This window comes from Papaver somniferum, chromosome 8 (genome assembly GCF_003573695.1).
Source record: "Papaver somniferum cultivar HN1 chromosome 8, ASM357369v1, whole genome shotgun sequence".
NCBI lineage: Eukaryota > Viridiplantae > Streptophyta > Magnoliopsida > Ranunculales > Papaveraceae > Papaver > Papaver somniferum.
In genome coordinates, this window is record NC_039365.1 from 78,476,109 (window position 1) to 78,548,197 (window position 72,089).

General features: G+C 36.9%; 1 protein-coding gene across 1 annotated transcript; it reads left to right on the top strand.

Moving 5' to 3' along the window:
• Nucleotides 1–32,041: 32,041 nt before the first annotated feature.
• LOC113301690 (pectin acetylesterase 8-like) lies at nucleotides 32,042–35,711 on the top strand. Its single transcript, XM_026550479.1, has 13 exons — nucleotides 32,042–32,412; nucleotides 32,772–32,893; nucleotides 33,099–33,181; nucleotides 33,484–33,613; nucleotides 33,745–33,824; nucleotides 33,919–34,005; nucleotides 34,099–34,223; nucleotides 34,378–34,438; nucleotides 34,617–34,670; nucleotides 34,748–34,825; nucleotides 34,912–35,017; nucleotides 35,131–35,276; nucleotides 35,366–35,711. Exons 2-13 carry the CDS (start codon nucleotides 32,773–32,775, stop codon nucleotides 35,471–35,473), a joined length of 1,179 nt encoding a protein of 392 aa, XP_026406264.1. The 5' UTR covers nucleotides 32,042–32,412; nucleotide 32,772; the 3' UTR covers nucleotides 35,474–35,711.
• Nucleotides 35,712–72,089: the final 36,378 nt, after the last annotated feature.

Here is a 72,089-nt window from a genome sequence, read left to right on the forward strand (position 1 = left end):
ATCGTGGTATCTACTCTATACCCCCAAACCTAAACTAAACATTGTCCTCAATGTTTCAAAAGATGTAAAGAATTATAATACAACATATGGAGAGGATTATGCTGAGTAGAGAAAAAGGAAAGAGAATACCCGATTTCGGCGAAAGCAAGATTAGAACTCCGTTATTCAAGGCAAAAATCCAACATTTTTTTAGCCGAGATCATATTGGATTAGCACTATATATACAAAAGAAACAAAAGATTTAACTAAGAAACTATCTACTAGATTTTATACAAGAAAATTTGGTTTTTAATGGGATTGGACTTTTTGGGAAAAATTTGGTTTTGTCGGGAGACATTTGGTTTTGATGGGAAAAAGAAAAAATTTGGTTTTTAGGGAAACATTTGGAAAACTTTGGTTTTTATGGGAGAAAAACATTTGGTTTTTAATGGGATAAGGAGACCAAGCCCACTGTTGGGTTTTGCGAAGCCCAGCTACGTTTTTGAAAAACAGGCCCACTGCTGGTGAGTAAAGCTCACTGTTGGTTTTTGGAATTTTGAAATTTTGGCCCACTCGAACTTTGGTTCAGGCCCACAGTTCAGAAACAAGCCCAGGTAACAATTTGAAATTTGGGCTCTTAAATAGCCAAAGGTCGAGGCCCAACTGGGCTTTGAAAACGTTTTCTGTTTTTGGGTCAAGCCCACAATGTAAATGTTTAGTTTTCAAATGGATGTTAAGCCCACAGTCCCAGAAATTTAGTTGGGCTTTGGCTAGCTACTAACTAAAATATGAGGCCCAACTGGGCTTTCAAAAGTTCAGTTTTCTTTAATTAAAACAACAGGCCCAAATCAATCTAAAACCACAAGCCCACAAGTAATTAATTACAAACCCAACAGAAAATATAAGCCCAAATGTTGGGTTTAATATTACAAGCCCACAAGAAAAATGGAAGCCCACAGTTTGGGTTCTCTTAATGGGTTTAGGCTTACCTGTGAAGCACAGCCCAGCTGTTCAGTTTGGTTGCAAAAGCCCAGTTGGGCTTTGGATCATCCTAAGCTTTGGCTTCAACACTCAAGGCCCAGTTGGGCTTGGTTCAATTTCCTCTCCTTCTGCAGCTTCAGCCCAGTTGGGCTTGGTTCAAATCAGTTTACTTCACAAGCCCAGTTGGGCTTTATCTTACACCAGCTGCAGCAGCTTCAGTAGCAGCAGGAGCACCAGTTCAGGTTCAAAATGGTGAAGCCCAAATATGAAAAAGCAAGCAAGCAAGGGCTTTGCAACAGCAGGTAGCAGCTTCACCAGCAATCAAGGCTCAGCAGCTTCACCAGTTCAGGGCTTTGCACCAGCAGCAGGGGATTTAAGGCAGCACCAGGGGCAGATTCAGCTAGATAGCTAGCTAGCAAGCAAGGGCTAGCCAGCAGCTACAATTCAGTGCAAGAGCCTGGTTCAAAGCAACAATTGCACAGCAGCAGCAAGCGCAGCAGAGCAGCAGGGACTCAGCAGCAGCAGCAGTACAGTTCAACAACAGCAACAGGCAGCAACAGGGGTAGTTCAGCAGCAACAGGCTGCAACAGCAGCCACAGCAGCTCAGCAGCAGTCTTGGCCTGGCACAAGCAGGAGCACCACAGCAGCACAAGCACAACAGCTCAGCAGAGGCAGTGAACAGGGAAGAAAGCAAAGAATGCAGGATGATGCAAGAAATGAAAAAATGCTTAAACTAAGATGCTTATGATTACACTAATATGCAGATGCAGATGCTCTAAGTTACAGTTAGACTAAGTTACAGCTAAAGATACAAAATTACAGCTACACTAAAACAGCAACATTAAAGCTATACTAAGCTACACTACAGGTGGAAAACAGAAAGGCAAGAGCAATTTTTTTTTTCTTTCAACTACACAGCACCAGTCCCCGGCAACGGCGCCAAAAACTTGGTGGCTCTCTAAAAGAGTCACAGAAATGATACCTGCAAGTGCACAGGGTCTGTTGTAGTGAGTGTGCAAGGTAGGGTCGAACCACAGAGACTTGGGTGTGAATTGAAGTAATGAAGCAAGTGACAGTTAACAAGAAAAATCAGTGGCAGTGAACAAGAAAAGTGAAACAAAGACAAACAAACCAAGGCTGTTAGCCAAGGGCAGTGATAAAGAAACAAAGGCAGGTCTTCCAACTATGTTCTTGTCCCTTGTTAGTTATCAGTCAGCTTCCAGGCTTTCTGAATAACTAGATGACAGTCGCGGTTCAAAGCCGGCTGTTCATCTAAGGGTTGGTCTAGAAAGGAGGCTAAAGGCACTAAGATGAATTCTAAACCTTGTGGTAGTTGGGGCTCTCACACTGCAACTACCCGTAGAGAAGCTTGCTTAGTGTTTTAACAACCTATAAGGATATTCAATCCTAGACAATTCAAGCACAACAAGATCAAAGCATGGATAGGATAAAAACAATTGAAATTTACAACATCATTTAAAATAAAAACTAACCCTTGAGGCACTGGCTATTCCAGTCCTCTTGGGTGAAGCACTGGCTAGTCCAGGCATGACTTCTAACACACACCCATCATCCCTATTTATACAACAATCCAAAATTAGGGTTAACACCCTTTCCCCCAAAACAGTGAAATTAGGGTTTGGTGAAAATCAAAATTAAATCAAAATAATCCTACCTAATGTCACTGAATCTACTCAATAACACTCACCCAGGCCTCTATTTCTAGCTGTAATCATCAATTCCTAAGAATCCCCAATTTGTAAAATTAGGGTTTCCTGTTGAGAAATAGGAATCGAAATTACTCACCTAACAGCTCTGATTTCTTCCCAATAGTCTCGACCCATGCTTCCTTATCGTCTTCTGCTCCTTCCCATGCTTCAATTACATCCATCTCATCAACTTATTTCACCAACTCCACAGCTAGGGATTAGAGGTGTGAAAATGGGTGAAATTAGTCGTTGAGAGGGATATAGGACGTGATATAGGGGATGGGTTTAGTTGGTAGGAGCCATGATGGCTTTGGTGGTGGATGTGGTGGTGGCAGACGGAGCAGGTGGTGGTGATGGCGATAGCGTCGCTGTGCAGAGAAGGGAGGAGAAGAAGATGGGTTCGATATTTTTGGAGTAGGGGGTGTTTGGTTGGGTTAATAGATTTGGGTTCTTGGGTGTTGAGAAGGCTCATCAAGTCTTGATGTTTGGATGGTGAAAGGCGTAGGATGAAAATATGAAAGAATGATCCAACGGCTCGATGGAAATGGATATGAAGCGACCTTTGGATATGGGATACATCAAAACTGACGGTCTGACATGGAGTTGGGTGCTATAGTGTTAGACAGGAACATCAAAACTCGATGCACTCTGATGGAGCGACCGTTGGATGATGGAATGGATTCAATCTGACGGTGAAGGAGAGAAACGGGTTTGGGTATTGATTTTAGGCTTAGAAAATGGGTTTTGGGCTTAAACAATCTTGAGCCCACTTCTTCTTTAAGAACAATTTCTTCCTTTGTGAGCCCATTTTCATCCTTGAGTCTTCCATACCGCATTCTGCACTTCTTTTCCTCTAGAGTTTCCGCCGGCTTTCTCCATGTATTTGCACTTTTCGCTCCACAACTCATCTAGTCTTTATTTATTACCTAAAAATGCAAAATTAATTAATAAAAATATTTATTCTTGAAAACAAAGAAAATACAGAATATGGGATAAAATGTAGAATTAATGCACAAAAGATGAGTTAAATGCCAAGAAAAATATATAGAAATATGCACTTTTAGCACTCATCATTGGAGGAAGGACGATAAACAGGGAATATTCTCAAAATAGGATGATCAGAATTATCTTCAAGAAGGAAAAACTGGAGCGAGGCTCAACAGATTTTTAAGATCATCAAAAAAACAACAAAAAGAATAAATAAAGGAAAACATTCTTAGAGGATGTTGTATAATTGTTATTCACAAACCATTTTTCGTCAAAGCCATTTTCAAAGGGATTGAAACATAACATGACTTTCGTCACTAGGTAAAGATGAACTTGGCCAAAGCGAAAGCTTACCAACACATAGTTCGAGAAATAGATAAGCGAGATAAACTCGGTTCGAAATAGAAAATCTGTATATTCAAAGTCTATATAGCAAAACGACTTTTGTCTCAAGATAGGAGATAGAGTAGATAGACTTTTGAGTGATAGATAAGTTCAAGTCTCCACATACCTTTTAGTCGATGAAGTTCCACCAGTTCCTTGAGTAGTTCTTCGTCTTGTATGATGATCGGCATGGAGTTCTTGATCTCAACTACACTTTCTATCCTAGTCCGAGACTTAGCTATAGTAGACTAGAAATATGGACTTATAGTTTTGATCACTAACATTGACAAACATGCTTGAGATAGTAACGCATGCGAGTTCGACAGAGCAGTGCTCTAACACCCAGGTATGCCAAGGTTTTGAAGGATTTGTGTACAAGAAAGGATAAGTTGATTGCTAAGGAAATTACTGAAATGGGAGAAAGTGCTATAGCTATGTTACTAAAGAAGATGCCTACAAAGTGTGAAGATCCTGACGGTTTCATGGTACCCGTTACCATTGGTAACCGACCATTCGAGTGTGCTTTGCTTGATTTGGGAGCTTCCATTAGTGTTATTTCAGGCGATGTTTATGATTCTTTGAATCTCGGACCTTTAAAAGAGGCAAAGATCGCTATTCAATTAGCAAACAAGTCCAATATATATCCTAAGGGAGTCGTGGAGGACGTGTTAGTTCAAGTGAATCAGTTAATCTTTTCGTTGATTTCTACATTGTGGATATGCATAATGGAGATAATTGTTCAACTACTTCGTTACTCCTTAGAAGACTGTTCATGAAAACTGCAAAGACGAAGATTAATGTCGATAGTGGTACACTCACTATGGAATTTGATAAGGAGATCGTTCGCTTCAACATATTCGAAGACATGTGTTATCCTAGTGATGTGCACTCCGCTTTTTCTATTGATGTTATTGGTTCTTTAACGCAACAAATGTTTGATTTGAATGGTGTAGATGAACTTGGAGTTGTGTTATGGAAAAATATTGATTTGGACGTTCACGGACAGCCGAACCTGGACGATGACTTAGCCAAAGGATTGGTCGAGATGTGTGGTTCCCTAACAGCACTACAAGAAGAAAAAACGGGTAATATTTCTTATATTTCTTTACCCATAACTAATGAGGTTCTGTTACCTTCTATTGTGCAGGAACCAAAACTAAAATTAAAGCCACTTCCGGACCACTTAAAGTACGCATACTTGGGTGATAAAGAATAACTTTTGGTAATCATTGCAAAGAACCTCACCCCAATACAAGAATAACGTCAACTTAGGGTTCTGAAAGAGCACAAAACGGCTATTGGTTGGACAACTGCCAACATCAAAGGCATTAGTCCATCCATATGCATGCATAGAATCCTAATGGAAGATGATTTCAAGCTGGTACGTGAACGTAGGCTTAACCCCCCCAATGATGGAGGTCGTGAAGAAAGATATCCTCAAATTGCTAACTGTGGGGGTAATTTACCCAATTTCTGATAGAAAATGGTTTAGCCCAGTTCAAGTGGTACTTAAGAAATCAGGTGTTACTGTTGTTAGAAATCAAGATGATGAACTTGTTCCTACAAGAGTTCAAACTGGATGGAGAGTTTGGATAGACTATATAAAGCTTAATACAACAACCCGAAAGGGTCACTTTCCTTTGAATTTCATTTATCATATGTTAGAAAGGTTAGCGGGACATTCACATTATTGCTTTTTGGGCGGTTATTCAGGCTACAATCAGATTGTTATTGCACCGGAGGATCAAAAGAAGACTACTTTCACTTGTCCTTTTTGTACGTTTGCCTATAGAAGAATGTTGTTTGGTCTTTGCAATGCGCCTGCCACTTTTCGGAGGTGCATGGTTAGTATATTTTTTGACTACCTGGAACATATCGTTGAGGTATTTATGGATGATTTTAGTGTTTATGGTGATTCATTTGATTTTTTTTAACGAAATCTTGAACTTGTGCTTAAAAGATGCATAACACTAATTTTGTTCTTAATTGGAAGAAATGCCACTTTATGGTAAACCATGGAATAGTGCTCGGTTATATTGTGTCCTCTAAAGGGCTTGAAGTTGACAAAGCAAAGATAGACTTAATAAGAAACTTACATTATCCCACTTCGGTGAGGGAAATTCGCTCGTTTCTTGGTCATGCAAGTTTTTACAGGCGGTTTATCTAGGAGTTCTCCAAAATCTCAATGCCGATGTGCAAATTGTTGCAAAAAGAGTTTATTTTTGACTTCAACAAGGAATGCAAGGATGCCTTTGATAAATTCAAAGAATTGTTGACAACTGCACCATATTGGAGTTTACCATGAATTAATATGTTGTTAACAGGAGGGAAGAAAATGATACGAGGAGGAAAACATTTGCGGTGGAATTAAATTTTTAAATTTTGTAGGAAAAAGGATTCAACGAATGTTGATTTGATCAAATTAATCTTTACACGTCAAAATTTGTTAACCTTTCACTGACTCCTGATCATATTGTATGACCTATACCTCCATTCCTCTTGATCTTTTTTCTTTTCAGAACTGTTGGTCATAATGCAACGATTTAAGGCTGTCAAAAACTGAAACCATTAAGGATGAAAACTATGTTAAACGATCAATGATTTGATAACAGTAAACAAACAATTTAATTTTTGCTTATACAATCGAAACCCCTCCATGGAGGATATTTTTAAACCTGTAATCATTCGATTCTTCTTTATTAATTGGTTTGATGTAATGAAAAATGGTGATTATTCAGTTGATCGTGATTTGCTGCATCATATTTCTCTAGCCAACCAATTTTCTCAACATCCATTTGGATTTGTATATTGCTTTTCTATTTGATTCAATTTGTAATGATTAAAATCAAGATTCAATCTGGTTGACGGGTACTTTGCAAACTGATTAGGTTGATGAAGATTTGAAGTAGGGAAAAAATTTCTTGAGTGTTTTTGGGGTCACTTAGTTAGAGAATTTAACATGGTTATCAAAAAAAAAATAATTGGTGGACAGATTCATTTTGGTCAATTTTTTACTCCTAAATTAATAAGCTTTTATTTATTCCGCCCAAGATGTTTCCCTCTTCGTATCATTTTCTTCCGTCCTATTAACATGACTCTTGAATTAATGTGTGATGCAAGTGACTATGAAGTTGGAGCCGTTTTAGTTTAAAGAGTGGACAAGCTGTCTCATGTGATTTATTATGCATGTAGGACCCTAAACGATGCACAAATCAACTATTCTACCACTGAGAAAGATTTTTTGGTTATAGTGTTTGTACTAGAAAAATTTAGATCATATTTGGTGGGTTCAAAAATGGTTGTGTACTCCGATCATGCAGCACTTAGGTACCTATTAAAGAAGAAAAAAGCTAAGCCAAGACTTATACAGTGGATACTACTATTGCAAGAATTTGATTATGAAATCAAGGATAAAAGAGGTGTTGAAAATACTATTGAGATGCAAGCAACTGATCCAATGGTAGTCAGAGTTGCCAATGGAGACAAAACTTTAAGCAAGGGAATTTGTCCACTAGTTACTTGGACCATGCAGAGCCACAAATTTATGGAAAATCTCAGAGTACTTCCACTAGGGGATGTGACGTTGTGTTGGGAGTAGACTGGCTAAGAACTTTAGGTGATGTAATTTTTAACTTCTCTAAGCTGTGTATTTCTCGACCAATGGTAATTCCCTTGCTTAAACTCAATACAGTGGATACTAATATTTCTCGACCATTTGTTGTATCTGTTGCTGAAGGGTAGATCTGAAATGGTACCACATGTCTGCCACTTAAGGTGTTGCTTGAGATTAGATGGCCCCATAAGATACTCAACAATCTTAGAACGAGGCCACACTACATCTGTCATTTCCACCCCTTTTACAAGAAACTCTTCGCAGTGAGAACAAAATTATTTACTACCACGGGCTGTAGAGCTAGGTTCTTATGGTAGCCAAGTGAAAAACCAAGTGAAAACCCTACCACGTGCTATACTCCACAAACTGAGATTAAGCCAGCATAATCCGATCTCCTGCTGCAAAGACTGATGACCCAGCTTGCTGGTACAAAGAGAAAGAAACAAAAAATTACAGGTAGGTCGCTTGGGAATAACCTGAGATGTATGTAAACCACCTCCCATCTGGAAGAGTAGAGCATTACAGAAACTGTATCCACTACTATGATGTAGTTGGTCGAATAATTCTCTCGCAGTACTAGCTGCATGATGGCCTGCCACTTGAAGTAGCAACCTAGACCATAGAATTGTACCATGTTGTGACCTTTTATGCAATAACTTGCAAACAGCACCGGTCTCAACCAACATAATTGCAATCGATCCTTCCAATTCATGAATGCTAAGGGAGTGCCTGTTCACCAGTTTATTGGTCAAACTCGCATTTGAAGCATTCCTTAAACCTCTAGAGTACCATTTGTATTTCCATCTCAAAAAGTCCACTAACATATGTAAGTATGTAACTTGGATCTTAGAATGCCCAACACGACAAGACGTGTATAGATAACTGCAACTCGAATGCACAACTATCATCATAAGTCCTTCGTGAATCAGAAACCTCCAAAATATTTCAGAAGTAAGTAATGTAGAGTGCTGAGAAGTACGAATTCTTGTAAGAAATAAACGAGTGCTAACATTTGTGGGAACTGAGAATATAAGCACTGAAAATATTCGAAACTCTTTCGAAAGAATCTGGTGCACAACACCGTCTTGTCTGGGAACTATAATCATTAATAATTTCACATAAACAACCATTGCAGGAGAGAATTCAAATTGGTTAATCCTTCCCACCAGTACACCATTTGCATCCATTGGAATACGAATCCCAGTTGCAGATAACATATTACTCCACCAACCATTTTAAAACAACTTGAAATTCCACCTCAAGTACTCAATCCATGACAACACAGTTAGAATTTGAATCATCTCAAGCAACGCACATTGAGCTGTAAAAGAAAAAAATTCTGCTTCCTTCGTATCAAGCACTAGAGCATACCTGTTATGTGCCTTGCTAATGCTCACCATTCTGGCCAACAAAGAATCAAAATTTTATTTCTGGTTGAAAAATCAGCAACCAATTTCCATAGTAGACTCGTTGACATTTTCTTTAGTAGACTCGTTGTTTCCGAAGAAGAACTTCCTTTACAAGATCGTTTTCCATATAACAATTTTTCTCACTTGAAGATTCAACACCTTGGTACGCGGATATAGTGAACTACTTGGTTATAAGACAAGTACCTAGTAAAATGTCTAATTTTCAAAAGCTCAAGCTTAAGAAAATAGCCAAGCAGTATGTGTGGGATGAGCCATACTTGTGGAAATACGGTTCTGATCAAATCATCCGCAGGTGCGTACCTAATTATGAATTTCAATCTATTCTTACTTTTTGTCATACTTATACATGTGGTGGTCACTTTGGTTCTAAACGTACCGTTTTTAAAGTACTTGAAAGTGGCTTTTATTGGCCTACCCTATTTGAGGATGCATATATTTTTTGCAAATCTTGTGATAGATGTCAAAGAACGGGCAATCTAGGTGCTCGAAATCAAATGACACTCACACCAATTCTTTCTGTTGAAGTATTTGATGTGTGGGGAATTGATTTTATGGGTCATTTTGTTAATTCTAACGGAAAATTTTATATACTTCTTGCTGTGGATTATGTTTCAAAATGGGTGGAAGCTAAAGCCACCCCTACTAATGATTCTCAAGTTGTTTGTGAGTTTGTGAAGGAATATATTTTTTCTAGAATGGTACACCAAGAGTGGTTATCAGTGATGGAGGCTCACATGTTCAGAAATCCTTTCATGCTATACTCAAGAAGTACAAAATAACATACAAGGTTGGTACGTTGTATCGCCCACAAACTAGTGGGCAAGCCGAAATTTCAAACCATGAGATTAAATCCGTTCTTGAGAAAACCGTAAACACTACACGAAAAGATTGGAGTTATAGGCTTAACGATGCGCTTTGGGCATATAAAACGGCGTACAAAACACCTATTGTATGTCTCCATATCGGTTGGTCTATGGCAAAGCTTGTCATCTTCCGGTTGAACTTGAACACAACGCATATTGGGCGATAAAGATATGCAACACGGATTATGACAATACGGGGAAATAAAGGAAGTTACAACTTAACGATCTAGAGGAGATACATAATGATGCTTACGAGAGTTCTCGTATATACAAGGAGAAGACGAAAATTTTCCACGACAAGATGATTTCTCGAAAGAATTTTGTTGTGGGACAAAAAGTTATTTTATTTTATTCTGGTCTTATACTATTTCCTGTTAAGATAAGGTCCAGATGGATTGGACAGTATGTTGTTGCTAACGTTTATTCTCATGGCGCGGTTGAAATTTCTAGTCTTAGAGATGGAACAAATCTAAAGCTGAACGTTCATAGATTGAAGCCATATTATGAAAGCATTGCTTATATGGATATGGATGTGCAAGAATTTCGTGATTATCTCCCTCTGTAGGAGTAATTGAAGGAATACCAAGTCGGACTGAGGACATTAAACTAAGCGCTACATGGGAGGAAACCCATTGATTTTGTATCTCTATTCCTTTTGTTTTTAATTTTCTTAGTTTCGCATATCATATCTTGCATTCACATCTTAGATTTTACGATGTCCACTCTATAATGAAAGTTTTGATGATTTCTCGTCAGAAAATTCTTTTTTTTTTGCTAAGTCCAATAGTTTATTAAGAAAAAAAAACATAATTACAAGAATTACAAAACAGGGGGCACAAGCCCCCCTAACCCCCATAAACCAAGGGGTTGAACAAAATAAAATTCCCTAAAAGCCAAAAAAGCTCAAGAGACTCGTAAATGAAAAATCATTAAGAAAAAAAAAGACTAAACGCCTATACTTTTACACCATTGAGTTCCAGCATACACTTTTCTCTAAAAGAATCAATTTCAGTGAAATCTTTCTTGAAATTCTCATCAGTCATGAAATCAAGCGCCTCCACCTCCTCCTTTGTTAATTTAGTGCCACTAGCACTAACATAAATTTGATTCTTTTTTTCTTCGTTGGAGTCTCCATTCTTATTGGTTGATATTGTATTTCTTTGAAATACTCCTTATGAAAATCTAAATCCTTCAAAAACTTTTGTTGAATATCAAATGTTTTCGTCAGAAAATTCTGACTGCATAGTTGTCACGAAAATAGCTCTCGAGACTTCATACGGAGTCCATTTGAGTGTTTTACCCCAACTTTTAAAGAGGATAGACTCACCTTTATTTTACAAAAAGAAAATCTGAATTCAGAGTCTATTAAGTTGGAGCGATAGGCCTGCACATTTGAGTTTCAGTATTTTTCCAAAACTTTTTCAGATTGCATGACTGTCAGTCTGGAGGCCATAAAAGTCAGACCGTTTATAGAAACACTGTACTCTTTTGACACCTAAACTTTCGTTTAGGATGTTTTCCTAGGTCCCTACCCATTTGTACAGTTTTCGAGTTTTTCAGGACAGTTATATCAGAAACAAGAATTCCAGTTTTGAACATTGAGGACAATATTGAGTTTAAGTGTGGGAGAGCATTTAGTATTATACTATATGCATATACACATAAAAAAAAATCATACTCTTTGATTTCTTGCATCCTTGAGACTTCATCTATTGGAGTTAATTATGAGCTATTTAGGATGATACACTAAACCTTTTTAGGTTGAAACAGTCCTTACAGTTACAGATTGAGTTCCACTTTATCGTTCTAAAATCCTTAAATATATACGTTCATAATTGAATGCGAAACTCAGATGCTAGAAATGGAATGGTAGTCGTTTGAAATATTCATCCTCGCAAATAATCATTACTGATTACTTTCTTTTTATTTTTGCAGTTATATGTTTCTCTAAAGTAATTTGGTGGGATCCTGATACTTGCCTGGATAATATAGCAAGGTAATCATTGGTTGAGTATATAAAAGCCCCATAGACAATTGTCTTACACTCATAAAGAGTGAGTCAAAAAAAGAAAAAGGAAAAAAAACATATATAAGGCTCCTCTTCATTTATCGACATTAATAATTTTTTGATAGGTCCGGAATTGCGGACTAATCATGTAGTCGATGAAAAAAACTATCATCATTATATAGCAAGTCAAAAAGCCTATTGATGAGGTTCTCGACACTTGGATAGGAGTATGTGTGAAACGGTGTCCCTGTCTCCGTCGCCTTAACAAGCGTGGAATGCAGGATCCAAGGCAACCATCACATACTTGCTGAAAAGGGCCATGCACTTAAAGTATCTAATCATATGGTCGAGTTAAATGGGTGATTCTCTCAACTATTACGCTATAAATAAGAATCCTTTGACGACATTCATACAAGTATTGTGGGTAACTTTAGTCAACATTTGCACACTTCACTTTTCTATTTCCATTTTCTTATGTATCCATGTGATTTCAGTATGCGAGTGTTGTGGCTAACGTTGATGACTATCTTAGTAAAGTTTTGCAATCAGGTTGAATGTCACATGTAAGTAATTGCTTGTGTGTGATGATTGGAATGTATGTGGGATGTTTGCAGCTAAAGAATATGTGTATGTTGATTATCTTATTAGCTTTGTGTCTATCCTTAGTGGTTCTTCCAAGGAAATAAATTGGAGTAGGTTTTGTGGGTATACCTCTTGTGAACCCTCACGAGGCTATAACTCGTCCACTATGGATACCTAGGGGTTTAAAGGCATGTTGCATTAGCTAAGTGCAACCGTTTTCTCAACGACATGTATTTGTTGTATTTAGGATTAGTTTGATTTAGTTTGCTCGAGGACTAGCAAAAACTAAGTGTGGGGGAATTTGATAAGTGCATAATTTATATGATTTTAGTGTCCATTCAATACTTGTTTTAGCTATTATTTTTGCATATTTTCATATTATTGCTCTTGTTTGCTCTTATTTGTATCTATTAGGTGAATCATCCAAAAAGGAGCTACAAAGTGCTGAAAGATCTAAGAAGTATTCCAAGTATCCAAGTGCCCAAGTCCAAGAGAAGTGGAAGAAGTGCACGAAAAGGAGCAAAACATTCAAAATCAAGAGATGGGCCAAAGACCGAGATTAATTCATTTAAATTCAGGATTTATTTTCCTAATTTTGAATAGAATTGAAAGAAGAAAATACTGCAAAAAGAATGAGGTCATTCGGAGTTCGGACGAAAAAGTTGTGGGCAAAACAAGATTTTTATTGAATACGGAAAACAAGCAAGTATGCATACGGATTTTCAGTATACGTACGGGTATGCATACTTATTCCCCTGGATTTTAACTGAAATTCAACTATGCATACGGGTATGCATACCATGGAAGGCCAAAACTCACGGTTACGGTCCTTATTTCGTATTTTCGGGTCGGGTTCTTGAACCAAACTAGATACTTGAAGGCCAAGCAATGTAAACCTATAAAAGGATGTATTAGGTCATGAATGAGAGATGATCAAGAGGTCACGAAATTGTAAGGTTTGGAGAGAAGAAACTACACATAGAGCGAAAGCTAGAGTTTTAGAGCGGTTCTTCAATCGTAACGATATCTCTTAACTTTTGGCCAACTAAATTTATTTGTTGATTTAATCTATGGATAGTATTGAGTTAGGAGATAAGAAATCATCGAATAACTTGTACATAAGTAGAGAACATGAGACCTTACAGAGGGATTTTGTGGAGCGATTATGTGTATAAACAACACTAAAAAGTGGACCTTGATCTAAGAGTATAACTAATAGTATCAACCTATAAATTCACAAAAGATAAAGCATTCGATCAAATTACACCTTGAGTGATCTACTACTAGGTGGTTTCGACGAATAGAATCTGGTAGGCGAGAACTTCTATATCCAATGATATAAGAAATTTAGGGTATAACACTGATCTAGCTATTATTCCACGGTTGGTGATAATCTATGATCAACGACGAGTAGGAAACTATAATAACTCATTGACCGGTTTATTAACGAAGAAGGATTCCTCGATCATATCTCTCTCTATTGATTACAATTCAACTTTATTTTCTTTGATTATTTTTTTTTAAATCTAAAACAAAACCTCCCTTTGTGACACTTTGACAATTAAAACTCACTGCTCTTCGTGGGAACGATCCTTACTTCCATTATATTACCAGTTAATTGTGTGAAAATAAGATTATTAATTTGATTGCACTTACGACAGCCGTCATGATCCAACCACGATCCCTATTGTTTCCCAACCTATGGAATGTGATTATCCTTACTACAATGTGGCTGCCAGTAAAGAATAGTTGAAGATACAACTTAACTTATGTATTGGCTTAATCGGAAAATAGACGCTATACACTTAGGTGTGCGTCAGAAAAGGTAGAAGGACACAATGTTTGGATTGAGTCCAACTATAAATGCTGATGGGAATTCACAGTCTTCCGATTCTACCAGAAGCAACAAATCATGGCACGAGAGTGATACAATGGTGGGAGAAACACAAGTATGACACAATACTTCACCACAAGTGCGGCACAATACTTCACCATAAACTGTGCTTATATCTCAACCCCAAGTAATTTACCCAGATGCTAGGTGCATTTCATCATCATTCCCGTCCCTCAACCAAAATGATGCTTGCTACAGTGTCACACCACCACAATAACAAACATCTTATATGTTTGGAGGACCGAGTGATTTTCAATCGCCTAGTGTTCTCAATCAGTTTTTTATTCAAATTTATCAAATATGTTGGCAAGTGGGGATATCTCAGGTCCTGGAGAATGGCTGACTCCATGTCTCGAAGATAACGATGAGCGACGTTAGAGATTGTAATTTTTAATTCTGCTATTGTTAGAGCATTGCTCGGTTGACCTCGCATGCGTTGATATCTCAAGCATGTTTGTCAATGTTAGTAATCAAAACTATAAGTCTTGATTTCTAGTCTATTATAGCTAAGTCCCGGACTAGGATAAAAAGTGTAGCCGAGCTAAAGGACTTCATGACGATTCATCATACAAGAAGAATAACTACTCAAGGAACCGGTGAAACTTATCGACAAAAAGGTATGTGAAGACTTGAAATTATCCGTCACTCAAAAGTCTATCTACTATATCTCCTACTCTTTGAGACAAGAAGTCGTATGCTATATATATAGACTTGGATTATACACATTTGGTATTTCGAGCCGAGTATACCTCGCCTATCTATATCTCAAAATATGTGTTGGTAAGGGTTTCTCTTCGATCAAGTTTATCTTTACCTAGTAACGAAAATCATGATATGTTTCAATCACTTTGAAAATTCCTTTGACGAGAAATGGTGTAACAACTATATAACGTCCTCTAAGAATGTTTCAATGATTGAAATGAGAGTTTAGATTACATAACCAATGTTGGACATAAACATTATTGTGGAAACACATTTATGTATAATTATTATTCCTTGAACCAAAGTTTGTGAACTTTGTTGATCAAGAGAAACCAGAAAATGACGTGATCCAAGTCCGCGAACTGCCGAACTTCTCATCCCGAGAAATTCTGCTGGAGTTGACAAACTAGACTAGTCCGTGAACCCAATCCGCGAACCCAGTCCGCGAACCGGCGGAAGGTCTTTGCCGAGATTTTCTGCTGGAGTTTGTAAACTCTATCGGTTGCTTAAGTCCGCGAACCTAGTCTGCGAACTTAAGAAGGTTATATATCTGAAGATTATTTCTGAACTTAAACTTATAAAGACTAAGGAATGCAGTTTGCAAACCGTGGCTATAAAGTTCATGAACCGATTTGAGTGAATCAAATCATATTTGCTTCAATTGTGTCTTGTGTAGTACATAAGATTTACTCGCAATTGAACAAATCTCTAACTAGTTCATTTGAGTCATTTGAACTCGTTATGGTGAATAAGAACATGGTTGATATGAGATGCTCATATGGCTAACCTTTTGGTTGACTATTATTGAACCAACAAGTGCATGCCTTTGGGTACAGTTAACAAACCTAGAAACGTGCATTATCAAGTGTATGTAACAAGCTAAGTTTTCGATCTAATGGTTGAGAAATATTAGCTTCAATCTAAATCAGGTTTTCATCTAACGGTGGATATTGTTTGCTTTGTGACCAAGGAAAAACCTTGATTTGAAAGACTATATAAGGGGACATCTAACAACTCTGCAAAACTAATCCCCACACCTTACCTGTGATACTAGTTTGCATACTAGAGTCGATTCTCCATTAACCTCTGGTTTTCTTTTCTCAAACCGGGTTAACGACTTAAAGACTTCATTGGGATTGTGAATCCAGACCGATCCTACTTTTATCGTAGTTCTGTGATCTGATCTTGCATCTTCTATCATACGAGTACAATCAGATTGATTGGCTTGAGATTGATATCTCCAATAGGAAAGATATAAAAAGTAATCACCAACGTCTTCGTCTCATCGTTTGTGATTCCGCAACATCTTGTTTCGCTACCATACAATTAAGATTGTTGTGAGGTGATTGATAACTCTAGGCTGTTCTTCGGGAATATAAGACCGGATTATCAATTGGTTCCTGTTCACCTTGATTATTATCAAAAGACAGAACAAAACCTTTAGGGTTTATCTGTGGGAGACATATTGATCCTTTGATAGATTTGTCTGTGTGAGAAATATTTGTTTATTATTAAAGCCCGCGATTTTGGATCGTAGCAACTCTTAGTTGTGGGTGAGATCAGCTAAGGGAATCAAGTGCGCAGTATCATGTTGGGATCATAGGCCTAGGAGCATAACTGTACCTTGGATCAGTGGGAGATTTATTGGGGTTCAACTACAGTCCAGTCCGAAGTTATCTTGGAGTAGGCTAGTGTCTGTAGCGGCTTAATACAATGTGTGTTCAATCTGGACTAGGTCCCGGGGTTTTTCTGCATTTGCGGTTTTCTCATTAACAAAATTTCTGGTGTCTGTGTTACAATTTCTGCGTTATATTGTTTTATCTTTATAATTGAAATAATACAGGTTGTGCGTTTGAATCAATCAATTGGAAATCCGACCTTTGGTTGTTGATTGATATTGATTGATCCTTGGATATTGGTCTTTGGTACCATCCAAGTTATTCCTTGTATTTCATTAGAACTCACGGTCTTGCTTGAGTAAATCAAATCAAGAGAGAGATATACTCTCGTTGAAGTTCTTTTAATTGATTGAGTCTTATTGATTCTCTTAAAAGTATATTCAAGTTTTACCATACAGATTGCTAAGCGAAATATTGGATGGTGTTGTTAGACCCCGTTTTTTTCAATTGGTATCAGAGAAGGAAAACACGTTCAAGACCTTACAAGTCTGTGTTTGTAGCGATCTGACTCTATGGACAGTAGTGCTATCTCAATAAATGCACCACCAGATCCAGGGATTTCAGAATTCTTTTCCATGACTGATTTAATAAAATCTGTAGAAGAAATTCTATCTAAACCTCCATCAGGTTTAAAATCCCTTGAAGTGTTTTCAGGGCTTGAAAATAAGCTTGAGAGCTTATCTCTTGATGTTGAGTTATACCTCCAGAAAGAGCAAGAATCTCTTGACAGGCTAAATCAAGTTATAATGAATAATATTCATGTTGAGGTTGATATTTATTTACTAATCAGTGAGAGCAATGCTCCTCCTCTGCGTAATCCAATTAGTTGTAATAAACTAAACGAATTACAAGGGGAGTTTAAATCTCAGTTATCTGAGTGTATCACCTCAAAGCATGAATTGATTCGTTGCTCAATTGCTGATACTTTCTATCAAGATAGTAGTATTGTCTTATTTTATGAAGAATCTAGGACGTCTCTTTTATCAAAAGAGTCTCCCTTCGCAGTACTAAAAACTATCTGCAGAAACTGTTTTCTATAAGTTGGAAACCAAGAAATCAGAAACACAAATCTTTTCGGGTTCTCTTGAAGTTCTTTGATAGACTTATAAAAACAGTTCCTTAGGTGTTTCTGAACACTACAAGATTTAAGAGTTGTTGGAAAGAAACTCTTTCTTAGTGCCATGGTGAGCAAGACATTGTTCACCTCAACACAACTTGTTTGTGTTGAAAGTGCATCCTCACCAAGAAATGCCCTTCTATGTATATGGTGAGGGAAGCACAACAATTGGGGCACACAAATTATATTCGGTAAGGCTGTAGAATTCAATTGGACTTTTCTAAAAAGGTATGTCTATAAAATTGAGAAAGTTTTATGTTTTTTACTTGTTTGAGTATTTATAATGATCCACGTACCTTGATTATCGTTCATTTCTACCTAACTTGATATGTGTTTAAGGTTCTTAAATGATTAGGTTTGAAAACATTAGTTCTGGATGTTTGGACTTCATGGTACACATACCAAGTATGCATAACATCATTTAAAACCAAAATCCATGGGTTTAATTTCGCAAACCCCGTCTGCATACTGCTCCAGGATACAAAAATTCGTTTGCAAACCCGCATGCATATTTGACGTCGATATTCGGTAAACTTGTTTTGACCGTAATTTCTTCGTCCGAACTCGGATTGACCTCATTCTTTTTGCACTCTCTTCATCTTTGAATTCTATTAAAAATGGAGATGAGAAACCTTGAATTTGAATGAGTTAAGATTGGTATTTGTCCCGTCTCTTGTTTTTGAGTAATTTGCTCCGTTTCGTTGCACTTGTTTCACTTCTCTTGAACTTGGGCACTTGGATTCTTGGAGTACTACTCTTCTAAGATAATTTGTAGCTTTTAAAAGAATGTTTTTGGTAAATCACAAAGAAGGAAGTTCAAGAATGGGCACTAACACGCATTATTATGGGATTCTTGAATGTTCACAATCATTTTATGTGAACTATGGTGCATGGTCGTTAATGACTTTGTATGATATTCCTTGTTAATAAAATCTTTTTATACGCCTTTGGTAGATATTCTTGGTGTAAATCCGGGAGAAAAAGATTGATTCTACCCTCTAAGGACAAATCATCTTATATGTGCATTACGAGTTTGTTTTGGTGCCTAGGAAACTTCTTATGAGAATTTATTCTTGTTTTTGAGAAGGATTACTAGAGTTTGGAATAGCCATTATTGTGATTACACATAGATATGTCCAACGTTTTCATCTTCATGTTTTTAGGTTTATTTATTTAAATTCTAAAAATTATTTTGAAGATGATTTTTGCAGTATTAATCTTTATGGTTTTATATATTGCAATATTGTTATGGGATATGGGTGTTTACGTCCGTGAACTATGTTTGTCCATACTCTGTCAAAAGTAAAGTCGTTTGTGATCGGTATTCACGTACTTGTAAAAGAATGAATATACTTTTGACAAATACAAAAGTTAAGCCTATTATGTCAATTATTGATGGAAGATAGGTTAAAATCTTTTGTTTACAAGGATTATTTCTATTGTATGTCGTTATGCAAATAGTGATGGAAAATAGAATGAATCCTTGGGTATTCTGCGGTATTGATCATCCCTGATACATATTTTCATGTATTATTATGAGGCTCCGTAATGCATCTTATGTTGAGCACTATACAACCAAGTTGATTTATTAGCTTAGTTTGTGTTCCGTGAGATATGTTATGTCGAGCATATTGAACCAAATTAATCATCTTGTTTGGTTATTTAGTTATTGCTCCGTAAGTTTTCTTATGTCGAGAAAAACAAATGACAATTAAATTGATTACTTGTGTGATTAGTTTGGTTGTGTATTCTAATTAGATTAATTATGGGTTCTCTCGTAATTAATCTAATTGAGTATTTTCATGTCTCCATAAGTTCTCTTATGTTGAGCATAATCAATTGAATTGATCACCTCTTGTGCTTAAATCAATTGCGTATTCCAATTAAATTAATAATGTGTTTACTTGTGATTAATTTGATTCAGTTTTTTTGGATATAGAAAATCATTCTCATGGTTTTTGTTGTCCAATAAAATCCTTCTTTTCTTTTGAAATTAAGGTCGCTCTTGTTGTTCTTTCGAGAATAACATCAAATGGGGGAGAGTTCTTTTGAACTTGTGCTTAATGGTCATATCTTGAGGGGTGTGCGGCTGTGGAATATTAGAGGGGTTGTTTAGCTTCGGCTTTATGATTGCATCTAAATTTGTTGGTATGTATTCTTCTTTCAGTCTATGAAACGTCTCTTTCGGAAATTTCATTAGAATCCCGTTCTTGTACCTTTGCCAATTTTATTGACAAAAAGGGGAAGAATTAATATGTAGTTCATACTACAAATACATATGGTTTTTGGATCATTATGTAAAGGGGAGCGGATTCCATGTGAGATGGAGTATTGACTAAGGGGGAGTGATACATATCACCATAGTATTATTGTTGAAGTTGTGATACAATTGAACTTTGACACTGTGTAATAATACTATGACACTGTATAACAATGATCGAGACCGATGCTTTCTCATTGTTATAGCTACAGATCTTCAACAACGGTGATACTAAACTTACAAATTTTGGGATCATTGGAGTACTTGGAAGTGACGAAGATTTCGAGGAATGTTGAAGATTAGACATGTGGGATAGGAGATACTAAAGTTTTTTTATCTTTTTTGTATTCCATATGTATTGATAGTTTTGTCACAAAAATTGAAAAAGGGGGAGATTGTTAGAGCATTGCTTGGTCGACCTCGCATGCGTTGCTATCTCAAGCATGTTTGTCAATGTTAGTGATCAAAACTATAATTCTTGATTTCTAGTCTATTATAGCTAAGTCTCGGATTAGGATAGAAAGTGCAGTTGAGCTCAAGGACTTCATGGCGATTCATCATACAAGAAGAAGAACTACTCAAGGAACCGGTGGAAATTCTCAACAAAAAGGTATGCGAAGACTTGAACTTATCTGTCACTCAAAAGTCTATCTACTATATCTCATACTCTTTGAGACAAGAAGTCGTATGCTATATATATAGACTTGGATTATACACATTTGGTATTTCGAGCCGAGTATACCTCGCCTATCTATATCTCGAAATATGTGTTGGTAAGCGTTTCGCTTCGATCAAGTTTATCTTTACCTAGTGACGAAAGTCATGATATATTTCAATCACTTTGAAAATTGCTTTGACGAGAAATGGTGTAACAACTATATAACGTCCTCTAAGAATGTTTCAATGATTGAAATGAGAGTTTAGATTATATAACCAATGGTGGACATAAACATTGTTGTGGAAACACATTTATGTATAAGTCCTACTCCTTGAACAAAAGTTTGCGAACTTTGTTGATCAAGAGAAACCGAAAAATGGCGTGAGCCAAGTCCGCGAACTCAGTCCGCGGACTGCCGAACTTCTCATCTCGAGAAATTTTGTTGGAGTTGAAAAACTAGACTAGTCCGCGAACCGATGGAAGGTCTTTGCCGAGATTTTCTGCTGGAGTTTGTAAACTCTACCGGTTGCTTAAGTCCGCGAACCTAGTCTGCGAACTTAAGAAGGTTACATATCTGAAGATTATTTCTGAACTTACACTTATAAAGACTAAGGAATGCAGTTTGAAAACCGTGGATATGAAGTTCATGAACCGATTCGAGTGAATCAAATCATCTTTGCTTCAATTGTGTCTTGTGTAGTACATAAGATTTCCTTGCAATTGAACAACTCTCTAACTAGTTCATTTGAGTCATTTGAACTAGTTATGGTGAATAAGAACATGGTTGATATGAGATGCTCATATGGATAACCTTTTGGTTGACTATTATTGAACCAACAAGTGCATACGTTTGCGTACGGTTAAAAAACCTAGAAACGTCCATTGTCAAGTATGTGTAACAAGCTAAGTTTTCGATCTAACGGTTGAGAAATATTAGCTTCAATCTAAATCAGGTTTTCATCTAACGGTGGATATTGTTTGCTTTGTGACCAAGGAAAAACCCTGATCTGAAAGACTATATAAGGGGACATCTAACAACTCTGCAAAACTAATCCCCTTACTTACGTGTGATACTAGTTTGCATACTAGAGTCGATTCTCCTTTAACCTCTGGTTTTCTTTTCTCAAACCGGGTTAACGACTTAAAGACTTCATTGGGATTGTGAAGCCAGACCGATACTAATTTTATCATAGTTATGTGATTTGATCTTGCATCTTCTATCGTACGAGTACAATCAGATTGATTGGCTTGATATTGATATCTCCGATAGGCAAGATATAAAAAGTAATCACAAACGTCTTCGTCTCATCGTTTGTGATTCCGCAACATCTTGTTTCGCTACCATACGATTAAGATTGTGGTGAGGTGATTGATAACTCTAGGCTGTTCTTTGGAATATAAGACCGGACTATCAACTGGTTCTTGTTCACCTTGATTATTATCAAAAGACAGAACAAAACCTTTAGGGTTTATCTGTGGGAGACAGATTGATCCTTTTATAGACTTGTCTGTGTGAGATAGATTTGTTTATTGTCAAAGCCTGCGATTTTGGATCGTAGCAACTCTTAGTTGTGGGTGAGATCAACTAAGGGAATCAAGTGCGCAGTATCCTGCTGGGATCAGAGGCGTAGGAGCATAAATGTACCTTGGATCAGTGAGAGATTGATTGAGGTTCAACTACAGTCCATTCCGAAGTTAAATTGGAGTAGGCTAGTGTCTGTAGCAGCTTAATACAATGTGTGTTCAATCTGGACTAGGTTCCGGGGTTTTTCTGCATTTTCGGTTTCCTCGTTAACAAAATTTCTGGTGTTTTTCTGTTATTTAAATTTCCACATTATATTGTTTATCTTATAATTGAAATAATACAGGTTGTGCGTTTGAATCAATCGATTTGAAATCCGAACTTTGGTTGTTGATTGATATTGATTGATCCTTGGATATTGGTCTTTGGTGTGATAGACAAATTTTTGTGTCTACGTTGTCCTTAATTTCATGTATTGTTGGTACTTGATTTTTTGTACTTATTATGGTATTTTATGTGTTTTTAGGTATTTTTGGAAATAAACATTCTTGGAAAAATCGGCTCGAAAAGTCGTCTAAAGCACCGGAAGGAACATGTTATTCAGATTCTCACTTGTGGATAAGGGGCGCCCAAATGATAAGGGGTACCCAAAGGATATTTGCACCCAAGCAGCTGATCAGAGACACCCCTCATGGCATCTTCTATTCGCACCCAGGACCGGATAGAGGGCACCCATCTTCTTCTTCACGGGAAAGATATTTGGCGGGAAAAGAAATCTCAACTGTGTGAGATTCTGGTCATGATATTATGGGGATATTTGTGTCTTTAAGACATGATTATCTTCTTACCATGATAGTAAGATTTTGTACGTGTCTTGAATAGAAGGAAATCGTATACTTTTGGATATTTTCGAAAACAGGGAAGGAATTATTCACAAAATTAATTGAAGATATTCTCTTCATTATTTGGCTCAATTAAATTTGAAAATTTGGATATACCATACAACTCAGAAGACGTGTGAAAATGGAGAGGAAATATTCCCGTGAAATACTTTCATTAACTGCAAAGATCTTTTGGAGTAATTGAGATGATTGTCGACCTAAGATTGGCTTCACAATATAAATAAGAGTGTCTTGGGTATCGGTGAGGGGATGGAGAGTTTGGGGATCATTTAGAGCAAACCCGGTTTAATCATTATTTTCTCCCATTTCATCACTTGTAAACACTTTTTAGCAATGAAAAATTATTCTGAGTGTGTTTCCAATATGCGGAGCTAAACCCAATCCTTGGGGCTATGGAGGAAGCCGTTGTTTCAGTAAAAATTATATATTTTTATTAATTAATTACAACAACTCTATTATGATTTTTTCATTGAACTAAAAATTGTTTATATGATTTTGATTAGTTAGGTGTATTTTCTCTTGATAGAATATGCTTGCTTTAGGGTTTTGATATTCTATGCTTGGATTAACATATATTCTTTTGGAAATCTACATGTATAGGCAATACTATTAGAATCAATCTGAATATTGAGTTGCATAATTATTGTTTTATTAAATCACTAATATCAACCAATGGTGGAATCCTAGTCCTATTCTCTCCATAATTTTCACAACATCCTTTTAATTTAGTTCGCTATTTTTATTTATTAAAAAAATCTAAAAATCCGCTTTCACATGTCTAGAACGAATCATACTACTACAATAACTTTGAAATTACATCATGGTGTCATCCAAGTTATTCCTTGTATTTGATTAGAACTCGCAGTCTTGCTTGAGTAAATCAAATCAAGAGAGAGATATAAACTCGTTGATGTAATTTTAATTGATTGAGTCTTGTTGATTCTCTTAAAAGTATATTCGAGTTTGTCCATACAGATTGCTAAGAGAAATATTGGGTGGTGTTGTTATACCCCCGTTTTTTCAGCTATATTTATAATTCTAGTTTTAATAAATTAAAAGTACGGCGGTTTGTTTAAATGAAATTACATAAGTTTAAAATTAAGCATTTTACATTAGCTTCACTAATGAGAAGTACTAGGTGCAACAACAACTACAAAGAAGGGGTTGAAATTGTTCAACACCTTAAGGATTTCGAAACATTTTCGAAATGAAAAGCCATATATTTCCATCTTCGCCATTCAGGTAAAGATTTTCTTACCATCTCAGCATCAGTTTCACTTCTCAGTCTATATCGATTGACTTTCGTAGATACAACTACAAAATCACTTACTTCTTTCTTAATTGTACTAAAACGATTTTTTATGTCGCATATAGCACGACGACTCGGATTACGGGTGTCGCTGCAGAAGCCGTCGTGAATAACCGCCCAGAATATATCCCATGGATAGTTTGTTGAAGCAAGCTGAGTACATAAAAAAAAGTTTCTGCAAATAGATTCATCTTCTTCTGCAGTATACGGAGCTCGTAGAATTAATAAGGGACGAGATATCTTTCGACAAATTTGTTGAATTGAAAAAAAATTAAGCTCAGAGAAGAAGAGTAAAGAGACTAGAGGTGTAGAATGTATGAATTTAGAGCTGAAATAAGGAGTATTTATAGAACTCAAAATTCTAGTCGTTGGATGAATTTTTTTTCCAGTCGTCCAGATTTAGCCGTTGGCGGTTTTGGATCACATGTTGGAGGACTCACTTCAAACTTTGGCGTTTATATGAAAAACTGGCAGTTTTGGATCACACGCCAGCGTGTTTGGTGCCATCGCGCGGTTGTTGATCAAGCGCACGTGTAATCTACGACCGCGCTCAATAAACCCTCAAATTTATTAGTTTTCCCATCCATTTTTCAAGTTTATTGAGTCCAGCAATATAAACTGCCCTGAGAGTTTGTAGTGTATCTTCTCTAGTCGAGGTTTTTTGGTTTAAACTCTTGTATTTGGTTTGTGTTTTAATATATTCTTCCTTTGCTCAAAAAGGAAAAATAAGTTTTAATTTTGAGCTCCATTAGGGAACATTATTTAAATACCCTTCAAAATCCACACCTTAAAATATACCCTTATTCAATATACCCCTACCTTCTGAAATATACCTCTACCTTCTGAAAAGTGGAAGCAACTAGCACAAGTTGCTTTCAGAAATTGATGAAACTAGCACAAGTTGCTTCCGGAAGCGGAAGTAACTTTATACAAGTTGACTCCAAAAAAGTTATTTTTTATCCCTCGGGGTTATTTGTGCAAGGTCAATAAAAATGAAGGGTATTTATAACAGTCCCACATTAATATATTAACAATACTCATGTTATACGAGCATTTCTAATGATACTAGGATATAAAACCTACGTTGGGACCTTAAAATAAGATTTTATTGATTTGAAACACAAATGAATTTTTATTTTAATAATCATCTTAGATGTTGTATGTCTAATTTAAAATTTTTTTTTATAAAAAATGGTTAAAAGGTTATAAATAATTTAAAACCGAAGGAAAGCAATTGATGAAGTGGTTTGCATGTATGCTTCAAAAAAAAAAGTGGTTTGCATGTTGCTATCTCAAGCATGTTTGTCAATGTTAGTGATCAAAACTATAAGTCTTGATTTCTAGTCTATTATAACTAAGTCTCAGACTAGGATAGAAAGTGTAGTTGAGCTCAAGGACTTCATGGCGATTCATCATACAAGAAGAAGAACTACCCAAGGAACCGGTAGAACTTCTTGACAAAAAGGTATGTGAAGACTTGAACTTATCTGTCACTCAATAGTTTATCTACTCTATCTCATACTATTTGAGACAAGAAGTCGTATGCTATATATATAGACTTGGATTATACACATTTGGTATTTCGAGCCGAGTATACCTCGCCTATCTAGATATCGAAATATGTGTTGGTAAGCGTTTCGCTTCGATCAAGTTTATCTTTACCTAGTGACTAAAGTCATGATATGTTTCAATCACTTTGAAAATTGCTTTGACGAGAAATGGTGTAACAACTATATAACGTCCTCTAAGAATGTTTCAATGACTGAAATGAGAGTTTAGATTACATAACCAATGGTGGACATAAATATTGTTGTGGAAACACATTTATGTATAAGTCTTATTCCTTGAACCAAAGTTTGCGAACTTTGTTGATCAAGAGAAACCGAAAAATGGCGTGAGCCAAGTCCGCGAACTCAGTCCGCGAACTTCCGAACTTCTCACCCCGAGAAATTCTGCTGGAGTTGAAAAACTAGACTAGTCCGCGAACCCATTCTGCGAACCGGCGGAAGGTCTTTGCCGAGATTTTCTGCTGGAGTTTGTAAATTCTACCGGTTGCATAAGTCCGTGAACCTAGTCTGCGAACTTAAGAAGGTTATATATATGAAGATGATTTCTGAACTTAAACTTATAAAGACTAAGGAATGCAGTTTGCAAACCGTGGCTATAAAGTTCATGAACCAATTCGAGTGAATCAAATCATCTTTGCTTCAATTGTGTCTTGTGTAGTACAAAAGATTTCCTTGCAATTGAACAACTCTCTAACTAGTTCATTTGAGTCATTTGAACTATTTACGGTGAAGAAGAACATGGTTGATATGACATGCTCATATGGCTAACCTTTTGGTTGACTATTATTGAACCAACAAGTACATACGTTTGGGTACGGTTAACAAATCTAGAAACGTGCATTGTCAAGTGTGTGTAACAATCTAAGTTTTCAATCTAACGGTTGAGAAATATTAGCTTCAATCTAAATCAGGTTTTCATATAATGGTGGATATTGTTTGCTTTGTGACCAAGGAAAAACCCTGATTTCAAAGACTATATAAGAGGATATCGAGCAACTCTACAAAACTAATCCCCACACCTTTCGTGTGATACTAGTTTGCATACTAGAGTCGATTCTCCTTTAACCCCTGGTTTTCTTTTCTCAAACCGGGTTAACGACTTAAAGTCTTCATTGGGATTGTGAAGCCATACCGATACTACTTTTATCATAGTTGTGTGATATGATCTTGCATCTTCTATCGTACGAGTATAATCAGATTGATTGGCTTGAGATTGATATCTCCGATAGGCAAGATATAAAAAGTAATCAGAAACGTCTTCCTCTCATCGTTTGTGATTACACAACATCTTGTTTCGCTACCATACGATTAAGATTGTAATGAGGTGATTGATAACTCTAGGTTGTTCTTCAGGGATATAAGACCGGATTATCAATTGGTTCTTGTTCACCTTGATTATTATTAAAAGACAGAACAAAACCTTTAGGGTTTATCTGTGGAGACAAATTGATCCTTTGATAGACTTTTCTGTGTGAGACAGATTTTTTTTTTGTCAAAGCCTGCGATTTTGGATCGTAACAACTCTTAGTTGTGGGTGAGATCAGCTAAGGGAATCAAGTGCACAGTATCCTGCTGGGATCAGAGGCGTAGGAGTATAATTGTACCTTGGATCAGTGGGAGATTGATTGGGGTTCAATTACAGACCAGTACGAAGTTAGCTTGGAGTAGGCTAGTGTCTGTAGCGGCTTAATACAGTGTGTGTTCAATCTGGACTAGGTCCCGGGGTTTTTCTGCATTTGTGGTTTCCTCGTTAACAAAATTTCTGGTGTTTGTGTTATTTCAATTTCCGCATTATATTGTTTTATCTTTATAATTGAAATAATACAGGTTGTGCGTTTGAATTAATCAATTGTAAATCCGACCTTTGGTTGTTGATTGATATTGATTGATCCTTGGATATTGGTCTTTGGTACCATCCAAGTTATTCCTTGTATTTGAATAGAACTCGCAGTCTTGCTTGAGTAAATCAAATCAAGAGAGAGATATAAACTCGTTGATGTACTTTTAATTGATTGAGTCTTGTTGATTCTCTTAAAAGTATATTCGAGTTTGTCCATACAGATTGCTAAGAGAAATATTGGGTGGTATTGTTATACCCCCGTTTTTTCAGCTATATTTGTAATTCTAGTTTTAATAAATTAAAAGTACGACGGTTTGTTTAAATGAAATTACATAATTTTAAAATTAAGCATTTTACATTAGCTTCACTAATGAGAAGTACTAGGTGGAACAACTACAAATAAGGGGTTGAAATAGTTCAACACCTTAAGGATTTCGAAACATTTCGAAATGAAAAGCCATATATTTCTATCTTCGCCATTCAGGTAAAGAATTTCTTACCATCTCAGCATCAGTTTCACTTCTCAGTCTATATCGATTGGCTTTCGTAGATACAACTACAAACTCACTTACTTCTTTCTTAATTGTACTAAAACAATTTTTTTAATGTCGCATATAGCACGACGACTCGGATTACGAGTGTCACTGCAGAACCCGTCGTGAATAACCGCCTAGAAAATCACCCATGGATAGTTTGCTGAAGCAAGCTGAGTACATAAAAAGAACATAGTTTCTGCAAATATATTCATGTTCTTCTGCAGTATACGTAGCTCGTAGAATTAATTAGGGCCGAGATATCTTTCGAAAAATTTGTTGAATTGAAATTCTTTTAAGCTTAGAGAAGAAGAGTAAAGAGACTAGAGGTGTAGAATGTATGAATTTAGAGCTGAAATAAGGAGTATTTATAGAACTCAAAATTCTAGTCGTTGGATGACAAAAAATTTCGGTCGTCCAGATTTAGCCGTTGGCGGTTTTGGATCACACGCTGGAGGATTCACTTCAAACTTTGGCGTTTATATGAAAAACTGGCAGTTTTGGATCACACTCCAGCGTGTTTGGTGCCATCGCGCGGTTATTGATCAAGCGCGCGTGTAATCTACGGCCGCACTCAATAAACCCTCAAATTTATTAGTTTACCCATCAGTTTTTCAAGTTTATTGAGTCCAGCAATAGAAACTGCCCTTAGAGTCTGTAGTGTATCATCTCTAGTCGAGGGTTTTTGGTTTAAACTCTTGTATTTGGTTTGTGTTTTAATATATTCTTCTTTGCTCGAAAAGGAAAAATAATTTTTAGTTTTGAGCTCCATTAGGGAACATTATTTAAATACCCCTCAAAATCCACACCTTAAAATATATCATTGTTCAATTTTTAAATATACTCCTACCTTCTGAAAAGTAGAAGCAACTAGCACAAGTTGCTTTCAGAAATTGATGCAAATAGCACAAGTTGCTTCCGGAAGCGGAAATAACTTTATACAAGTTGACTCCAAAAAAAATATTTTTTATCCCTCGAAGATATTTGTACAAGATCAATAAAAATGGAGGGTATTTATAACAGTCTCACATTAATATATTAACAATACTCATCTTATACGAGCATTTCTAATGATACTAGGATATATATCTTACGTTGGGACCTAAAAATAAGATTTTATTGATTTGAAACAAATGGATTTTTATTGTAATAATCATTTTAGATGTTTTATCTATAATATAATTATTGTCTAATTGTAAAAAACAAAATTTATAAAAAATAGTTAAAAGGTTATAAATAATTTAAAACTGAAGCAAAGCAATTGATGAAGTGGTTTGCATGATAATATCTTCCATGCCTCGCCATTAAGACTACTTAACGTCACATGTTCGGATTTTGAAAACCATCAAGTGGTCTTATTTTCATGCTCCCTTTTCACCGCGGAGGTAGGGTTCAAACCCCGTAATCTTCATAATCCACTCTAAATTTAAGGAGTATGTACCACTAGTCTAGAGTATAAAAAGAAAAAATAAATAAAATGATATCAATAATTTTAGATATCCAAACTCCATTAGAAATGCCCCATGGGACAGACGAAGAAAATTATTCGAATTTCATTTTAAGTGAAGTGGATTTTGATGACGCGTTATCCCTGCAAATAGATAGAAATATATTATTGATCACTTCTTCCTCTCTCGTCTCCCCCCCTCCTCTTCACAGAAAAAAAAAGCTTCTCACCGGTAATACTTCCGGCTCAGATCTGGTCCTTCTGAGGTCGGATCTGAGCGGGATCTTCTTTCATTTTTTTGGCTTTAGGTTAGATCTTTGTTCTTAGCTAGTTTTATTATGGTTTTCTCTTACCTTTTGGTAAGTTTTGTACACCCTTATAGTGTTTTTATCTCCTCTATTAGAGAGGTTTATCTCGGTTTTAATGGCCGTTCTTGTGTTCAATGGGTTTTAAGATCACTTGAGATGATTTTCAACTACGAAAACTTCATCATTGTTAGCTCCGTCGACCGAAACTTCACCAAAATCTTCATCAAATATTTATCCGGCGACGGAAATTTCATGATTGATGCTTTTGACGACGAAATCTCCATCACAAGTTTTAAGAAATTTGAGCAAATCACTCCAATTTTTGGAGCACATCTTTATGAAGAAGAAAAACAAACAAAATGGTTGGAATACACTTCCGAGAAAAATCATTATTCCTCCGACTTGATCGGTTCTTATTCATAGTTGTATTGGTTCTACAACAGCAATCATTCTCTTTCTCTTGTCGGATTTCTTGGTATACTTGTACGACATGTCTATTCGTATTTTCTTAATTTTGATTTTAAACCCATTGTAACCTTGAATTTCCATTAACGAAAAGGTTCTCTGCATCAAAAAATAAAATAAACATAAAATATAGAAATCTAACTAATGCCATGTCTGTAGATTATGAATGTAGCTGGAGAAGTAGAAATCCTTGAACAGGGCTGGTGGTTAAAGAAAGATAAGTTTGTTCCTATTAGTGTATGGTCCCACACGGCACATTTTAGTAACAGCGTGTTCTCGTAGTACAAGTCTTTCTCATGCATAGTCAGCAGTTTGTTCTGGATCTCAGTTGTAAAGTCAGCAATTGGACCTGTGTGAGAAATTTTGTTACTCCTTTGCAGTATTATATCTAAAGCTCTTTCCATCAGAAACTTAAATGGGAACTTTTTTATCTAGTGTTCTTTGATATCATTATGGTTTTACTTTTATACTTCTTCAATGAAATGGCTAATCAAAGTTTCTTCGTACCAGCTGAGAAAGAATGTTACGACTTTAACTGTTTAGGATATTATTACCAATGCATGACAACTATCTGCACCAAATATTAGCTACATATACAACAATTAATGTTAAACTATTAGTTGTTAACAACGATAACTATGACACTAAACCTTACAAGTTACAACTCAAAAACTGAACAAATCCCATAAAAGAACAAAAAATGAGGTTAGGCGTAGATGTCACCCTTTTTTGGCAATGCGATTCAAGCACTCATGGTTACTGATTATGGACTTAGGTTTAAGGATATAGTCGAGTGTACGTATCTATTATTCAGGAAGCATAGACATAATTCTATTTTTTTCTTCTGTTTGGAGATAGGAAATCTAACGTAAGCAGATTTGAGGAGAACCCTGAAAGTAGCAAACTTTCTAGTTTGGTAATCCATACTCCTTCCCGTGAACATCAAAAACGACAGGAACATCACCATCTGGAAACTCCTTAGAGTCGTTGATTTTGGCTTTCCAAAAGAGGATTAGTACTCATTCTCATTTCTCTTTTTTTTTTCTCCATTCTACATTTATTATTGGCCGACTGTTGACAGCTCCCGCCCTCATATGAATACGACCAGTTGGTGCGGCACTACGCACCGCGCCCACATTCTATTGGACCCACTTGATCAAACACTGTCCCGACACGTGGTTTGTTCTCTGGGTCCTACCACCATCATCCACCACCCAATCCTCATTATTCTTCTTTTAACTCTCTAATCACACTGACAGTGTCTTTCCCATGCAACATTTACGAGCGCCATTTATATATAGAGACCAGTGAGTGGTTATGAACCTGAATTCACTTCACTGCTACTTCACTGGTTAACTACTGTTTTATAGGATCCACCGATGATAATCATTTGTACTAGTATGTTTCTTCTGTTACAGTAAATAAAAGATTGGATTAACTTAAACGAGTTTTTCTAAGGTTTAAGATTTCAAAGTGAATAACTGTTGAATTTTGTTTCTCTATCTCTCTCTCTCTCTCTCTCTCCAAGAAGAAGAAGAAGACTGTCGGTGTTTAATTCACAATAAATAGGATAGTCTGGGTAGTCAGAATTTTAATTTGTCAGCTGACAAAACTGGGTTTTTAGATTCCGGCATACTTGATTAGCCGGAGGAAAGCAAAGTCTTTTTTTCAGGTAACAATAAACCAAATTTAATCTTCTTAGTTTATATTCTTGAGCAATTTTTTTTTAGTCTGACTAAATTTGGAAGAAGAAAAACTACTTCAGTTGTCATGTAAGAGAATGAATATTTTTTACTTGGTTGCTATTTTTAGTTTATAATCTTAAATACTGAAATCTCTCAGATTTTCTTACTTTTGAGTTTTGACATAGAAACGGCAAAGTTTGAGTTAAACATGTGACTTCTATATACTTCAAATGCTATGATTGCTATATTTAGTTCTATTTTCAGTGCAGTTTCTAATAGACTGTATTTGACTTACTAATACTCTCCTCTGTTTTGATTCGTTCTTTTGTTTTTCCTGGTTGAACAGGATGTTCGACCCGAAAACGCGTGCATTCTTAAATGTGCTTATCATTCTATGTATTACACTGAAGACAAATGGGTTTTACGTAGGAATCACATACGTCGAAAATGCCATTGCAAAAGGAGCTGGTATAATAAAAATCTGTTACTTCAGTTTATGAATTGAATTCTGTTTTCACTCAAAACTAGCTAGCTAGTTCAGTCTAGCACTAACGAACTAATTATAGATGGGTTTCAACTTTCAAAAAAGATATGTACAGAGTTTTATGTTTCATTGCTGAAATTTTTGTAATACTAATTTTGTAATTGGATCCTGGGGAAATTTTGTGTCTAGTTTGTTTGGATGGCAGTCCACCAGCTTATCATATGGACAAAGGATTTGGCGCCGGAATTAACAATTGGCTTGTTCATATTGAGGTTTGTTCTTTAAATCCATCTACCTGTTTTTTAGTTCATAATGCAGAATTTTTATAAACCATACATGTCTTATATCGTTTGTCTACTGAAAGAGATCAGAACGAACATCAGTATGATTGTTTAAGAACTCGACTGACACCGGAGTTGCTCTCGACCCAACAGAAATAAACTTTTTGTAGTGACTATAGGCTAAAACTCAAGGGATAAGATGACCGTTTTGTTTTGACTATCTGAAGTAGTTTTTCTGCTTAACCAATGTTTCTTTCATTTTTTAAAGTTCACATTTTTTTTTTCTGATTCAGGGGGGAGGATGGTGCAACAATGCCACGACTTGCCTTGCACGTAAAAATAACCGTTTAGGTTCTTCAAAGCAAATGATTAAGCAAATTGCTTTTTCGGGTCTTTTGCATAACAAGGAAACATTCAACCCTGGTAAGACACTTCATGACTTCCTTTGGTACGCTTCTAGTTCATGGATCGGAATTTTCAAAATTCGGTGAGAATGCTCATATAAAACCTGAATTGTGCCAACGACTGAAACTCATTATTATGAATATATCCAGACTTCTATAACTGGAATAGGATTAAAGTCCGTTATTGTGATGGATCTTCATTTACCGGAGATGTTGAAGCAGTAGATCCAGTGAGTTATTCAACCTAAACTATGAACTTCAATTTTTGATTATAATAGGATCCGATCTGCTATTTTAGTAACGATTATCCATAAATTTTACCAGGCCACCAATCTTCACTACAGAGGAGGAAGGGTTTGGCTTGCTGTTATTGAGGATTTACTAGCGAAAGGGATGAAAAATGCTGAAAATGTATGTATAATCCTTTCTTCATTATTACGGCGTTTTTTTGGAGTGTTCTTAACCGAAATAACAGATTTTTTTTTTATTTTTTTTTTTCTGTAGGCCATTCTTTCTGGATGTTCCGCTGGTGGTTTAACTTCTATTCTTCATTGCGATAACTTCCGTGGCCTAATGCCAGCGAGTACCAAAGTAAAATGTCTTGCAGATGCTGGATATTTTATAAACACGTAAGCTCAAAATTAGTACACTATTCTTCTGTTAAAATCTTATTAGGGATCCATGATAAAAACATAATGAACTCACCGCTGCTGTTTTCTGGTCGGGCAATAACTGATCATTGCTGTAATTAGACAACTAATATCAAATAACATTGTGTTACAGGAAAGATCTTTCGGGTGCAATGCACATACAAGGGTTCTATGCCGACGTTGTGAAGACCCATGTAAGTTTTACGCTTAATCCTGTAAGGTGTCAAGTATGCACGATCGCCTCTGAACTGAAACTCGACCTGTTCAGTTTATTTCAATTTATTTCTCGAACCTAGCAGTTTTACCAAAGTTTAAATACATCTCCTTGTTCATCAATATGATATATTGAACCTCTTGCTATCATGTGTTTAGGGCTCAGCAAAGAATTTGCCTGTATCATGCACTTCAAAAGTGGATCCAAGTCTGGTGAGTGCACTTCGCTTTGATATGTTTTTTTTTTCAATCATTTCTTTCTCGGCCTAATCTAATAAATACCATTGCAGTGTTTTTTCCCCCAGTATGCCGCGCAACAGATCCGTACACCACTTTTTATATTAAATGCGGCCTATGATTCATGGCAGGTTGGTACTGCTAAATACCCATCTAATGTTTGTTTTGCACGCCACTGATACATGATTTTGCTTCATTTTGTTTAATAAAACTTCAGATAAAGAACATTTTGGCACCTGGTGTTTCTGATCCGCATGGAACTTGGCATTCCTGCAAGCTTGATATAAAGAATTGTTCTCCATCTCAAATCCAAACTATGCAAGGTAATGTCTGATTTTCTTTACGGTAATTAAAGTGTCTGTAACTGAACCTCCTCAATGTTTCTTCGCGAATTTCTTTTAGAAGTTTTGTTTCCCTTCTAAAATGCCGAAAACAGGTTTCAGGATGGAGTTTTTAAGTGCACTGGGACTACTAGGAAATTCTACGGTGAGGGGAGCATTCATAAACTCATGCTACGCTCATTGCCAATCAGAAATGCAGGAAACGTGGTTAAGAGATGATTCACCCGTATTGGACAAAAAGGTGACTACAATTCTTATGAATGAATGTTATTAGAACTCTATACACTATATTTTGCATTTTATATCTAATGAAACTTTATATTTTTGCAGCCAATTGCAAAGGCTATTGGAGACTGGTATTATGATCGGACTCCATTCGATAAGATTGATTGTCCGTACCCTTGTGACTCAACTTGTCACAATCGTATTTTTGAATAAAACAAAAATTCAAGAATATAATTGAAGGAATATGTATATGGGCGATTATTAATTATAGGATTAAATCACTTCAAAAATAAAAGAATTATCAAGGTAAAATCAATCTGTCATTACTGAATAATCAAGTCTTGGTAATAAGCAATTGCGTTTTATTTTCGTGCCTTGAATTATTGTTATTTATGTATGAATTTTTGATTAAATTGTTCAAGAAATATTAATATTTGTGATTTTTGTTAAATTTAATTTGTCTTCATGAGCAATTTCTTTAAATAAGTGGCACTGTTTTCTGTGGTTCAGAGATTGCTTGACTGACGGCTAAATTGGTGAAAACCTAAGCAAATGTACTTGTAACAAGATAACCGATCAAATCGTTAGAAAGAAACACTCTGAACGTCTAGATAAAATCGCCCTAATAATGAAGATAAAAATCGTTCTAATAGCGAAGAAATTATGAAAAACAACGAAATAAACCTTAAATCACCAAAAACAAAGAAATCTTTGCTCAGATCTAGCCCCTAAAGGACTAGATCTGAGCAAAGGAAGAAGAAATTGATGAGTTTTTCTCTAGGGTTTGAGAGGGGAAGAAAAGAATTTTTTTTTTTTTCTCTTTATGAGTCCTCATAAATATCAGGGGATCTACTATTGAGAATAAGCAATTGATTACTCATAAAGGTAAAATCAAACTGTCATTACTCAATAATCAAGTCTTGCTAATAAGCAATTGATTTTTGTTTTCTATCTTGCATTATTGTTATTTATGTATGAATTTCTGATTCAATTGTTCAAGCAATATTAATATTTGTAATTTTTGTTAAATTTATTCTATTTTCACGAGGAATTTCATTACATCTATGGCACTGTTTTGTGTGGTTCAGATTCAGAGATTGCTTGACTGACCGTTGAATTTGTGAAAACCTAAGCAAATATTTTATTGGAACATTATCTAAATATCCCTCAAAATTCACCTCTTAAAATATACCCTTATTCAATTCTTAAAAATACCCCTACTTTCTGAAAGTGGAAATAACTAGCACAAGTTGCTTTCAGAAGTGGACGCAACTAGCACAAGTTGTTTCTAGAAGTGGACGCAATTTGATACAAGTTGCTTCCAAACACCAAAAAAAAAAAATCACCCCTCGGAGGTATTTGTGCAAGGTCAACAAAAATTGAAGAGTATTTATTTGGCTAAATTGGGGCCTACGACTATAGGACAAAAAAGATCATTGAAAGGTAAAAAAGAACACCCCTTATCCAATTATTTTAAAAATGGCTAATTTACCCCTTGATCAATTAGCGTTAATCGGGTGATTAATTGATGTTTAATCAAATTAAACTAGAAACTAATTAATCTTGATTCTTCATCAAAACATGATTTTTTATTTTATTTTTTTTGAAAAAACTTGCCCAAAATCGGTGGATGTTCATGTTCAAATAAACCGATTGTAAGAATCGGTTTATAACACTTAGAACGTAGACCGATTGTAAAATTCAAGAATTTTTCTGTGATTTTTTTTCGCCAGAATTGATTTACATAAATGCCCATGTAAACCGATTGTGAACCTGGGCATTAATTTTTTCGACTGTTTTGCTCATAACTTCTTCGTCCGAAATCGGAATGACCTCATTCTTTTTGCGTTCAATTCAAAATTTCATGCTCTACAATATAAGGTTAAAAATTTGAAGATTTGTGCAAAAAATTCAAACATGGTTAATGAATCGGTTTATGTAGGTGTACCTTATCTACCGATTTTATGGAAGATGAATAACAATCGGTTAGTGTGGACCCTTAAGTCATCTGATTGTTGGCACAATCGAATTATTTAGAAATACATGTAATCCGATTCTAACCCAAAAAATATACAGAAAAAAGGGTTACAGAATCGGGCTATGTGGATATTAACATAGACCGATTCTGGTAAACCCAGAACTTTTTGATTTAAAAAAAATCGAATTTTGAGTGATTTCATGTTGTTAAAACCTAATTTAGAGGATTGGGTTGTTAGAAAAGTACTTGATTCGTGCCATTTGATTTTGATTTTATTTTGATTTGAGTTTTTAGTTGGAGATGGAGATGGAAATGAATTTGATTTTGATTTAAGTTTTTAGTTTTATGATTTTGATTTTAATTTTTGGTTTTTAATTTTATTAATTATTAGGATTTAATGGGGATACATTTGTATTATTAGTATTTGATAGAGGGTAAATTGGTAGTTTCATCTCTTAATTGGATAAATGGTGTTTTTTTTACCTTTCAATGACTTTTTTGTCCCGTAATCGTAGGCCCCAATTAATTGGCCTAGACCCCAATTTAGCCACTTATTTATAACATTCCCACAATTTGAATTTTGAAACAGCGCATGATTTCAAGACGTCAATTGATGAAATGATTGGCATACCCGTTCTATCTGGTTATTCTGCCAGTCCTCAAAAATTCCAAAGGATCTACTATTGAGATAACAATATAAAGGAAAATGCTCAAAAAAAATAAATGTAGTTACAATAAGTGAAAAAGACATGTGTAGTTGTGCTTGGTTATTATGAGGTAAACGCATGTGGTCTTTTTTCTAACTTCGTACTCTGGTATTGCTACAATTCAACCTAATACTAATTTCATTCAAGTTTGTCTCAAGATTCCCCTAAATACATTAGTCACCATTAACAAAAGTACATTCATTCACCTGTTGGAAACAATATTTATTAATTTTTTATTTTTAAAGTTTTTAACTAAATAAAAATAATTTTGTTTTCGTTGCGACTGAAGCTTATTAGTCCCACATCGTGGAGTTTCCACTTTTTAGTTGTTTTAAGAGACTATATAAACTTTTTAGTTCCACATCGGGGAGATCCTCATCTTAAGTTGTATTATTCCATTATATAAACAAATTTCTCTACTTTTATAAAATTGAATGGAAAGGGGTTTCTCTATATTTTAGAGAGACCCCTAAGAGAAAATATTTTATATTGATTTTTTTAGTTCGAGATTTTCCTTAAGGATTTTTTCGCAGTTGTCAAGCTCAAGTTGAGCATCTACTACATATGCTAGTAGTAGGGTGTTTTGGCTTGGACATATCCCGTTTCTCAGAATGCTCTAGAGAATCAAAGCTCATATTCTAATAGGAAGCGGCCCCACTTCCTCATTCAGATATGTGAGTTTCCATAAAGAGTGCTACTGCTACACCCCACGTCAATCTTAAATTAAAACTATAGAACTCATTAAGACTTCTTAAAAGTCATCCTTCACATGCAGTCACACTATCACAACAAATCACCATACGAGGGACAAAGAATGTCTTTCTCTTGATAGTGCATACTTTTAATCACCACAAAGTAGTTGTCTCATTCGAAACCTTGATCTTTGGATCTCTAGTCATCAAGGTTGAGTATCCTTCATGGAAATTTTATTGAGCTTCAGTCCCACCCCCTCGATGCAGCACTAACTATCTCTTTAGACAAACCTTTCGTCAAAGGATCTGCGATATTCTCTTTGGACTTTATCCAATCAATGGAAATAACGCCAATTGAGATTAATTATTTTTAGTTTTAGCTGTTTACAGCTTGGATAACACAATGCATAGATATAGCTGGCATAGGCCTATGCTAGAGAGGAATGTCTTCTAAAAAGCATTTTAGGCACTCGGCCCACTCTCGTGCTTTATCTTCTCAGATTCCATAATGGATTGAGCAATATATTTCTGTTCGGAAATCTTCCAAAAATAAACCCTCCTGCTAGAGTGAAAGCATATCCACTCGTAGACTTATACTCATCTGAGTCAACTATCCAGTTTGCATCACAAAGTCCCTCAAGAACAGCAAGATACCTTTCATAAATCAAACAAAAGGTAATAGGGTATTTTAGGTACCATAATACTCTACTAAGTGCATCTCAATGCTCTTTCTCTGGACTACAAGTATATCTACTTAACTTACTCACAATATAGGAATGTCGGACTCTTACAATTCATTAAATTCATCATACATCCTATAAATATTGAGTATTCAAGTTAAGATACTCCATTACCCTTATTTTTCTTGAGTTTACAAGAAGAATCGTATGGAGTACAAGCAGGCTTACAATCAGACTGATTGTATCTCTTGAACACAAATTCAACATAATGAGAACGACTAAGACTATGAATGTTAGATTATCTTCTAATCCTCATCCTAAGATTACATCAATAGGCCGTAAGTCTTTCAAGTCAACGTTCCCATTCAACGCAAGTTTTTAGTGGAATTAGTCACATCTATGAGCATACAATCACACATGCATCCTTAACAAGTTACTTGTAAATATACTTGTCAGATTCATTAAGTTAAATTCACTACTCATTATCACATGATTAAATTTTCCATGTTACTGTTTATGTGCTTATTTTAAAACCATACAATGATTTGTTCAACTTATAAAATTTCTCTTCACAACCTTTCACCAAAAAGTCCTTAGGTTGGTCGATGCAAATTTCTTTATCTAATTCACGGTTTTAGAAAAGCTGTCTTAACATCCATCTGATGTATTCCTAAGTTGTTTATGGAAGCTATAGAAATTAGCGTCTCAATGGAAGTAATTATCATCATGGGTGAATAGGAATCAAGGAAATCCATACCTTGTTTTAGTTTATACTTTATAGCCTTTAGCTACCAACCTAGCTTTAGATTTTTCCACATTTCCATCTACCTTATGTTTCCTCTTAAAGACTCATTTACATCCTATGGTCTTACTCCCTAGAGGTAAACCAGCAAGCTCTTAAGTCTGGTTCTGACGGACTGAGTCCATTTCACTAAATGAAGCTTTTTACCAGAATAGGGTTTCAGTAGATGTTATGGCTTCTTTACGAGTATGGAACTTAGACAAAGCTACACATATTATGAAGTCAGATCCATAAGAAGTCTCATTTCTAATCCTTTTACTTCTCTTAGGATCAACTCTACCTCATCTTTTTTTGAAGGTAAATTCTGACTACTTGAAAAGACATTTAGGAGGGGTAAAAACACGTCCCTAAGAGAGATAGGTTTCCAAATAAACATGTTCAAAGAACTCAAAATCCCTAGACTCCATAATAGTATTCATACCAATGTCAGAAAATCAGAACTCACAACCAAAAAATTATATGCAATAGGGTACTTAGGATACCTTATCTAAACGCCCCCCCACACTTTGACTTATGCATCAGAAGGTTGTCTATCTCTCCATACTCATATGGAGTTTTATCTGACCCTAGGATATAAAAAAAATTTAGAGGATGACCTCCCCTCATAAGTTGTCGTTTAATCCTTTGATCTACATGGCATATATCATCGCTTTAATGGTTCCGTTCTTACCACTATACCATTAGACTATGGTGAATAAGGTGGTGCAATCTCCTATATGAATTTCGTACTCTCCATCACGTTCAGACCTATTTTATTAGTGGTAACATATACTTCGCTTGAAATTTCAAGTTTATACTCTTAAGGCTTCTAAGGCATCATCCTTACCCCTGAGCAAGTATACAGGATAGTACCTCGTATAATCATCCATGAAAGTTATAAACCACCTTTTACCACCATAGTTTGGGTTGTTTCATGTCAACTAGGTCTAACTAAATTAATTCTGAGGGCTTAAAATTACTCTGAACAATTTTGATAAAAGGTTTTATAGCTTTTGATGGTGGTTTTTAGCTTAGGGTTAGAATTGTAAAACCTTATATCTGATGTGACGTCACTCTGTAAGGAAACGGAGCCATGAGTGTCAAACTCTTCATTGGCACATTTATTGAGAAACTCAATACTTTCTTATGAAATTTACCCAGAATGGTGCATGTAGCAACAATCCAGGCATTCTGTAAATTTTGGTACCTTGCCTACACTCAATTAATATAAGTTTCTTTGAATGCTTTCTGTGCTATGTTCCCCGGCTAAACCCTTAATGTTGATATGGCATGACAATTTGTGTTCACTCACAACAGAGTAGCACGAATTTCCAAATATCAAGGATAAGGTCTTTGCATAAGGTATTCAATCAGAAAGCATGCTGCTCTCTGGCAACGAACTTAAAATAACTATGTGTCAACACATAGAATTCTATGGTGTATTTGGAAAACAAGGGTTTCGTTTTTTTGGATCGGGTGAGTCGAGCTCCGAGGATCGGCGACAAACTCGGTGAAAATTTTCTTTTCGAATCTCGTTTTCAGTGCGTATTCAATCTTCTTCAGGTGAATTTGTTGTTTTAATTCTTACATCTTAATGGTTTCGAGTAGTATTTCAGGTGTTTTTAATGATTATATCATCTGAAAAACCTAATAAATTTGGAAGGGTAGGGATGAATAACCCTATTTTTGGATCTACTTATGGGAATGGTAATAATCAATCGGATGATGATAGTTCAAGTAAAACTCCATCGTTATACATCTCTGATGAGGAAATTGATGAAAGTATAAATGAATGGAAGTTTAGTTTGATTGGTAGATTTGATTTAATGAAATTAAAATTTGTTGCTGCAGTGGCATCACTTAAGAATCAATGGAAACTTACTGGTAATTGTCAAATGATTCCTTTGGGGAAAGGTTTTTTCATCATTAAATTGGATAATGAAGTTGATATGAGATATATTTGGAATGGGTATTGGATTGTGGAAACTCAAGTCTTAAAATGAAGAGAATGGGAGACTAATTTCAACCATGCAGCTTAGAAAATTACTACTGACTTTGTTTGGATAAATTTTCCTGGACTGCGAATGGAGTATTGGAAGGAAAAAATTATCATGGATTTTAGTGAAATATTTGGAAGAGCTATCAAGGTTGATGAAACAACTTTGAAAAATGAGGTAGGATACTATGCAAGTGTGCTTGTGGAGGTTGATCTGTCAAGGCATATTCCTAACCAAATTTTGGTAAAATCAAAGTATGACAACTTTACTCAAGAAGTGCAAATTCCTAATATACCAAAGTTCTGTAATCATTGTAAGATGGTAGGACATTGGGTGACTGAATGCAGATCAAATAGTGTTAATACACAACATGTCAAGGAGAAAGGAATGAAGGAGAGGAAACAATGGAGACCCAAAGTAAAAATTGTTGAAGGTTTTGATATTTGTTTCTCTGAGGCTGAAAAAGAAATGCAGAAAAATGTTGATAATCTTTTATTTGGTGAAGATGAAACAAATGGGGTTGTAATACCTCCAATAATTTCTTATGAGGAGCAGTTGGATAGTGCAATGGACAAGCAATTCACTCTTGACATCCAAAAGGATTTTCCTTTTCTTTCTGCTGAAAAATTAGTAAATGTTGCTTCTGTGACTTTTCAGACTATACATGAACCAGAGATAACAGATACTGGTGCAGTGGGGAATGAAGTGGTTAAAGAGATAATTTCAGATAGATAAAAGTGTACTAGTCATGGTGGTAAAATGAAAATATTTCCAAATAATTTCGACGATCTCAAACAAGGTACGACAATGTTTCAGTACCTTCGTTGTTTTAGGCCATTACATCAGTGCCTAGCCACTCTCCCCCTTAGAGATGGAGGTTTAGGCCTTTATACCATGGAAGACTCAGCACACTACTGCTTTGTGGATTCCTGGGCTCAAACTAAGAACTTGCAAGATAATATTTTGAGGAAAACTATAATTACTGGAACTAGCCCCATTTTTCAGTGCGCAAACGATAATTATTTACAAATTTGTGGCTCCTTCCCTTCCTCTTTCAACATCGTTGATACTGCCCCCCACCTAATGAGTACCTTGGAAGTTTCTTACTTCGATGCTGTTAAGAAAGAGATGCCGACAAAGTATTCTATGTATGAGCGCGACTTGTTTCTCTGGGAGTGTAAAAAAATCAAGCATGCACAAGACTATCTCTTGGCTATCCCTATTAGTGGTTTGAATCAAAACATTGGGCCATGACAGTTTGCTTTAGTGTTATGTTACTGTTTGGGTATCCCACTTTTTGAGGAAGGTAGTGTGTGTCCTTGTTATAAAAGAGGGATGGATATTTATGGTGATCACGCTTTACATTGTGCCCACTAAGTTGGTCTAAAGTTTCGTCATGACTTCATGCGTGATACTTTAGCTGATGCTTGCTACAGAGCAGGGGTGCCTGCTAGAAAAGAGATGTCTTTGGGTCTTTTAGATGATGATGGTTCCACCTTAAGACCCGCAGATATAATGGTCTACGACTGGAATAATGGTCAAGACACTTTCTTTAATGTTACTGGAGTTTCTCCCTTTGCCGGTGGTGGTGCACTTTTGCCTGGTCGTGCTATCTCTAATGCGGTTACCCGGAAACACAAGAAATATTTTGAAAAATGTAGATCTCAGGGATACAGTTTGGGGGTTTTGGCCTTTACCACTCTTGGAGAGCTCGGCGAGGATTTTATAGCTTTTTTGAAGAGACTCCGGTCCTACATAGCTAGCCATGACTTTAATGCGAAAGTTAGTAATTTTATTTTTCATAGAATTGGGGTTTTTATTGCGAAATGGATTGGTGCCCAGCTTGTTACTCGGTTACCAACCAACTCTCTTGTAATTGAGGATGATGACTAAGTAAAAAAATTAAATTTACCGAAAAATAAAAAATTTAAAAGATGTAGCAGAGGAATTGCAAGTTGATATTGGGTCAAGTACTTCTGTAGATGGCAATGGTAAAAATAAGATTATTGGAAGGAATACCAAAGGAAAGAATACAAAGCCTATTCCTAATATAACAACAAGGAAACAAGCAGCTTCAAGTAGTTCAGTTACCATTCAAGGTGTGAGAGGTCCTCTAACCTCTCAACCAAATTCTCATCAATGAAGGTACTATTTTGGAATCTCAGGGGCATTAAAAGATTAAGAGCCAGAGAGAAATTGAAAAGTTTAGTAAACCAGTTTTGTCCAGCTTTGGTGTGGATTGCTGAACCTAAAGTAAAAGTAAAAGGAAAATCTATCACTGACTTAAAGTTACCTGGTATGTGCAAGACAATAATTCATAATTATGTTCAAGGTGAAAACGCTAATATTTGGTTATTCTGGCATGTTTCTTTAGCTGATCCAATAGTAGTTTCTATAACTAAACAAGCAATAACAGTTGCAATTGGAGATGTTATGGTCATTGGTGTTCATGCTGATTGTTTGACTATTAATAGAAGGGAGCTTTGGGAAGAGTTGGTTGATTTAAGTGCAAGGGAATGTCCTTGGTTGGTGATTGGTGACTTTAATGTAGTTTTTACTAATGCAGAGAATAAGGGAGGTAGAAGACCTTTAAGAGTTGCCACTTAAGATTTTAGAGAATGTTTAGATGTATGCAAGTTAATGCAAGCTTCAAGATCAGGGATTCCGTTTTCTTGGTGTAATAATAGAGCTGGAAAAAAAAAGAATCTTATGTGACTTAGATAAAGCTTTTATCAATGTTAAGTGGATGGAATTACATGAAGGATGGAGTTATAAGGTTGGAAATAAAGGAGTTTCATATCATGGATCTTTATTAGGCTCTGTGGTTGGAATTCCAAAACCCACAATGTTCCTTTTAGATATCAAACTGTTTGGACTACTCATCCAAAGTTCTTAAATTTGATTAAGCAGTCTTGGGATCAACCTTGTGAAGGCAATGTAGCTTATATATTCATGCACAAGATAAAAAGATTCAAATAATGTGTGAAGTTGTGGAATTGGAATGTTTTTGGTGATCTGAAGAAAAAAGTTCAAACAACTGAGAAGGATGTTTTGAATGCCTCATTATTATCTGATGCAAATCCAGAAAATATTACACGTTTAAATGATTTGGTTACTGCCATAGGAAGAGAGGAGATAGCTGAACAGCAGTACAATAAATTGAAGCAAGCAAAACCTAGAGTTAAATGGGTTAAAGGTAGTGGAGCTAATATAGCCTTCTTTCATGTTAACATGAAAATAAGACAAGCTCAAAACACAATTTTTGAGTTGGAAGATAAGAATGGAATTGTGGTTACTGATCAAAGAGTTTTAGCTAACATGCTTGTTGAGCATTTTCAGAACAAGTTTAAGAAACAGACAGTGGAGTTTGCAAGTGACATCTTTAATGTAATTCCAAGGATACTTACTGAAGAAGATAATACTGTACTAGATGTTGTTCCTACAAATATAGAGATTAAAAGTGTTGTATTTGGAATGGATGCAAACTCTTCACCTGGTCCAGATGGATTACCTGGAAGTTTCTTTAAATTTGCTTGGGAAATAGTAGGAGAGGATATGATAAAAGCAATTCAGCATTGTTGGAGATGTGGATTTATCCCTAAGTGTCTTAATTCAAATTTCTTGTTCTTATTACCTAAGGTGAAGGGTGCAAAAAGAGCAGATCAGTGTAGACCAATTGGATTGGTTAACTTTATCTTCAAAGTAATAACCAGAATTATAACTACAAGACTCAACAGTGTAGTGAATAAATTGGTCTCCAGTAGCAAGGGGCTTTTATATAAAAGGAAAAACTATACATCAGAAGATAGTTATGGCTTCTGAGTTGATAAATGAGATGAATATTAAGAGAAGAGGAGGTAATGTGGGTTTGAAGTTGGATATATCTCAGGATTATGACTCCTTGAGATGGGAGTTCCTTTTTGAAGTTTTAAGAAGATTTGGTTTTTCAGAAATGGGAATCAATTGGTTAAAAGTTTTGTTTACTTCAACTAGAATCTCAGTTTTAGTAAATGGAGGTCCTTGTGGCTTTTTTGAAGTGGGTAGAGGACTGAGACAAGGAGATCCACGATTTCCCATTCTTTTTGTTATTGTTGAAGAAGTTTTGAGTAGAAATTTAACTCAAATGGTACAAGAAGGTAAAATTCAGTCAATGGTACAAAGAAATGGTGTGCAACCTTCTCATTTATTATTTGCAGATGATACGTGTCGTAACCACAACAAATTAATTAATATTTTTCTCACTAATTAACAAGTAACATAGCGATAGTAAGGATCGTTCCCACGAGGAGAAAGAGGTTTTAGTTGTCTTATAATGTCACAAAAAAGGGGGGTTTTAGATTTTATAAAGTAAAAGAATAAACAAAGCAATTAAAAAGATAAAGTTGAAATCAATAAGAGAGATTAGATCAGGGAATCCTTCTTCGTTGCAAAACAATGATTCAAGTTATGTTCTTTTCCGTTTTTTATTAGTCACAGATTATCACCGACCGTAGGTAAAGCATCTAGCTAAGTGCTAAACCCCTAAATCCCTAGTATCACCGGATACGGAAGTTCTCGACTACCGGATTCTGTTCACCAAACCACCTAGTAGTAGCTCACTCAAGATGTAATTTGGTTAAACGCATTAAGATTTATGAATTTATTAGGTTGATATTAGCAGTTAGACTCTTAGCTCAAGGTCTACTTCCTAACGTTGTTTCCACACACAATTGCTCCACGAAATCCCTCCGCAAGGTCTCATGCTTGCTACTTATGTAAAGAGTCAAGAAACGATTACTTATCCCCTAACTTTCACTAGCTTTAGATCAATTAACAAATCAATTTAGTATGCATCCTAAACGACCTATCAATCAACCATGAATGTATAAACATTCCTATTAGTAAAAACAAACGATAATCATGTGAAAACTTCAAAGTAGATTTAAAACAAAACTCAAAACATATCAAGAACTAGGAATTCATCCTCAATCAATAAAATTAGCTACTCATGCTAAGAAGTTCACACAAAGAATAAAGAAAAGAGAAGTGTTGTGTGTGTAAAAGGTGTGTAAAAATTGTGTAGAGAACTTCTCTATTTATAGGCTTCAATTTCCTAGCAATCCTCTTAGGAATAGAATCCTCATTCCATAATAACACCACTTTCCCTTTGTATCTAAACTTCCAAATCCAAGTCTTTCTCAAATCTTCCATCTTCTCTTTCCAAATCCAAGCCCAATTATTCAAACCCATGAGTCTAGATGAGTCTACAAAATTCTTCATTAAATGAGTCGCCTATGAAATGACAATATTGCCCATTTTGCACAAATTGGGTGATTTCTTCTTATTTTCCTCCGTGTGACTCCAAAATACCTAATAACTCAAAAACATGAGTAAAATACATAATACAAGAAAAATAGCAGAGAAAGAATAAACAATAGATAATAAATAGGATGTATTCTACACCCTATCAAATTCCCCCACACTTAGACTTTGCTAGTCCTCGAGCAAATCAAATAAAATCCACTCCAGTTTCAAAGCTTTCCAGCGTTCCAAGCATCCAAAGAGTTATGAAGACATTGAGTTTCTGCATGCTAGTAATAAGAAGTTATAAATACTAAAGAACATATTCTCATTCTTAAATGTTGAGTGAGAAATAACCGCACCATAATGAGAGAACGCGTGTTTGAGAGCGATCAATAAGCATTTCGCCTTGACTTATGCCTCACCAAAAAGGGTTTTATGAAATTGCACTCAAAAGACGTACTTTTATGGTTCTCACATGTGTGCAGGTAGGAATGAAGAGAGAAATCCTGCAACACGTTGAATGGTCGGAAGGACAACTTCCGAGATATTTTAAAAACCCACATCTTTTAACATTTTGAAAAACCATGTTTATGACGATCTCTAAGAAAGGAAATCAACCACTATTATCGAGGATGAGATTACTTACTCACCTTCACATCCGATTGCAGTGATGATAACACCACTCTCACATCATCCAATAGAAACGTCTTCCGCTCCTCGTTTTTATCTTCTTGGTCTTCGTCTTTGGTTTCAATTATTGATGATAAATTCTCGAACTTCGTAGATCCTTGACAATTTGTAACCTTTTTCCTTAAAATCCTTGTTGCTTGAAACTTCTTTATAAATTTTTCTTCCCCACGACTTATTAATTAAATAAGAACCAAAAATTTCTCTTGTCATCATTTTTTTTTTATTTTACTTTTTTTTTTAGAGACAAGAGAGATAAAATACAAAACAAAGTGAAAATAAAAACAAACCATGGTCGTGGGAAAAGTACTTTACCGCTTGATTCTTCACAACTTGTATCGTCTCGAAATCATAAACTTCAATAATCCTCACCTTTTGCTTTTATTTTCTCTTGTAAATAAGTCTTCAACTTATATAAAATTACGCTCCTTATATGTAAGTCTTCAACATGTATATATAAAAATCCGCTCATTATTGCTTTACTTGGATATGAAATTTACTCTTTTCTTGTTCCATTGCTTGTAAACCTTGAATGTTTTCAACTTTACTTGTATATTTTTATGTCGCTCCCTTGTTGATGATGATGGTGTTTCTATGGATCCGTTGTTGTCGAGAGAGAGAATGGTGCTAACTGCAAATCGAACTACAAGAATGAGTCTTTCATCTATAGACGTCACCCTCATGATTGACAAAATTAGCACTCAAGAGATCAAAGAGTAGTGCTTCTATTGGTGGGAGGTTGGGTAGCTCACCATTCTACCCTTAATTAACGTACGGTGACACACACTCAAAAGAAAGCTCTTTAGTTATTTATAAAGAAATCTGTTCGGTGACTCGCATGATATAAATAGGGTAGTCTCCACTAATGATTGATCAGCAACTCTAATAATGCATTTCTCCCTGCTCCTAATCTGCATCACCGGCATGATTAAATCCATTATTTAACACTCTAACAAGCAAGAAATCCGAAAGTAGTTCCCTAACCCTTCCAAGTTCAGTTATGTCGGTCAGAATTCTCTATGTAAACATACTTAGAAGTATGCTAGTGACTCTAAAATCTCTAAAAGTTGGAGGTTGTATGCAATTTTTTTTTTTTAAATATGCTTAACCACTCCCCCACACTTAAACCTTACATTGTCCTCAATGTAATTGAATCATCCAAGTAAAGTCAAGGTGGGAAATCCTAGTATGATATGGAACAAGAAAAAATAAATAAACAAAAAAAAAGAAAATAAAAAAAAGTAAAAGGATAAGAAATACAAAACCTATGGGTTGCCTCCCATTTAGCGCTTGTTTTAAAGTCGACGGCCCGACTTGACTGGTTTCTTGTAAGATTCACTCCCCATATACTAACAATCTGAAAATTTGGGGATCCACCCACATACCTGTTTTGCAAACAATAACTCCATACAAATGTTAGCACAAGAAAATAATAATAATGTTATCGCTCGATAGAAATTTCCCCCACACTTAGTCTTGTCCACACTCGGAAGTGCATAAAGAACATAGAATTTGGGAACTTCCATGTATTCCTCTTGGCAAACCTGCATAGTGTTAGCATCAAGTGTTTCCAATGGTGGATATCTAGAAACAAAATCATCCAAAAATACTTTCGAAGCACATACATTCAAACCAATAAGAGGTAAAGGAGAAGAATCAATATGCAAAGGGTTTGACAAACCTTGCACAATTTCTTGTATTACGGAATCCTCTTCATCTTTAAAAAATTCAAGTGAATTACTTACCTCTTGTATATGGTCCTCTATCAAACCTTGCAACCATTCTTCGTCGTTTTCTACCTTAACCAAAGTCTCGGCATCATTAAAATCATTGGCAAGTTCAATTGGGTCTTCCACAAAATCAATGAATTTGGTTTCATCCTCTAGCATCATCTCTTCAACATTCTCATCATCAGAATCGGGCTATTCACTAAAATGATTTTCATCGGTATAAATTATAAGATCTTGTGAGGGTGTTACACCGTTTATAACAATAGGTAAGTCACACCCAATCTCCTCTTTTTGAATAAGTGAAGGATCGTTATTATGATCCGGAGTTGGAATAACTTCCTCATTGTTGCAACGCTCATACACTACCCCGGACTCATTTCTTTCCCTAAGGAATTTTTTAAAAGCACTAATTGCATCTTCCTCAAGTTCTACCTTTTGAATAGGTGATTGATCATTATTAAGATCAAGGATCGAGTAGGCTGCACTAGCATCATCAAAAGTCTCCAAAGGTTGGTCCTTTTCAAGACAATCATCTTCACTTTCAGACTCACCATAATAAGAATCTTCATCGGTTTCATAACCTTTATCCAGACGTCGTTTAAGTTCCATATGAATGGTCCTACTAATTTTTGCGACAAGCTCTTCCGAGGTTCCATCATCTTTCAACTTGTATAATTTCTGTGCAAGTTTCTTGACGTTCACACGCTTACCACCGTTGGCTACAATAGGTTCTCTTTCCCAGGACTCTTCCCTTTGAATGGGTGAATGATCATAACTACGATCCAGAGTCAGATAAGAAAAAGTGTTACAGAAATTGGTTTGTGCGACGTTCTTTTTATCACGGTCAAGTTGGTCTAGTATTTGTCGCATATCTTGCAATTCTTCCATAATCTGCATACAACTCGAATGAAGCCATTTAGAAGTAGACTTATCCCACCTTGGTGCTTGAATTACATACCTACTACAAGGTTGTTGATATGTATGAGAATATCCATAAGGTTTTGTAGGAAATTGATCATATCCAAAAGATTGGTTTTGATTGTATCCTAAAGATGGTTGGAAGTTGCCATAATGTTGAGGTTGAAAACCGTATTGATTGTTGTAATATGCTTTCCCTTGTCCACCGTACATGGAAAACTGGTACCTGAAATAAAAAATCTAGAAAACAAAGTTAAAAACAAAAATAAAAACAACTAAAGCTGCTCCGCTGCTCCCCGGCAGCGGCGCCAAAATTTGATGCGTGTCGTAATCACAACAAATTAATTAATATTTTTCTCACTAATTAACAAGTAATATAGCGATAGTAAGGATCGTTCCCACGAGGAGAAAGAGGTTTTAGTTGTCTTATAATGTCACAAAAAAGGGGGGTTTTAGATTTTATAAAGTAAAAGAATAAACAAAGCAATTAAAAAGATAAAGTTGAAATCAATAAGAGAGATTAGATCAGGGAATCCTTCTTCGTTGCAAAACAATGATTCAAGTTATGTTCTTTTCCATTTTTTATTAGTCACAGATTATCACCAACCGTAGGTAAAGCAGCTAGCTCAGTGCTAAACCCCTAAATCCCTAGTATCACCGGATACGGAAGTTCTCGACTACCGGATTATGTTCACCAAACCACCTAGTAGTAGCTCACTCAAGATGTAATTTGGTTAAACGCATTAAGATTTATGAATTTATTAGGTTGATATTAGCAGTTAGACTCTTAGCTCAAGGTCTACTTCCTAACGTTGTTTCCACACACAATTTCTCCACGGAATCCCTCCGCAAGGTCTCATGCTTGCTACTTATGTAAAGAGTCAAGAAACGATTACTTATCCCCTAACTTTCACTAGCTTTAGATCAATTAACAAATCAATTTAGTATGCATCCTAAACGACCTATCAATCAACCATGAATGTATAAACATTCCTATTAGTAAAAACAAACGATAATCATGTGAAAACTTCAAAGTAGATTTAAAAAAAAAAACTCAAAACATATCAAGAACTAGGAATTCATCCTCAATCAATAAAATTAGCTACTCATGCTAAGAAGTTCACACAAAGAATAAAGAAAAGAGAAGTGTTGTGTGTGTAAAAGGTGTGTAAAAATTGTGTAGAGAACTTCTCTATTTATAGGCTTCAATTTCCTAGCAATCCTCTTAGGAATAGAATCCTCATTCCATAATAACACCACTTTCCCTTTGTATCTCAACTTCCAAATCCAAGTCTTTCTCAAATCTTCCATCTTATCTTTCCAAATCCAAGCCCAATTATTCAAACCCATGAGTCTAGATGAGTCTAGAAATTCTTCATTAAATGAGTCGCCTATGAAATGACAATATTTCCCATTTTGCACAAATTGGGTGATTTCTTCTTCTTTTCCTCCGTGCGACTCCAAAATACCTAATAACTCAAAAACATGCGTGAAATACATAATTTACAAGAAAAATAGCAAAGAAAGCATAAAAAATAGATAATAAATAGGATGTATTCTATACCCTATCAGAAGATGATATTTTTGTGTTCTGCAATGGACACAAAATATATTTGGACAAGTTAATGGGATTATTGATGAGTTATCAGAATGCTTCTGGTCAGGTGATAAATAAGCAGAAAAGTAAATGTTTTGTTGGAGGCACATCAGATATTAGAAGGAGAAAGACTGCAGAACAATTACAAATGGAACTATCTGATTTCCAGATAAGTACCTTGGAGTAATACTTAATCCTGGGAGAGTGAAGGTACATCAAGTTTGGGGCATTGTGGAAATGATGCAAGAGATGCTAGCTAGTTGGAAAGGTACACTACTGGCATTCCCTTCAAGACTTACACTTGTGAATTTTGTCTTATGAAGTTATCCAATTTACACAATGTCTGTGTATAAATGGCCAAAAATAGTAATTCAAGAATGTGAGAGAATTATCAGAAACTTTTTATGGACTGGGGATCCTTCTGACAAAAAGCTAGTAACAGTGAAATAGGAGGAGTTAAATGCTCCAACTACTGAAGGAGGATTTGGTCTTAGAAGGTTGGAAGTAATAAACAAGGCATTGTTGATAAAATAGCTATGGAGAATTTTGACTGAGGATCAGGAGTGGACAAGATTCATGAAGGCCAAATTTATGACTAAGAATGATGGATGGATTCAGTCTTACAAACAATCTTCTATATGGCCTGTACTGAAATGGGTAATTCAAGATGTTATTGAAGGTTTTAGATGGCTGGTGGGGAATGGAAAAAATATATCTGTTCGGATGGACAAATGGGTGTATGATTACACTTTAGCTGAAAGATATCCAGATAATACCTTCATTCAACAACATAAGGACTGGAAAGTGGATTAACTGATACATAATGGAAAATGGGAAGTTCCAATAGATTTGAACCAGTTTTTGAAGATAGAAGACTTACCTCAGTTAGGTGATGGAGCTGATAGAAAGATATGGAGTGCTGATTTAACAGGAAAATTTTCAGTAGCCAGTGCAACTCAGCAAGTTAGAACTAAATTTCCTCCAGTTCCTTGGGAAAAAGGGTATGGGATCCTTGCTTACATCCTTATATATCCTTGAATATTTGGAAAATCTTAAGGGGAGCTTGTGTAACTGAGGAATCAGTTAGGAAAAAAAGGTTTTAACACTGTTTCTAAATGCTACTTATGTGTGAATGCTCAAGATAACATGGAGCATATACTGTGGCAATATAGATTTAGTGAAACCATCTGGCATTGGTTATGTAGAATTTTTAAATTCTTAATTCCTACTAGTTTTGAGGAAGTACTAAACATGGTGAAGACCAAAAGTCCAGTTATTAAACAAGTATGGTTCATAAGTGCTTGTACTGCAATGGTAGAAATTTGGTTCAGTAGAAACGGGAGAATGTATGAGGATCATATTCCCATTAATATGCAAATAAAATGCAGGATTTTGAACTTTACTAAGGAATGCAACATCAGGTTGAATGGGAAAAGAAGAAGTGATCTGTATGGCTTTCAAGTATTATCTGCATTTGGCATTAAAAATATCCCAGTGAGTACTAATATGGTGAAGGAGTGTTTTTTCAAATTCCCTGAGATAAACCAAGTTTTGCTTTGTTGTGATGGTGCTTCCAGAAGAAACCCTGGCCAAGAAGGTGTTGGTTGTGTAAGGAGAGACAGTGAGGGAAGATACATTGGTGCTATTTCAGGAGGGATTGGAATTGCAACTAAATACATAGCTGAAGTTATGGCTCTGATTACAGCCGGAGAATAGGCAGTAAGCAGGGGCTTTCTGAATGTTTGTTTTAGTCTAGACTTCAAGGCAGTTTTAACAGCATTTATGTCAGGGAGAGTTCCTTGGATAGTCAGTATTAGATGGAAGATCATCAAGAGTAACCTGAGGAATATTACTTTCAGACATTCATACAGGGAAACTAATTTCTTTGCTGATAAAATGACAAAGAAATGAGCACTTTTGGCAAGAGGAGAATGGGTGTACTATGAATACAAGCCAGCTTTCTTAGGAATATTGGAAACTGAGAACATTTCTTACTTTAGATTTTGAAGAAACTATATAAGGTAGGCCTCCTTGTGGGCTTAGTTGTTTCTGGGCTTTGATTTTCATGTATCTTTTTTTCTTAAATTGATTATGGTTCTGTTCTGGGCCTGTCCAGACAGTTTTTATTTGTAAAAACATTTGGTTTATTTTGGTAATAAATTCTTATGATTTAGCAAAAAAAAAATACATAGAATTCAATTAATTATCCTGAATAATTTGCAAAAGTTAGGATTTTACGCCTTGCGCAGTATATCAGACCTTGTTTGTCGAAATTAAGCCTAGGCAAACTAGGTAATTAATCCGTCATGGATTAGCAGATGCAAAATCTTGACCAGAATCAGAAAACAAGGAGCCGCAGGATAGGAGCAGCAACAAAGAGAGGTGTGGCCATGCCTTAGACCTACCGGCGCCAATTTCCATTGGCCACGCCCCATCCTAAACTGGCCTTATTTCCCTCGACCAATCAGGTCGCCTTAAACTCGCCACACACACATAAGTTGTGGCTGGGCCCATACTTGCCATCCCTATTTCCCATCGACCAATCAGGTCGCACTAAAACTGCCACGCGCACCAAAAGGGTGGTCACGCCCATGCTTGGCCGGCTCCCTGCTTTTACTGACCAATAGGTTGCTCTAAACCTTCCCCAACTTTAAAAAGGGTGGAAATTGTGTCAAAAAGTTAACCTACCAAGTTGGATTCCCAAAACCATGCCAACATGCTAACGACATGTCAAACATGCCAGGCGCACATGCCCAATGGCATGCCAAACATGCCAAAATCATGCCAATCACACACGCCAAACATGCATGCCAAGTGCACATGCCAAACGTGCCGCCTACCGCATACTACATGCCATATACGCTAATTAGGGTTTCGACATGACAAACCCTAATTTAGGCAAAGTTGCCGCGTCAACCGAGCCAAACAATTTTCCACAGAACATGTGGATTAACGTGGCCATTAAAACTGATGTTGCCACACCACGTTTGAATCTAACACCAACGTGCCAAAAATCCAGCGGCCATGGCTACACCACGCGCCACTTGCACCATCGTGCCACTGGCATGCACAAACTATGCCAGCCATGCCGCAACGCCACTAGCATGCACTAAAGGCGCCAATGTGCCATTGTCAGGCGCCAACGGAAGGTAGCCACAATCAACGGGTACCCTTCCCCATGAGATGCAATATCATCCATCCAAGTTTGCCACCAAACTAACAGACTTGTGGAAACTTTGAGGCGACCAGCCGCATAAATCCCGTGGCCATGGCTACGCCAGGGGCCACTTAAACCATCATGCGGCTGACATGCACAAACTATGCCAGCCATGCCGCAATGCCACTGGCATGTACTAAAGGCGCCACTGTGCCATTAACAGGCGCCAATAGAAGGTATCCATAATCAATGGCTACCCTTTCTCATGAGATGCAAAGCCATCCGAGTTCGCCACCGAACTAAAAGACTTGTGGCAAGTTTCAGGCGGCCAGCCAAGACGAGTCTAATAGCATCACATGCTATTTTCCTGCAGTAAGTCTCGTGATTTTGACTTGCAAAAGTGCTACATGTTTTCCACAAAGAACACTCGAGACATCAAACATGTCACAAACTAGGGGATACTCATCAGGGTATTGGTCTGGTGGTTTACAGCGTGCGGCGTGCAATACGTCCGTTACAAGAAAGTGTCATGAAGAAGGGCGGTTAGTAATGGAAATAAGTAATGGTGTAAATGTTTCCTTCATCATGGAATCATAAATTCTAACGTTACACGTTACTCCACTCTTCCACCACTCAATCGTTTCCACTTCCTACGAGATCAGGGTACGTTTTAGTATGACTTGTATAAGTAGGTTTCACCTATTTCCACCAAACGACAAGTTTTGGTTAGAGAACAACACAGTATCCAGAAATCACCTGATAACTTTCCATTCTGCTAGCCAGTTCCACTTTCTGATACAAGTCATAAACAACCACACCTTCAGAATCAACGATTCTGGTCTCAACACTTTCTTCGCTTCCCTCCCTAAGAACAACCCTTCTGCTTCACTTTGTGACCGAAGAAAGCCTGGAACGACCATTTCTTGGTTTAGGCCAGGATTGTACAGATTGATCTCTCGAATCAAAAGTACTCCCGTGCAGTGCATTGTTTAGGGTCTAGACTCGTTTCTCATCCACACACCCAAAATTACCAAAACCATCAGAAACAGTTTTCACCCACAAACAATTGGCGACCACATTGGGAGGTTAATCTCTCGGTTGCAATATCCATCATCCAATTTTGTCACACGAAAATATTTGGAACGCTATGGAGTGCGTTGTCTAAGGAAAGATAGGTTCAAGAGAATTGCGCCCGGGGACTGGAGATTCTCCATCTTACCACGGATCGATATGAAGATGTTTCACAGAACGACTGGGGACTTCTCGTAGTATGGACGGCGTCACCCATAAAACTCGGATTTACACCCTGAGAATCCAGTTTTGGTGAAAGACCCTAAAAGTGAGTAAGTTTTGTCAGGCAATGTTTACACGACCTATTGCTTTGATTTTTAACATTTATAATAGAAGCTGATAACTATGTTATCCCAAAATTTCATGTTATCCCATATTTTCCATTTTCATACGACATTCATGGTTTCGTGACTTTTCTGGAATAATTATGCTACTCACAGTCGTAATCAAAGTGGCACTCTTTAAAAAATAGTTCATTCCAGAAAAATCCAAAATCCTCATAAGAAGCAATCATCTATCAATCCAAAAAACCAGAAAATCAAAACATAAACTAGGTGTTTTTTTTTCCTTTCAAAATAAAAAAAAAAACTAAGAAAAGGAAGTTCAGAAGACAGAAGATATTCAAGGGAAATTATTCAACAATGGTTCGTTCTTCTTGGAGAAAGCATCCTCCGCGCTTTGAAGAGCCGCCCATTTCAGCTTCAACTCCTGAGACAGCCTTTCGACTTCTGCTTCCTGTTGGTTGATCACATCCGCGGAAGGACCTTCGATCGCTTCAGCCTGCAACTTTTGGATCTCGTAAAAAACTTCACAGAACCAAGAGACGTTGAATCCAAAGTCTACGCACATACCCCGGTGAAACTTCCAGCTTGAGACTACATCTCCAGAAACAGTATGGCCAGTCACATTGCACATGTCATGAATCGAAGATAAAAATTCTTCCACGCGCTTGACATGCGCAAATCGGCTAGTGATCTTTTTGGATGTGGCAATATGTCCATACCTTTTCCATATCTTGGTATACAACGCATCATACTTAACTGGTACATTGAAACCTCCAATCAGCACGTGATCTTCATAAGGAGTCAAGAATAGAGGGATGAAAGCGGCGCCTGCAGCTGAACCCGCAAGCAACAAGGGTTCTTTGGTAACAATTGCACCAGCAGCTACAGAAGCGTTATTCGCTGTTTGAAGTATAGCAACCTCTCCAGGACGATCAACCTCCATCTCCAGATAACCAGCGGGTACATCTTCCATGATTGGAGATGAAGCTATATCTTCACTGTGACGATTCTCTCTCAGGTTTATCTCCAAGAATGTCTCCTTCCTGCAATATTATCGATTGAGCATTTATTCCAAATAAATAGCTCAAGAAAAAAAAACACGTGTGGAAAACTCACCGAATCGTCTGAGGGCTCACTGGAAGAAGACTCGTCGATGCTTTCAAAAGAGCCATTCTCATCATCACTGGATTCCGAACTTTTCTTCTCCTCGGATTCTACTTCACCGTGGGGAGACTCAGTGTTGCCACCCACTTTTTCGAGAGACGCCATCTTATGGTTATGCGCGATTCTGGAAAAAGCGTTCGTGCTATCAAGACCCTGAGTTTTGAAAGAAAAGAAGTAAACATGTTCAGCAACAAAACATAAGATTTGTGTAAACAAGTCAAGCTAATAAGGAGTCATACATACCCGTGTGTTGGAAGAACTGAAGGTCACGAGAGCTGTCGAACCCGATTGGAAGCCGCCTGCACGATTTTTTTACCTTCGCTCCTTTTCCCGGAGACTGTTCATATCTGGACTAAGAGATTTCCGCTTAACTGTGGGGAGCTCCCTCAACAATGGATGTTTCGCCAAAATCACAGGGGAAGGATTGCCATAGAAAATTTTCACCACGTCATTCACGAACTGATGCGTGCCGTAACCACGACAAATTAATTAATTTTTTTCCACCTAATTAACAAGTAATATAGTGTAGTCAAGTTCGTTCCCACGAGGAGCAAGAGATTTTTAGTTGTAAAGTTGTCACGAAAAGGGGGGGGGGGGTTGGTTTTGAAAAACAAAAGAAAATAAACAAAGAAATTAAAAGTGTATGTTGAAACCAATAAGAGAGATTAGATCGAGGAATCCTTCTTCGTTGCAAAACAATTGTTCAAGTTATGTTCTTTTCCACTTTTTATTAGTCACAGATTATCACCAACCGCAGGTAAAGCAGCTAGCTCAGTGCTAAACCCCTAAATCCCTAGTATCACCGGATACGTAAGTTCTCGACTACCAGATTCTATTCACCAAACCACCTAGTAGTAGCTTACTCAAGATGTAATTTAGTTAAACACATTAAGGTTTATGAATTTATTAGGTTGATATTAGTATTTAGACTCTTAGCTCAAGGTCTACTTGCTAACGTTGTTTTCACACACAATTGCTCCACGGAATCCCTCCGCAAGGTCTCGTGTTTGATACTTGTGTAAAGAGTCAAGAAACGATTACTTATCCCCTAACTTTCACTAGCTTTAGATCAATTAAAAAATAAATTTAGTTGGCCACCTAAACAATCTATCAATCAACCATGAATGTATAAACATTCCTATTAGTAAAAACAAACGATAATCATGTGAAAAACTTCAAAGTAGATTTAAAAACAAAACTCAAAACATGTTAAGAACTAGGAATTCATCCCAATCAATAAGAAAATTAGCTACTCATGTTTTTGAATTTCACACAAATAATTAAAGGGAGAATTTTTGAAATTCACACAAATAATTAAAAGAAGAATTTTGAAAAAGCAAGCAAAAACACAAGTGTTGTTTGTGTAGAGGTGTAGAAGTTTTGTAGAGAACTTTTCTATTTATAGGCTTCAATTTCCTAGCAATCCTCTTAGGAATAGAATCCCTTTCCCTTTGTATCTCAATTTCCAAATCAAATTCTTTCTCAAATCTTCCATCTTCTCTTTCCAAATCCAAGCCTAACCCCACATCAAATTCCAAGTCTAGTCTTTACAAGTTCTGCACATTTTGGTCGCCGGAAATATCCTTAGGTTCACTGGAATCCGGCCAGGAAAGTTGCATACCGGCCACCTGAGATACTGTTGCATTTAACAGAATATTCCGATCTGGTGCTGTTATAAGTAACGGTCAATATGGTCAAAAGTTAGTCAACTGGTCAAGAGAAGAAGAGAGTCAGCTGGTCTGACTCGTCTGATTACGTCTTAGTCACTGAGTTGTATCGGTGAATCACTGAGTTAACTCGCCAGTGAGAAAATATGGCAGAGTTCTGTTTCTTTTCTGGTGTTTCCCGGCTGAATTCAGGCCTTCATTTTTGGTCTTCTCCCGTGACAATCCTAAACATACATCTAAGCATTCAAACTGGTGCCAATTCAACCAAACCATTTCATCATTCCCTGTAAAAACAACTATCAACAGACCCTTCTCTTCTTCTGATTTTCAAATCCAGCTCAAACGCAATTTAATTATTTTTCTGCGGCTTCAGAATCACCTTCAATTCCCATCTTCAGATTCAACAACAGCCATCTAACCCACTGAATCCGTTCTTCTCTGCTCACAATTTGACAGCAGCACAACACTTCTTCACTGCTTTGACGAATTAATAGAAACCCATTTCTTGTTTATCTTCAATTCTCGATATGAACCCCAAATAGCCATCAATAGCACCACCAACCCATAAAACTCACCAGCTTTAACAACTTCGAACCATTAATTATTATGTTATTGATCCCTCATCATTTATCCTCAATTATTTTGTCTCTCAGTTATGCTTTGGCTGCGCCTCCATTGTCACCTCTCTCAGTTTCAGATGAAGCTGATAAAATAAATGAACAAGAGAAATGTTTCTCTCGATATAGGGTTTAGGGATGATTTGGGGTTGGATAGGATTATGACACCCCACTCAATAGGAACCACTCCATATTGGGTATCTCATAGTCTTTTGCTGGGTGCTTTTAGCAGTTCTGTGGGTTGCCCCTTATCCCTGGCTTGACTCTGAATTTTTTTCGCCTCTGAAATGACTAGTTTTCCCTTGTCGGTCAGTTTGGATTATTTCTTTTTCTTTTCCTCCGTGTGACTCCAAAGTAGCTATAAAACTCAAAACACGCGTAAAATACATAATTCACAAGAAAAATAACAAAGAAAGCATAAACAATAGATAATAAATAGGGTGAATTCTACACCTATCACGAACCCGTGGATGGAAAGAAACCCATCCTGCCAAAATATGTTATATCTGGAGGTAGTCGCTGGATTTCGTTCTGAAAGCAGGAAAGGGAAGCTTTTACCCGGTGCAAGGACACTGGCATCAAGAGCAGCTGACATCAATTCTTCTGGAGCCGCCGACTGACGAAGAAATGAGACTCCTTGGTCAAAGCCCATATGCCGAGTAGCCCTGTCAATGTTATAAGGAACTGCCACATAAGATCCTCGGAAAAAAGATGGCACGTGTCCGGGAATACAGCTTCACATGAATATGATTTCTCCAACGCTCATATTCTTTTCACCAGAAAGCAATGTCGTGTTCGGGGAAGAGGCAAAGGTGTTCGCCTGAACTATGTATGCGTGGACCGGAGCCCAGGGACGAAAGTTAACTGCGTATGCATTGTCAAGGAAGTCAATGAGATTTGATCCAGGTTTTAGACGCTTATTCAACCAGCGAAGTATCTTGGAGCCACCATAGGATTCAGGGAATGAAGACAGCGGCTTGAGAGCATAATTTTTGAAGTTCTCCCACATCCACATTTGGAGAAAGGCGACATGGACATACGAGTCTACTTTCATATAACCATTGGAAGCATACATGCGTGCAACCAGATGATCCATATGGGTGTACAAAGAGCCAAGAAATAAGCCACCAATGGGAAGAACGACACCTTTCGCCAATTTGATAGCAAATTTGATGAGCTCCTGCCTTATCTCCTTCTTACCAGAGCCATCATCAAAAATGTACCTGGATAGCCACAGAGCTAAAAATGCCGCGACATGGAGCGTACTTTTCAACTCCTCATCTGACTCTGATTCATCGGGGAACCACTCAGACACCGACTAGTTATAGAAACATTTTGTCTCATTTTCCTTTCGAACGAATCCTGCAGACTTCTCGACGAGAATGGCACGCCTTTTTTCTTCTTCATCAGACAAGGTAATGTTAAGATTCCCCGTTATTGGAAGGTTCAACAAGATGACTACACTCTCCAAAGAGATGGTCATTTCACCGCACCTACATATGGCCGTTTGAGTATCAGGGCACCATCTGGAGATAAAAGTTATCAATCCCGCGATGTCTTTCCTGATTTGAAGCGTTGCAGAAGCTATGACAGCGTTATGATTTGCGCCCTGGTCAGATTGTCCCTAACACAGTCTTGACTTATCATGATTGCATCCATTTATCAAAAGAGCTCAATGGACTCTGAAATATCTTGAAGTCAATGGGAGAAGCATGATACTCTTTCTTCTGAATACAAAACCGCATCACGTGCCCTGGACGAACCGATTGGACGTCTCCTTCATTTTCGGAACCGGTCAAAAGGATTGTGACATATTTGGGATATGTCCTCTTAACTGTGGAAGACATTGTGAAGAACTCATCATCCATATTCGGCTTGGAGACGTCAGCATTTTTCGACGCAGTGGCGGAAATGATTTCGGGTGACATCTTAACAAAATCCTTTTATGCTGTTTAACTACGCAAAAACGGAGAAAAGTCACTACTTTGAGAAAACCGTGCATGAAGGCTTTGTCAGAATCGAGTATAATGATTAAAAATCCACGACAAGTTTTCTACGGGAAACTTTGTTTAGCCACAAGTCATAACACGCATAGCCAAAAGGAGCACGCATAACCAAAAGAGTGGGGACTGATGCTCGCTTCAACAATCCATATTTTTGAAAAACACGCCCTTAGCCAAAACCGTGACTTGCAGCGGAAATTGTGCCCGCGTCCACAAAAGGCAAAGGAAACCCTAAAGCTAGGTTTTCATGGGAAAGAAATTAATGGCAGCCACCCGTCCGTGCATGCCTACTTTGCATAATAACTGTTTTCGTTGCTATTAATGTGATGGCTAACATTACTCCGGTGTTACTGGCAAAGAGGAATCATTCATACTGAAGTATTTCTAAAAATTTATGGAAGATATGCCTATGGATAGGGTTTACACCAACAGGAGAGCAAACAAAAAGGGGAAGGAACGTCAGAACACATACCTGGAATACGCTCGCCCACTCCTCTGCTTTGCTGCTAACGCGGAAACGTGGAAACAAATCCAATGATACAAAGAATAAAAGGAACGGGCAATGCCTTTTATATACGTAGTATTTTTGGAACTTGAGTGAAGAAGGTTTCCTATTTGGGTCATGCACAGAAGAAGGCAGTTGGGCCCGCGGAGTCAACGCCCCATTGCCGAAGCCAGCGACACCATCTCCGCACGACCAAGATTGCAGCACCGCTCCACGGACCAAGCAAGCCAACGCCAACGCTCCATGACTCCATCTTCACCGCTCCACAGCCTAGCAAGCAACGCCATGACTCCAACACTCCGTGATCAAACCCGTGTTATCTCCACCCATCCTGTGACCTAGACGGCTCCATCCTCACTGTTTGGTATCCAAAGTTCCAAGTCCAGTTTCCACCATCCCGCGAACTGAAGACAGTTTCCATCATTTCGCGGACTGAAGCCAAGCGTCATCTCCATACGTTCTGTGACCCAGCCAAAGCAGCGTCATCCACCATTCCAAGGTCAGCAGCGCCATCTACGCACGGTCAAGATTGAAGTGCCATCTCCGCTGTTCAAAGCAGCGCCATTTTCACCATTCCAAGCCAAGCGTCACCTCCGTACGTTCCGTGACCTAGCTAGCCAGCGCCTGTTCCACGAACCAAATCGCAGTGCCATCTCTGCCAATCAATAGCCAAATTTTCAGTGCCGACACCAACACCCTATGGCCATGCGAGAGTTTTGCAAAGCCGGCAATGCAACGATCACAGATTCTTCATACCTCCTGCCAAAGGTTAGCCAAACTTTCCTGACAATCTCTTCATGAGTTGTTGTTTCGATTTTATCCTTGTCTGTCACCATCTAATGCTTACCCCGCAACAATGTCACTGTTACGAGCTAAGCAGGGGACTTAATATTGATGGTGGTTTTTAGCTTAGGGTTAAAAGTGTAAAACCTTACATCTGATGTGACGTCACTCTGTAAGGAAACGAATCCATGAGTTTCAACCTCTTCACTGGAAAATTTATTGAGCAACTCAATACTTTCTTATGAAATTTACCCAGAATGGTGCATGTAGCAATAATCCAGGGATTCTGTAAACTTTTGCACCTTGCCTACACTCAATTAACATAAGTTTCTTTGAATGCTTTATGTGCTATGTTCCCCGGCTGAACCCTTAATGTTTGTATGGCATGACAATTTGTGTTCACTCACAGCAGAGTAGCACGAATTTCCAAATATCAAGGATAAGGTCTTTGCATAAGGTATTCAATCAGAAAGCATGCTGCTCTCTGGCAACGAACTTAAAAGAACTCTGTGTCAACACATAGAATTCTATGGTGTATTTGGAAAACAAGGGTTTCGTTTTTTTGGATCGGGTGAGTCGAGCTCCGAGGATCGGCGACAAATTCGGTGAAAATTTTCTTTTCGAATCTCGTTTTCAGTGCGTATTCAATCTTCTTCAGGTGAATTTGTTGTTTTAATTCTTACATCTTAATGGTTTCGAGTAGTATTTCAGGTGTTTTTAATGATTATATCATCTGAAAAACCTAATAAATTTGGAAGGGTAGGGATGAATAACCCTATTTTTGGATCTACTTATGGGAATGGTAATAATCAATCAGATGATGATAGTTCAAGTAAAACTCCATCGTTATACATCTCCGATGAGGAAATTGATGAAAGTATAAATGAATGGAAGTTTAGTTTGATTGGTAGATTTGATTTAATGAAATTAAAATTTGTTGCTGCAATGGCATCACTTAAGAATCAATGGAAACTTACTGGTAATTGTCAAATGATTCCTTTGGGGAAAGGTTTTTTCATCATTAAATTGGATAGTGAAGTTGATATGAGATATATTTGGAATGGGTATTGGATTGTGGAAACTCAAGTCTTAAAATGAAGAGAATGGGAGACTAATTTCAACCCTGCAGCTCAGAAAATTTACTACTGACTTTGTTTGGATAAATTTTCTTGGACTGCGAATGGAGTATTGGAAGGAAAAAATTATCATGGATTTGGGTGAAATATTTGGAAGAGCTATCAAGGTTGATGAAACAACTTTGAAAAAGGAGGTAGGATACTATGAAAGTGTGCTTGTGGAGGTTGATCTGTCAAGACATATTCCTAACCAAATTTTGGTAAAATCAAAGTATGAAAACTTTACTCAAGAAGTGCAAATTCCTAATATACCAAAGTTCTGTAATCATTGTAAGATGGTAGGACATTGGGTGACTGAATGCAGATCAAATAGTGTTAATACACAACATGTCAAGGAGAAAGGAACGAAGGAAAGGAAACAATGGAGACCCAAAGTAAAAATTGTTGAAGGTTTTGATATTTGTTTCTCTGAGGCTGAAAAAGAAATGCAGAAAAATGTTGATAATCTTTTATTTGGTGAAGATGAAACAAATGGGGTTGTAATACTCCAATAATTTCTTATGAGGAGCAGTTGGATAGTGCAATGGACAAGCAATTCACTCTTGACATCCAAAAGGATTTTCCTTTTCTTTCTGCTGAAAAATTAGTAAATGTTGCTTTTGTGACTTTTCAGACTATACATGAACCAGAGATAACAGATACTGGTGCAGTGGGGAATGAAGTGGTTAAAGAGATAATTTCAGGTGGATAAAAGTGTACTAGTCATGGTGGTAAAATGCAAATATTTCCAAATAATTTCGACGAGCTCAAACAAGGTACGACAATGTTTCAGTACCTTCGTTGTTTTAGGCCATTACATCAGTGCCTAGCCACTCTCCCCCTTAGAGATGGAGGTTTAGGCCTTTATACCATGGAAGACTCAGCACACTACTGCTTTGTGGATTCCTACTCTCTGGAAACGAACTTAAAAGAACTTTGTGTCAACATATAGAATTCAATCAATTATCCTGACTAGTTTGCAAAAGTTAGGGTTTTGCGCCTTGCGCAGTATATCAGATCTTGCTTGTCGAAATTAAGCCTAGGAAAACTAGGTAATTAACCCGCCATGGATTAGCAGATGTAAAATCTTGCCCAGAATCAGAAAACGAGCCACAGGATAGGAGCAGAAACAAAGAAAGGTGTGGCCATGACTTAGGCCTACCGGCGCCATTTTCCATTTGCCACGCCCCATCCTAAACCGGCCCTATTTCCCTCGGCCAATCAGGTCGCCTTAAACTAGCCACACACATAAATTGTGGTTGGGCCCATACTTGCCGTCCCTATTTCCCATTGACCAATCAGGTTACACTAAACCTGCCACGCACACCAAAAGGGTGGCCACGCCCATGCTTGACCGGCTCCCTACTTTCATTGACCAATCAGGGTGCTCTAAACCTGCGACAACTTTAAAAATGGTGGAAATGTGTCAAATGGTTACCCTACCAAGTTGGATTACCAAAACCATGCCAACATGCTAACAGCATGTCAAACATGCCAAAAACAAACATGCCAGGCACACATGCCCAACGACATGCCAAAAGAATGTCAATCGCACATGCCAAACAGGCATTCCAAGTGCACATGCCAAACGTGCCACCTACCGCATACTACATGCCATATATGTTAATTAGGGTTTCGACATGCCAAACCCTAATTTAGGAAAAGTTGACGCGTCAACCGATCCAAACAATGTTCCACAGAACATGGGGATCAATGTGGCCATTAAAACTGATGTTGGCACACCACGTTTGAATCTAACACCAACGTGCCAAAAATCCAGCGGCCATTGCTACACCAGGCGCCATTTGCACCATCGTGCCGCTGACATGCAAAAACTATGCCAACCATGCCGCAACGCCACTAGCATGCACTAAAGGCGCCATTGTGCCATTGTCAGGCGCCAACGGAAGGTATCCACAATCAACGGCTACCCTTCCCCATGAGATGCAATCTCAGCTATCCAAGTTTTCCACCAAACTAACAAACTTGTGGAAACTTTTTGCCGACCATCCGACTAAATCTTGTGGCCATGGCTACGCCAGGCGCCACTTATACTATCATGCCGCTGGCATGCAGAAACTGTGCCATCCATGCCGCAATGCCACTGGCATGTACTAAAGGCGCCACTGTGCCATTATCAGGCGCCAACATAAGGTAAGACATAATCAATGGCTACCCTTCCTCATGAGATGCAATCTCAGCCATCCGAGTTCGCCACCGAACTGAAATACTTGTGGCAAGTTTCAGGCGGCCATCCAAGACGAGTCTAATAGCATCACATGCTATTTTCCTGCGGCAAGTCTCGTGATTTTGACTTTCCAAAGTTCCACATGTTTTCCACAAAGAACACTCGAGACATCAAACATGTCACAAACTGGAGGATACTCATCAGGGTATTTGTCTGGCGGTTTACAGCGTGCGGCGTGCAATACGCCCGTTACAAGAAAGTGTCATGAATAAGGGCGGTTAGTAATGGCTAGAAGTAATAGTGTAAACGTTTCCTTCATCATGGAAGCATAAATTCTAACGTTACACGTTACTCCACTCTTCCACTACTCAATCGTTTCCACTTCCTACGAGATCAGGGTGCGTTTTATTATGACTTGTATAAATAGGTTTCACCTATTTCCACCAAACGACAAGTTTTGTTCAGAGAACAACACAGTATCCAGAAATCTCCTGATAGTTTTCCATTCTGCTAGCCAGTTCCACTTTCTGATACAATTCGTAAACAACCACACCTTCAGAATCAACGATTCTGGTATCAACACTTTCTTCGGTTCCCTCCCTAAGACTAATCCTTCTCCTTCACTTTGTGACCGAAGAAATCCTGGAAAGGCCATTTCTTGGTTTAGGCCGGGATTGTACAGATTGATTTCTCGAATCAAAAGTACTCCCATGTAGTGCATTGTTTAGGGTCTAGACTCGTTTCTCATCCACACACCCAAAATTACCAAAACCGGCAGAAAAAGTTTTCACCCACAAACAATAGCATATTTTGATTTTACACAGATTTCACTTTTATAGAAAATTGGACAAACTGGCACGATCTTGGAAACAACCTTGGAGATATCATCTGTGGTTGTTATCGTGAATTATATCAAGCGCTAGCAGTTCAAAACATCGCGTTCACTGTCTCTAGAAAGTAATTCCGGTAATACCTCACTAAGCAAAGGTTCAAGACCTCATGGACACCTCTGCCTAAAATGGTATTTCCTGTGTTTTTATGTGATTTTCGTTTTGATAGTTTTGGTATGATGTATGGGCTGTCGTAGGCTCAACAAATTAATAAAGATATTTCCCACTAATTAACTGGTAATATAGCGATAGTAAGAGATCCTTCCCACAGAGAGCTGTGTAATTGATAGGTTATTTGAAATAGCAAGATAAAGTAAATAACAAAAGGGTATATTAATTAAATACCCTTAGTTTTGACACCCAATAAATATACCCTTATACAACAATAAAAGTACCCTTATCATTTAAAAACCTTATCTATTAAAATATAGATTACATTAATACCCTCACTTATAATTATTTTTATTTACAAACCTTATCCTTATCCATTAACAATTTTTTTTTCTTATTTCACAGCCACTACCACCACCGCCATTCCACCACCACCAGCACCGCCACCACCACCAATCCACCACCACAACCACCACTAATATTTCACCACCGCAACTAATATTTCACCACTACCACCACCACCATTATCATTGTTGTCGTCGTTGTTTCCTCCGCTGCCGCCACCACCATCGTCGCTGTTTCCGTCGCCGCCGCCACCACCACCGTCAAAATTTGGTGTCAACAACCGATGTTGATCCAGAAAATAAAAGTTCAAAAATAAGTTTACTAATACATATTCCAGCTCTTTTATCGTGTAAACAATCAAAGTTGATCCCAGTGAATGGGTCAACAACAAAAGTTGATCCCTTTAAGTGTGATCAACAATGGAAGCTGATCCAAAAAAAGTGAGATCAACATATTTATATAAGTATGTTTCCTGTAAAAACCAATAAACCTAGAACCTGCAAACTGACATATCCTTAAGAAACACAAGAATAACATTCATAAAAACAAATCAGAATGTATAGCATGATTATACTAATCTAAGGAAATGCTATCAACAACAGTTTTTGATCCCATAAAAAACGGTGTCAACAACGGGAGTTGATCCCATAAGTGGTGTCAACAACAATAGTTGATCCCTTAAAAATGGTATCAACAGTAGGAATTGATCCCATAAATTATCAATATCATGCATTGTTGGTGATTTCAGTACCTGATACATACATAATCCCCAATGTAGTAGTTCCCAAATCTGCTTCTGAAGCCAAAATAGTTGCAAAATAAGTCAATCTCCATTGTTGATTCCACCATCCCAACAAAAAGCCACCACCAACACCTTCAGAACCACCACTACCATCATCTCCACTATAACATCATCCATCAACACATCAAACAATAGGAGTCAGTAGTTGATCCCATAAAAATGTTGTCAACAACAGGAGTTGATCCCATAAATGGGATCAACAACGGTAGTTGATCCGCTGAAAAAGTCATCAACAACATGAGTTGATACACAACCAATGATGTAATCACCACCACCACCACAACCCTCACTACTACAACAAAATCCACCACCACCCCAACAAAATCCCATCTTCAACAATTAACTCTACAGAAAAACATTGCTGCTACCAAAAAGATAAAAGAGAATAAATAAATAAAAAATACGTGCAAAAGGTCTGGTAGCAAAATCAACACCAATAGTTGATTTAGATTCCAAAACAGAACTCATTTCTTGTAAATCTCAAAAGAATACTAGATTTTCCAAAACCGGAATCGCCAATCGAGTCAACACGATTGATCTTCAATAGATAATCGAGAACTACTAGAAAACGATGGTGATGGTGGAAATTAATAGTGATAGCAGCGGAGATAAAGATGGTGGTATTAGTGCTTGTGGCTGTGATTAAGATGATGGTGGTGGACATTCAATTTTGAGATCTGAAATTAAAAGAAATCATATGATTTTTCTTTAATATCTTACTAATATATCAGGGATACAATCTTAATAATAGATCTGCTACTAATAATAGAGGACGTCTTGGTGGTGGTGGCAGCGACGGAGCTGGTGGTGGTAGTTGCAGAGGTGCCGGTGGTGAGTTGAAGGAGAAGGAGAGAAAAAAGAAATACGATTTCAGATTTGGAATTGAAGTGATTCGATCTGGTTTAGAAGAGAAAGGGTAAATATGGACAGAACATAAATGGTTAATGGATCCCTGATGGGCTTTGGATGAAGAGGGGTATTTTTATTGTAGGACAAGGGTATTTGTGAAGCCCTTCAGAATTGAAGGCAATTATATAATTACCACATAACAAAAAGGGGGGTTTGGTTGTAAGATAAATAAAAAAGACAACAAAGAAGAAAATAGATGATTAAGGAATCCTTCGCCGTTACCAAGCGTTAACAGGATTAAAATACTTATCTATCTTTCATTAGAACCATTCATCACCAACCGTAGAATAGCAGGTACGCTTAGCTATCCCCGAAACTCCTTGTATCACCGGATAACAGGTACGCTTAGTCACCGGATTCTATTCAACTGAGCCGCCTTGAGGTACGCTTACAAGGTGTAACTCAATCAAACGCTTTAGGTTTTGTGAATTTAGGTTTGATTCCAGCAGATAAACTCAGTACGCTGAATTCACTTATTGATGTTGTTTCCACACACGATTTCTTTACAAAATCCCTCTGCAAGGTCTCATGTTTTCTACTTGTGTAGGATATGCACGAAAATTACGGATCGCTCAACTCACTACTAGCAATAGAATGATAAATAGACTAATCTGGTTGCGCACCCAAATCAATCTAAGAATCAATGATAAACCCTAGATATAATGAAAAACAAACGATGATGATTAAAACCTCCAATAGACTTGTATTATTAATAAAAGTTCACGCTTAGAACATTGAATTCATCCTTAATCAACAAAGGATTTAGTTTCTCATGATTACACAATTACCCGGTTTCCCTCTAAAGGGGTAAACCCTAAAATATTAATGAAGAACAAAAGTATAATATGAGATGATCGATTTTACATGACCTAATACCTTTTTATAGGTTTACATTGCTTGGCCATCAAGTATTTAGTTCGGTTCAAGAACCCGACCCGAAAATACAACATAAACTACCCCAAACGTGACCTTAGTCCTTCCAAGGTATAAATACACTTTTTCCTACTATTTAAGTATGCGTACCAGTATGAGAACTTCAAATTCCAGCAGAAATTTTCGGAACTAAGGTATGCGTACCCGTTTGCATACTTTACTGTCTTCGGTATTCGATAAAAATCTTGTTGGCCACAACTTCTTCGTCCGAACTCGGAATGACTTCATTCTTTTTGCATTCTTTTTATTTATCAATTCTATTGAAGATGGCGATGATAAATCCTTAATTTTAATGAGTTAAGATTTGTCTTTGGCCCATCTCTTGATTTTGTGCGTTTTTGCTCCTTTTCGTCGCACTTCTTACACTTCTCTTGGACTTGGGCGCTTTGATTCTTGGAATAATTCTCTTCCTAGCTCATTTCAGCACTTTGTAGCTCCTTTTTGGATGATTCACCTAATAGAGGAAAATAAGAGAAAACAAGCGTAATAATACGAATACATGCAAGAATAATAGGTAAAGCAAGTATGAAATGGATACTAAAATCATATGAATTATGCACTTATAAAAATTCACCCACAATTAGCTTTTGCTAGTCCTCGAGAAAAATAAATAAAACTAATCCTAAATACAACAACTCCATGTCGTTGAGAAAACGGTTACACTTAGCATGTATAACAAGCCTTTAAACCCCTAGGTGTCCCTAGTGGACGAGTTATAGCCTCGTGAGGGTTTACAAGAGGTATACCCAAAAAACCTATTCCAATTTCTCGCCTTGGAAGAACCACTAAGGATATACAGAAATAGTAGCTAATAAGATAATCGGCCTACATATGTTGTTTAGCTGCAAACATTCCAATCATCACACATAAGCAATTACTTACGTGTGACATTCAACCTGATTGCAAAAGTCTACTAAGATAGTCATCGTACTTGTTGCAAAATTTGTCACAACACTCGCATACTGAAATCACATGGATAGATAAGATAATGGAAATAGAAAAGTAAAATGTGCAAATGTTGACTAAAGTGAAAGATGTTACCCACAATACTTGTATGAATGTCGTCAAAGGATTCTTATTTATAGCGCAATAGTTGAGAGAAGCACCTATTTAACTCGACCACATGATTAGATACTCTAAGCGCATGTTCCTTTTCAGCAAGTATGTGATAGTTTCCTTGGATCCTGCATTCCACGCTTGTTTAGGCGACGGAGACAGGGACAATGTTTCACACA

Excerpts from the sequence above, each read along its gene's own strand:
- LOC113301690 (XM_026550479.1), top strand. The coding sequence starts at position 32,773 with ATGTTCGACCCGAAAACGCGTGCATTCTTAAATGTGCTTATCATTCTA. Across the intron at positions 33,825-33,918 it reads ATGTTGAAGCAGTAGATCCA|GCCACCAATCTTCACTACAG; the intron begins GTGAGTTATTCA and ends AAATTTTACCAG. Across the intron at positions 34,439-34,616 it reads CCGACGTTGTGAAGACCCAT|GGCTCAGCAAAGAATTTGCC; the intron begins GTAAGTTTTACG and ends TCATGTGTTTAG.